General features: G+C 41.8%; 2 protein-coding genes across 2 annotated transcripts in view; both read left to right on the top strand.

Annotated features, from left to right (window-relative positions):
• LOC308082818 (plexin-A2-like) overlaps positions 1–9,118 on the top strand; it is a gene marked incomplete at both ends in the record, with an annotated part of 102,600 nt that extends 93,482 nt beyond the window's left edge. The window contains 5 exons of the mRNA XM_080424843.1: positions 969–1,168; positions 6,133–6,302; positions 7,275–7,487; positions 7,866–8,016; positions 9,023–9,118. Of these exons, the coding sequence (XP_080280969.1) occupies positions 969–1,168; positions 6,133–6,302; positions 7,275–7,487; positions 7,866–8,016; positions 9,023–9,118 (830 nt within the window). The remainder of the gene's footprint in view (positions 1–968; positions 1,169–6,132; positions 6,303–7,274; positions 7,488–7,865; positions 8,017–9,022) is intronic.
• A 29,859-nt stretch (positions 9,119–38,977) lies between these two features.
• On the top strand, positions 38,978–64,271 carry LOC308082427 (uncharacterized protein). Its single transcript, XM_080424174.1, has 8 exons — positions 38,978–39,238; positions 52,595–52,708; positions 52,952–53,199; positions 53,996–54,088; positions 58,258–58,378; positions 58,577–58,629; positions 59,690–59,839; positions 61,950–64,271. Exons 1-8 carry the CDS (start codon positions 39,151–39,153, stop codon positions 62,139–62,141), a joined length of 1,059 nt encoding a protein of 352 aa, XP_080280300.1. The 5' UTR covers positions 38,978–39,150; the 3' UTR covers positions 62,142–64,271.
• The last annotated feature ends 7,818 nt before the right edge of the window (positions 64,272–72,089 follow it).

Raw genomic sequence — 72,089 nt, 5'->3', positions numbered from 1 at the left:
AGACTGTTTTCTACTAGAGTATGTCTGCCCGCTGTATATTTACACACAGAAGGAAGTCTATTGGCCTGCTTCCTTCTGTGTGGAGAGAAAGTCATCACACTGTAAATAAATCCGTACCTGTAAATGACATGCTCACCAACAGCCTGAGCTTACAGAATGGCCGCAAATCACAGGCGTCCTGCTGTATAAGGACAATAAGACCTCCATAAAGATATTAAATTGTTCAGGTTATAACCCCCCCCCACCAACACCACCCCGCACACAGCCACACACACATGTTTGCATTACTATACTTGAGAGGACTTAACATTTTACAGCTTTGAAAATAGCTGAATTATAACAGCTCTACAAGCTCACACGTTGTAAATCGGCAGTTTTTTTCCCCTATCGATTAGTCACCCTATGGAGACTCATGGATATTTTTTAGTTTTTGTCGCATTCCTAATAGAGCTGGGATACCCGACCGAAACGTAAAGTGTAGAAAAATAATGTCCGCCTGGGCGAAACACCAAAGAAAGAGCCCTTAAAGAGCGTTCCTCAAAGAAAAAGAGAGAAAAAAATGCGAGTGAAAAAAAGCGTCGGTTACGGGCCCCGGTTCGGACGGATATTAATAATTAATGGTCGGGCTAGATTCGGGTCGGACACAAAGCTGTCGGTAACGGGTCGTATTTGGGCTGAAAAAATCTGCCCGATCCCAGCTCTAATTCCTAAGCCAATAATTTGATGACCAGTGGATCGGGTAGGCAGCAGTTCCGGTAGGAGACACAAAGGAGACTCTTTGTGTCTCCTACCGGAACCGCTGCCGGTCATCAAATTTAAAAAAATAAAAAATAAATAAAGGCTTTTAGGAATGCGACAAAAACGAAAGAATATTCAAGTATCCATGGGATAACTAATGAAAAAAGTCATTTTGGGGGGTGAACTATCCCTTTAAGCAACAGAACTCTTCATCCTCTCTACATTAATAGGTGTGGACGTGCACTTCCGCTCCACCCCCACCAGCCCAGACAGCCCTCACTCCCGCGTGCCCATGCTGACCCCTGACCTGGAGAGCGGGGTCAAGGTGTGGCACCTGGTCAAGAACCACGACCACGGCGACCAGAAGGAGGGCGAGCGTGGCAGCAAGATGGTGTCCGAGATCTATCTGACCAGGCTACTGGCCACTAAGGTACACCGTTAGTTTAGTTCTGTTAATAGATTCGATTCATAGGTTCTGTATTTCTAAAGCACCCCTATCCAGCTATTAGACTGGCCTGGGGGCGCTGCCCGAGGAAAGAGAAAAGAGTCACAATGAAAACAAACAACTAATTAGGACAACATTAAAAAAAAGAAAAGGAAAACAGTCTGTGAGTCAGTTTGCAGCAAGAGAGGGAGTAGGACTAAACGAGCACAATTTTACAACTCACACAAACAACAAGAAGGGAACCTAGAAGTCCTCTACATTAGTATTGTAGTAGTAATAGTAGTTGTAGTAGTAGTACTGTAACCAGTGTTGATTTTGTTGACTAAAACTATGACGAAAAATGTTCGTCGACTACCTTTTTTCACTGACTAAAACTAAGACTAAATATATTGACAATTTCGTCAACAAATAAAAACTAGAGTAAAAATGTTAGGGAGGGACTAGTGGAGAAGAGATCCAGTAGAACTAAAAGACAAGTTATTTTATGTTTGGTTGCGCTCGGGTGTTGCGCTCTGAAAATAGCAGATCTACAAGCTCACAACGCGTCGCGCTGCGACGAGTTGTGAGCTTGTAGATCGGCTATTTTCAGCATGCAACCAAGTGTAATCAGCCATTACGACGCCATCAAGGCACCGCCAAAATACTTTTTAGTCGACTAAATCAACTGTAGATTTAGTCGACTATTCTTATGATATTTTGTCGACTAAAACTAGACAAATACTAAAACATTACAGGTGACTAAAATATGACTAAAACTAAATGGAATTTTATTCAAAAGACTATGACTAAAACTAAATCAAAATGTGTTGTCAAAATCAACACTTGACTGTAACCCTATGCTATATAAATAGGGGTATGTTCCTTTAAGTGGTTGGCGGGCTGAGTGCGCCGGCAAAGAGTATTATGGGATTGTTCTGTTGTTTACTTCTGTTCTGGTGTAGAGGGAAAGCGGTCGTGCTACAAGCGAGCAAGTGATATTGTGTTGTTACTACGGATGATCTATTTTTGTTATTAAATCACCAGTTTTCCAGCACAGACTCCTTCTTTCTATTAGTGTAGAAGAAAGGATAAGGATTACTCTGAAAAGGAAGAGGAAGGTGGTTATAGTACTTGTAGTAAATGGGTCTTTATTGTGCTTTTAAAAGGTGGAAGCAGAGATGCTCAAGGGGAGTTTGTTCCACAAGTTTGGTGCCAACTCCACAAAGGCGAGGCATCCTTACTGTGTTGGACCGTGGAGTCCTCAAATACATTTCAGCTCTGCGTGACCTATAGAGCTGGAACATGGGTCCAAGAAATCCACGGTAATAGACAGGGGCAAGATCATTCAGGGCTTTGAAGACAAACATGAGTATCTTAAATGTCACTCTACGCTTCACTGGGAGCCAATGGAGAGAGACAAGGGCCGGTGAGATGTGTGATCCCTCAACTTGGTACCTGAATGTTCTATTGTTGTTCTTTTCTATTCCATTCAATGTGGTTTTGGCCTCTTAGTTCTGTCTTGTTAGCCTCTGTTCCGTTCCGATCTTCTCTTTTAGTTATTTTCACCACATTGTGTTATGTTATGAGACGCCAAAAGATAGAAAAGATGTCCAATTCACAAGTCCCACAGTTATTTGAAGTATTCCAACAACAGAATTTTGAACAGCGCTTCACCGGCAGAAAACAATTCTCTACTGGTCATGGCATACAGCTTGAGACGTGTGCTGAATACCACAAAGGCTAAACTGATGTCGCTCCCCAATTCTAAGAAGGCAGCGGCTTCCCCTTCTGAGATTGTAACCTTACAGGACAATCAGATTGAAGTAGTCTCACAGGACAAGTACCTAGGTATTTTTAATTGATGACAACTTAACATTTGGATGTCATTTTGAAAACCTGGTCAAGAAACTGAAGCTAGGATTTTTCTATAGAAATAAATCCAGCTTTTCCTTTGTCGCCAAGAAAAACCAGGTGGAAGCTATACCTTCCTTCCACTTCTGGATTACGGTAATCTGATCTTCATGCATGCCACTGCCAAATGCTTGCACTGGCTAGATACGGTATATCACAGTGATCTAAGGTTTGTCACTGGCGGCAGGTTTCTCACCCAGAATTGTACCCTGTATGCCAGAGTTGGGTGGTCTTCTTTTGCCTCACGCAGGCTCACTCCTTTGCTCTTACTGTACCTTTGTGGGTACATTAAACACAAAACCAGTACAGCCTACGTTCAAGCGACTCCCTGCTACTTCACTGTTCCCAAAGCTCGAACTGAACTCGGTAAACAAGCCTTCATGTGCGCTGCTCCTGCAGCCTGGAATCACTTGCAGACTGATCTGAAGCTTAAGGACTTGATCTCACTTTTAAAAGTGTACTGTTCGACCTGATGGCAGACGCCATTGGACAGTGCACTTGCTTCCCATACCTAAATGGTGTGAAACGTATTTCTCCTGCCTTATGACTCTGTTTGCACTTGACTTAATGTTTTTAAGTTGTTTACGTTGTGTATGTGATTGTTTACGTTGTGTAAACAATCACATGCAAACAAACTCCTCGCCCTACAGCCAAACAAGGCCACCGGCCTTGACAACATCCCCACCAGATTCCTCAGAGACGCAGCGGTCTCCATTGCTCCCATAGTAGCCCACATTACAAACTTATCCATCAGTCAGTGTCACGTCCCACAAGAATTCAAGTTGGCAAGAGTAATCCCTCTATTTAAAAAAGGAAGCAAACTAGATCCTGGCAACTATAGGCCTGTTTCCATCCTTTGTTCCATCTCAAAGGTTATAGAGCGATCAATCCAAGAACAAATCAACAGCTACCTCAGCGAGCGTAAACTGTTGTTTGAATTCCAATCAGGCTTCAGAACATCCCACTCCACTGACACATGCCTACTATATTTGACCGACTACATCAAACGTGAGGTAGACTCGGGCAAATACTGTGGCATGGTCATGCTGGACCTCCAAAAGGCGTTTGACACTGTAAACCACGCAATTCTACTTGATAAGCTGAGGGCGATTGGTTTTGATTGCACATCACTAAATTGGATGAGATCTTACTTGGAGGGTAGAGAACAAGTGGTTGACATCAACGGAACCATGTCCTCATCCCTCCCGGTGAGCTGCGGGGTTCCTCAAGGCAGCATTCTAGGGCCGTTACTGTTCCTTCTATACATTAACGACATGAATGCTGCCTGTAACTGCAAACTGTTCCTGTTCGCTGATGACTCGGCACTCCTGATCTCGGGTGAGGACAAGTTGCAAGTTGAGGAAGCTCTCAGCTCTGAACTCTCAAAAATCCGTACCTGGCTTACCGATAACAAACTGTCTCTACACCTTGGGAAAACTGAATCCATCCTATTTGGGACCAAACATTCCCTCAGTAAAATGAAGGTAAATGACTTCAAGGTCAAAGTCGATGACACAATCATCACTAGCAAAGAAGAGATTACCTATTTGGGATGTATTCTGGACAAATACCTGTCAGGTGAAAGCATGGCAACAAAGGTGGTCAAAGGAGTAAACCAGAGAACCAGATTTATGGGCAGAGTTTCCTCTTTTGTCAACCCTCAGGCCCTCAGGACCCTCTCAGGGGCCCTGATTCAGCCCCTTTTTGACTATGCTAGCTCCTCTTGGTACTCCAACACCTCAGTGTCACTGCAGACTAAGCTTCAAACCTCCCAAAACAAACTGATCCGACTACTTCTCGGACTGGGGCCCATGACCCACCTCTCTCCCATTCACTTTGCCAGCCTAGGCTGGCTCAGGGTGGAAGACAGGGTTAAACAACTAAAAATGGGTCTGGTCTTCAAAATTGTAAATGCAGATTTGCCCGATATGCCCCCTATACCCGCATATCTGTATAAATACCTCGAAAAAGTTAGTGACACCCACAGCCACGAAACTAGAGGGAGCGTAAACAACAATCTGGTACCACCCACCCATAAAACAAACATGGGCAAATTCTCCTTCTATAGCACAGCCACCAAGGAATGGAATAGTCTAACCCCATCCCTCAAAAAATGCAGTTCGCTGGGCTCATTCAAAACAGCCCTAAAAACCCATCTTTCTGGAGGCCGAAAGAGGAGCTAGTACCAGTTTCCCTGTAGACAGACGACCCCCCCCCCTCCTCTTTTTGTACATATTTTGTATTTCCTCATGCTTTTTTTTGTATATAATTTTTAATTTTTCCATGCTCCCCCCCCCCTTTCTTTTTGTACATATATTTTTAAATGCTTTTTTTTGTACATAGTGGTACTTTTTCTGTATTATCTGTATTTTCATGTTGATTTTTGAACTGTTTGGTTGCTACTATATATGTCTATGAAATTAACTCAAGGACCCCAACGGAAACAAGTCCGCAAGGACTTTTTTGGCCGGACCTTTTAGACAAAAGCATTATAAATGTAACTGTGTTGTTTTACATTCTTTTGCCTAATAAAAATTTCAATCAATCAATCAATCAATGCAACTTGTCCAGCTGCATGTCCTGAACAGGGCTCCCTCGTAAAAAAAAATAGATTTCTGATCTCAATGGGATTTTACCTGTATAAATAAAATAAAACATCGGTTATTTTAACCCATTAAGACCTGAGGCGATTCTTAAAAATGTTTTCTAAATCCTAACAGTAAAAAAACAAAAATGTTTTCAAGATTTTTCAAAAATAGCAGATCTACAAGCTCATAGCGCGGCGCTATGAGCTTGTAGATCTGCTATTTTTGAATAGCCAAAGAAATCTAAAGTGACACAAATGCGTTCCAGGTCTTAATGGGTTAACCGATGACAATTATGGGAAATAATTGCAATTACCTCAAATTATTGCAATCAGGCGAATATGTAATAATTGGGACGGGCCTACTTGTGCGAAAAATGTTGTAGTTTCTGGTATTTTAGATTGGGTCTTTGATAAACCTTAAACCATAATTCGTACCAGATTAATCTATAAACTTTTGTTTTGTTTTCTGCAGGGCACACTACAGAAGTTTGTGGACGACCTCTTTGAGACGCTGTTCAGCACGGTGTGTCGGGGCACCGCACTGCCTCTCGCCATCAAATACATGTTTGACTTCCTGGACGAGCAGGCTGACAAGCATGGCATCCATGACATGGATGTTCGCCACACCTGGAAGAGCAACTGGTGAGCGAGCGGGGTGCAGAGAGGTAGCACAAGGATGGATCGGTTTGCATAACAGTACCCATGATGCATTGCACAGCTTAGAGGTGGTTATGTGAATAGGCATGGGTTTGGTGTGGTTTATGTCAGTGGTTCTCAAAGGGGCATCCGGGGACCCCCATGGGTCCTTGAGGGGCTTCCCTGGGGGTCCCCAGCAAAAATATTTAACATTAGTTTAAGCACTTCAACACTAATTGGCTTTGTTTCGTTTGAAAATAGCCAATCTACTTGTAGATCAGCTATTTTCCAAAAGTCTTGAAAACATTTGAACAACACAAATCTTGTATGGGGTCACTGGCACAAAATATTTTCAGATGGGCGTCCGTGGCCAATTACACTGATTTGGGGGCCCTTGACGTGAAAAGGTTCTCAGTTATGAGAAAATAACTGCACTACAGGCGGATGCTACGGCCCTCTGCTTCACGTTGGGCATTTGAACTGCAGACCCATTTATATCCCACTTACTGTATACTACGGCTGACTTGTGCAGTTTAGTCTTTTATTCTTTGGTGTTGTGGTACAAACAGTCTTAATGCCAGCCAATCAGATATCTGTATTCATCCAGAACATGACATAATCAGTTAATTTGAGTTCAGGTTTGGCACTGTTTGTACAGTATGGTTTGGTTAAGGGTTAGGGTGACAGTAGATTACTATGTATTTGGGAGGGGCGATAAACTGTATAACCACAATTCACCTGGTCACATTATTTCATGGGAAGAGCAATATTTGAATAAATCTTGAACTGTCAAATCTCCCTCTTTCTCTCTCCCCCCCTCTCTCTCTCTCTCTCTCTCTCTCTCTCTCTCTCTCTCTCTCTCTCTCTCTCTCTCTCTCTCTCTCTCTCTCTCTCTCTCTCTCTCTCTCTCTCTCTCTCTCTCTCTCTCTCTCTCTCTCTCTCTCTCTCTCTCTCTCTCTCTCTCTCGTTTCACCTTAGCTTGCCACTGCGCTTCTGGGTGAACGTGATCAAGAATCCACAGTTTGTGTTTGACATCCATAAAAGCAGCATAACAGACGCCTGTCTGTCTGTGGTGGCTCAGACCTTCATGGACTCCTGTTCAACATCAGAACACCGTCTGGGCAAGGACTCGCCTTCCACCAAGTTACTCTACGCTAAGGACATACCACACTACAAAAGCTGGGTGGAGAGGTATGTGAGAGAGCAGGCGTGTGTGTGTGTGTGCGTGTGCGCGTGTGTGTGTGTGTGTGTGTGCGCGCGCGCCTCCGCGTTAGTGTAAAAGTACCATTGTGCAATGTCATTATAAACCAGTGGCTTTCAAAAATGTTGTGCCTATCCAATGGACAAGACAAAAAGGCACACTTGTATTCAGAGCTGAAGTAGCAATGCAATGCGTGAACATTTTACATATTTTCCGTAGGGTATAGAATTTGCCTCGAAAATAAGTGCTGATATAGTACATTAAAAAACAAAATTGTGTGAGGTCCAGAACACACACACACACACACACACGCACACGCACAGCTCCCTGGCCTGGACACTGACCATGTGACGTGTGTCTCCCTCTAGGTACTACGCTGACATCAACCGCTTGCCTGCCATCAGCGATCAGGACATGAATGCCTATCTGGCAGAGCAGGCCCGCCTTCACTCCAACGAGTTCAACGTACTCAGTGCCCTCCACGAGATCTATGCCTACGTCAGCAAGTACAGCCAAGAGGTGAGACTAGAAAGCAGTGATTCTGTCCCTCTTGAAGTTCAAAGACCCTCAGTTTGATGTAGTTGTTGTCGAGCAGAAAACTTGTATCTCCATATTTCAACTTCTTGTGTTTTTCCATAAATTAATATCCTACTTCATCGTACAAGAGTGCTGCGCAAACGTTGTGAAAATAGCCGATCTACAAGCTCACTTAAATTTGTCTGTGCGTTTTATAAATATTCAACCAATTAAAAGTATTAACAAGAACTTATGACTAAATATTAACTACATTGGCTCGATTGGAACACAGGTTCTTTTTTTTTTTACGTTTCCTGCAAAGTAACAGTTCTGGAGATGCAGCGGTTCCACCCGATAGCGACAATATGCATTAGGCCATGGATACCATTTTTTTTTTAAATCTCTAGGACCCCAATTTACACTGTAAAATCCACAGTATTAATCTTACTCTCAGAGTTACAGACCAGTAAGGGTCCATTTTGACCCATGACTGTGAACCAGTGCTATAAAGCTTCATTTATAATCCAACCACATCAACACATAGACCATGCACAGCACAAACCTAATGGTTCCCAGACGGCCTCTCCTAGCCATTCAGCTATTGCTGTCCATGTATTATTGGCATAGTGAGTATTCTGTTTACCGAAAGTCAAGCTTTGCAATTGCATTTGCGATGTGTGTCTGTTTGCTATTGTTTTTATTTATGTAAATGTTATTGAGGCAGGTACAGGTCGATTAAGAATCCATTATGTATAACCACAGCCGGGTACAACTGTCTGTAGGGGATTCAAAGAAAAACTCAAACTGAAACTAATCTCAAACAATGTCGACCCCAGAGAACAAACATTCATTTATATGTATTGCAGTATCACTATAATTTGAATGTAACATTGACGTTTATAGGGCACTTCAAGGCCATGCATCAATGCCTTTGGCACTGCAGCATCTGTGCTGATGCGCGTGTGCGTGTGCGTGTGTGTGTGTGTGTGTGTGTGTGTGTGTGTATTAGATCACAGAAGCCCTGGAGCAGGATGAACAGGCCCGGAAGCAGAAGCTGGCCTACAAGGTGGAGCAGGTCATCGCAGCTATCTCTGCAGAGAGCTGAGACACTCTATTCATTCAGTCTTTATTTACACACACACACACGCACACACACGCACGCACACACACACACACACACATTAAAACCTGGGAGCTGACCAGTACAACCACAGTCTCCATTCTGTTGGCCTCTGAGCAGCTCCGCTGGAGCGTTTGGGGGGGGGGTTCAGTGCCTTGCTCAAGGGCACTTCAGCGGTGTTGGGGGGGAGGGGGGAGTGGTGGCCATTCTCTTCCTCACCCAGATTGTTCCTTTTGCCGGTCCTGAGAATTGAACCGGGAACCTTTCTGGCAACAAGCACGCTCCTCTAACCTTTAGGCCACCGCTGTCCCACGTTATACACTCTCAAGCACACATTATGCACACGCGTACACACACACACACACACACACACACAGACAGACAGACAGACGTATACACACATATCAAGAGGCACACGCATATCAGCAAGACAGAAGAATCAACATAAACACACATTACAATACAAATACATATCGTCACTGTCGGGCAGAAACCTTGTATGTCCATATTTCAACTTGTTATTCTTTTTTTTTCGTAAATGAATGCCCTACTTCGTTGTACTAGAGGGTCACACTAAAGTAGCGATAATAGCAGATCTACAAGCTCATGAAGCGACTCACGAAGCCATGCGCCGCGAGCTTGTAGATCTGTGTATTTACGCTACTTTTGGAACCTTTTGAAAGTGAAAGTGGTTCATTCTGTGGGTTTTACATATATTGAACCAATGAAAAGTATTAACTTTTGTTCGACTTATGACTCAACAATAACTACATTGGATCCATTGGAACACAGGTTCTTTTTTCCTTTTCCTGCAAAGCAACGCTTTCCATCCGACAGAGATGATATGCAACATGCGGGTGCACATACACACATGTGCATGTGCACACGCGTGCGCGCACACACACACACACACACACACACACACACACACACACACACACACACACACACACACACACACACACACACACACACACACACACACACACACACACACACACACAGAGATAGGTAGTACAAAAAGTGGTTATGGACCCATACACGCAGCTGCTGGACAGGGCAATGCATGTCCACATGCTAATCTGCGCGCGTACACACACACACACACACACACGCACACGCACAGACACAGACACACACACAGAGACACACACACACACACAAATACATAAATGTACACAGTGCACAAATCGCACCACACAGCAACAGCTGACTGTCCCAATCCTCCACTGTCCTGGACGTTTTTGTTTTTATCTGAAGGAACTCCAAAAGGCAAACATCCAACCTCTTAAATGCGCCTATAGCAAGAGGTTTTGGACCATGGTGGCTGTTACTGTTGCAGCCAACTCGTCCGCTGGGTGAAGGTTTGTCTTTGTAGTTGTGGGCAGTGGTGAACTGTAACAAAGTACATTTACTTAGAGTACTGTACTTAACATTTTTTGAGTATCCGCCGCTGGGTAAGGGTTTGTCTTGTGGGTTATGCTAAATGTGGGTGGTGTGCATCGATACAAAGTACTCAACTCCATTTCTTGAGTCATATAGATACTACTGGTCAAATATGACTCAACTACAAGACAGTTGCTCTGTCAAATTTGTACTTCAGTTAGTGCTGGAGTACTTGCTTTAAAGAAATACTCGAGCATTCCAAAGTACATGCTTTTTAAAATACTTAAAAAGGTAGGGTAAGTGATATTTTTTGTTTTAAACTTTTTCTTTTGTTAAAAAGTTAAAGCACTATATTCTGATAGTAATCATTGCTGTAGAGTGTTTGTTCAGTAACCGGGGTCTCCCTGTCTCTTTAATAAACAGAAGAAATCTCAGCCAATCAAGAAAGAGTACCCATTTATCAGCTTAAATTTTATAGTGCTCCAGTTCCAATTGTGTCTGCTCATTTCTTAGTGCCATCACTTCCAATTTCGCTTGTTTAATCTGTATTCTGTACAAGTTCTCTCTCCTGATTGGATAAAATAGGTATACCGTCCTGAAAATGCATTTTCTGTTTACTAAAGAGCAGGAGAGACAGGGAGACTCCTGTTACTGAACAAACACTCTATCAGAATATAGAGCTATTTTACACTTATTTATACATTTTACACTTATTTATTTATACTTATTTTTGTGGGCTTGCTGATCAGTTATTTTCACTACATTGAAATAGGGCTTAAGTGGTTTTATCATAATGCACATTTTCCCTTAATGTAGTGGAGTCAAAAGTACAATATTTGTGAATTTGTCTGTGTATTTAGTGGAATGAAAGTCCAGTATCCAACAATACAAATATTCAAGTAAAGTACAGATACTCAAAGAATGTACTTAATTAGTACAGTACTAAAAGTAATATACTTTGTTACTGTCCACCACTGGTTGTGGGTAATGCTAAACGGTGTGCATCGATAGCTGAAGCTCTGTGGGAGGATAGCACTTATTACAGAATGGCTCAAGTCGAAGAGTCTCCAATGGGAACTTGCTGAGGAGGGGAGCTAATTACCTGGGTTTTGCACTTAAAATAAAAAAAGACCAAGAGAACCTTCATTATGAGAAATATGAAGGACGCCGACTGGGACCTAACGGGAATGCAGTACATATCATAGACTTGGCCTCGGAAGCGGCAAAATTGCCATTGGAGCAGAGACATGTAATCTTGTGTAATAAAGCCTTTTCCTTGAGCCTTTTGAAGGCCTATGTAAAGAGAACATTAAAAAAGACTCTGTATGTGGTCGCTAAATATCTCCGTTCCACCTGAAGCTCTGTGTCGGAATACATTCACCCATTTCCTGAAGACTTTTGGAATTTCTCGGTCTCACTCTGTGAATTCCTTCATTAGGCTCCACTAATAATACATTACCGTGGAATGAATTTGGGAGTATTTGTACAAACAGTTCCAATAGGACCCAAACCCGGTCTCTCTGGTGCCAAATGTAATATTTCTCATGTTTCATTCATGTTAAATGCCCCTGCAGAAGCTATTAATAATAGATACCATTGGAAGTATTCCGTTGGGGGATTGGAATCCTGTACAATAATGATCTATAGACCACTAATTCGGCCATTCAAAGATAAGTGGAGACCAAATTGAACTGTACCCGAAGGCATGATTAATGACTCTATAACCCTGAAATCCATGGATCAGATTAACCCCATGCTGGCTATACGGTACCACAATCTCATTCCCTCTCTCCACTCCTTCCCTATACCATCCTCTTGCATCAGTCATTGTTTACATTGAACATGAATTACTTGAATTACACTGGGTGTGTGACCTATTAGGAACACCCATTTCTTTTTTTTATTTTCGTTGAGGATTTTAACCAAATTAGTCCAGGTGAAAGCTTTGAGTCATAGAATTAGATCCACTGTATTTGCGGAAGACAAAATGGGTCGAACAAGAGGTCTCTTAAGCCTGGACACCGATGAGATTTGGATCAAGTGACAGGGGGTGCCGCTCAGTATTAGCATGGTGTTCCTCATATTTCGCCCACCAAGTGTGTGCTTGATTTATATTTAATTTTGTTTTAATGTCCAGTTTGATCCTAAGAATACGTTTAACAAACGTCTCTTTTGTTTTTTATATTGTTCACTTCTATACAACGAGGTCTTGCAAAAAGAAAAAGAAAATACTAATTTTCACATTTCACTGTTATTTTCAAACTCTCTAGACTTAGTAAACTGGACCTGAGTTGGCTCTGTACTTGGACCACTTTTTTTTACACGTCTACACTAAATCTCTTTGCCTAGAATAGCCGACCTACAAGCTCACAACAAATTGTGTTGCGACATGTTGTGAGCTTGTAAATTGGTTAAGGTCAATCAAAGCAAAAATGTTTTGGTGTATTTTTGATTGCTGCTGTATTTATTGAGTGCCATATTCAAACTGGATGATTCACTGTCATTTAAAGAAAAAAAGAAAATCCTTATATTGCCATGGAATTGCTTTGATTTGTTCACTTGTTTTGTCAGTCGATTCATTTGCTGCCATGATGAAAAGCGAATTCCATCCAATGCTCGAGGATGTTTCACATTTCACACTCCACATAAAACTGTGACTGTGTGTTTTGGCAACATCCATCCTGAGAGCCTCTCATTTGAATACCAGTCGGGTTTGTTTTACTTCCCCAAGAATCCTGATTCATCATGTCGATAAACAAGAGTTAAAGAAAAAAATATACATATATTTCCTGTTAAGGGGTCAGATTATGGCAAAGATACTCTGTTATACACTGTTTCATTGTGTGTTTTGACGATGATAATTTATAAATGTGTTGTGCAATATGCTGTCAGACATTTAAACTTTGAATCTTTTTTTAAGCTATATTATAAATATTGTACATACAAAACACTACTATTTTGCAAGCAAATGATTCACTTTGTACGGTTGTTATACATTAAATGCTCAGCCAATGGAAATGGTGTTGTCTGGATTCTTTTGTATAGCTAAAAAATAAACTGAATTATAAACCAAATAAGGGTCCTATAAGTCCCATAAGTCCTAGAAATTCTATGGAATATCTTGATAGTCAATAAAGACCTGTCCTCTAAGATGTCCTCTACATATGAAAATATTAGATAATATCCCACAATAGATTATTCATGTAAACCGTTTTCAAACCTTATCTCTGAATACAAAGCCTTGACTTTCTTTGCCCATCTCTTAATACACACAGCATTATTATAGTAGGGCTGATTATCAAAAGAAGCATCGCATAATTCTTGGCCATTCCATTGCCATTTTCCCTTATTGCAGCCAAATATCTGATGTTGTTATAGGTGACGCCATTTATCAGCCATACACAGAAGTACAATCATTGCTTATCACGTTAGTGCACCATGCTGATTAAATTGAGGTCTAAATTGGTATTGGTTCTGTCTGGAGTGGCTCTAAGAGCACTACTCCCACAGTCTGATGTCACAAGTGGACGGTTATCTCAGCCTTTGGCCTCTGAACTGGAATAATAGCCATCATTGATTTGGCACACTATGCAAAGGTGATGTCATTGCTGCGGTTTTGCAAAAACAATTGACAGTTGATGTTCAAAGTGCTGCCTCAATCAATTTCAGGTGCAAATCAGTTGCTCATTCAGTTCAGTATAATGGCTGCAGTCAGGTGTCTTGGAATGATTTTGTCAAACAATGACCAAGATAAGATACTGATTTTAACATGCTGCCATTTCAGGCTTTTTGTGCTCATATTGTTTTCCATTCCAAGAGTTTCACCTCACTGTTACCTGTAATTGTGTTGTGACAATAAAGTTGATTGATTGATTGATTGATTGATTGATTGATGGTCAGTATCATGTCAGTACCATAGTCGGTATCATGTCGGTACACGATAGTATCATGACAGTATCACAGTCGGTATCACGGTCAGTATAATGTCAGTGAGAAGAAATAGAGCCCGCACTCAGACTCCCTGGAAAAGATCAACTCTATTGGTAGTCCATGACGTTTCGATCCTCTAGGGATCGTCTTCAGGTCATTTTGTATGAGGGTTAGTCATGGTTAGTATCATGTCAGTATAATGTCAGTATCATGGTCAGTATCATGGTCAGTGTCATGTCATGGTCCAGATACTGTACCATGCCCTATTTCACATGTTCTGTGAGCTTGCAGTATATGGCGTACCTCCCCCTTCAGGGGTGTTTCTGATTATATTGGAAATATAAACAAAACCCCCAAAATACATTGTAGAACTTCACGGGTTCTGGAAAGTTCGAGGTTATGTAATATCGTGGATTACCCTTCGTCGTCGACAAGAGCACAGCAGAGTATTTGCTATGGCAGGTATAGGCAGTGTCTTCTGGGTACTCGCTATGCCAGGAGCCAGGATTCATAATTCATGTTTAACCCTCAGGGCTGTGGGCGAGTGAAATAGGAATACAGGTAGGAGGAGGTGGTGGGCTTTCTAACCTCCTGCCTGTCAGATCCACACCAGGGTGTCATCAGTGCATGATGGAAGGATCCTCTGTACACCTGCCATGGGCTCTCACTCCTCTCCTCTCCTCTCCTCTCCTCTCCTCTCCTTTCCTGCCTTCCCTCTGTGCCTGACAGCATGCTGACAATCAGTAGCTATAGCTATTCCACCCATTGCTCAGCTATCATGCATGTGCATGTGCATGTGCATGTGCATGTGCATGTGCATGTGCATGTGCATGTGCATGTACGTGTGCACACGTTTGAATTACTATTCTTGTGAGGACATCAATATCTTAACCCATTCAATCCCGGGGAACGCATCTCTGTCATTTTTTGATTTCTTTGGGCTATTCAAAAAATAGCAGATACACAAGCTCATAGCATGGCACCGAGTGCCGTGCTATGAGCTTGTAGATCTGCTATTTATTTTTTTGAATCGTGAAAATTTGTGCAAATCTTTAAATGCATGTTTTTTTTAAAGCGAACATTCGTAACTAAAATCTTTGCTTCTGGGGATTCTACACATGTCAAAACACAAAACATTTAAAAATATATATATATATTGCTATAATATCAGTGGTTCTCAAACTTTTTCATGTCAAGGACCCCCAAAATTATATGTATTTGGCCGTGGACCTCTCCATCTCAAAATATTATTTTCCAGGGACCCCCACCAGAAGCAAAGATTTGAGTTGAAAAATGTTTAAAAAATATATATATAGGCTACTCAAAAAGATTTGAACCAATTTTCACGACTCTTCTGAAAATAGCAGATCTACAAGCTCGTAGCACGGCACTCGGTGCCGCACTATGAGCTTGTAGATCTGCTATTTTTTTATAGCCCAAAGAAATCAAAAAATGACACAGACGCGTTCCCGGTCTTAAGGGGTTAAAATGGCGATTTTATGAATTTGTAATTTTCTTGTTTGTTGCATTTTTACCCTTAAGCCGAAAATGAGCTTGTAGATCGTCTATTTACGGTGCACGACACCATCTCACAACTAAGTATAAATCCCTCACAAGTATAGTAAAACAAGTACGCACACACTGACACACAGGCACTCACTCACTCGGCGGGAGATCATTAGGAGCATCTCCTGTACTGACAAGTGAGTGAGCCTCAGGATGGATTGTTTGATAGGCTATGTCAGTGGTTCTCCAACTTTTTTTATTTGAAGGAGCCCCAGAACTCTCAGAGTTACAGACCCGTAAGGGTCCATTTAGAAACCCCCTCAAGGAACCCTGAGGGGTCCCTGGACCCCTCTGCACTACAGGATGTGGTTGGAAGGAACCAGCCAGGTTTATAGGGCTGCTACAGCCATTATTTTTTAATCAAAACATTGAATCCATCATAATAACTGACTCTGTTTTGCACCCTGACTGATGACAATGCAGTATTTAATCATGTTCTTTTTCAAGTTTAACCCTCTAAGACCCAGTGATCCCTTTTGGAAACAATTATATTTTATAAAGAAAGATGTTTAAATCTTTTTTTTTTCTGTTATTTTTTCACCTCTAAATGCTCATTGGGTCCTATTGTTTAGTCTTACAATGCCATTGGCCAGGATATTTGCATATAAATACCCCCCACAGAGCCAGGAATCATCACAACTTGAAAAATCTCTGTTGGAACAGATCTCTTTTTTTCTCTGGAAGATATTCCTCACAAAAACGTAAGTAATATGCCTGTAATATTTTTTTTGTTGAACATTACAATGTCTAGAACATGTACATATGTTATTATTGTGAAATATATGTCCCAAATTAGAAATTAAAGCATGATTCATACTTGTGTCTTTTTGGAATCGTTGGGCCCTCTTGGTTGCAAAAAATACAAGGGCAGGCCTAATGTTCACCTGCTACTGTTCAGCCTTATATATAGTTTTCACAATAGATTTAAACAGTTATATGTGTATTTCCCCCACTTTGCATTACTATATATATATATATATATATATGCCATATATGCCACATATATATATACATATATATATATATATATATATATATATATGAGAGAGAGAAACAGTGAGAGAGAGTAGGCTATATGTGCATTTTTACTTTAATTTCTAATTTCCAATGATATTTGTAACCATTGTTTTAACAGTCAGAACCATACAAGCTGGTTCCTTTGTTCACAAAAACTGAATTGTTTGCTTTGAGCAGTAAGCCTCAGAAAATGTCCACCCAAACTTTCTCTCTCCCCCTAAACAATACATATTCAACCATAGTTTAACCAATATATTCCCTTGTTATTTCTCAGTATGTTTAATTTGCTTTCGATACTACAAGGACAGTGGGACCACTTTGGTACTTGTTGGGGGTTGTTCATTATTCATTCAAGGTGTGGTGGGTACTTAGGGGCAATGGAATGATGCCCACTTAGCGGCAATCATCATCACACAATAGGTTTGCCAGACAGTATTGTATGACTTGTGAAATGTTGTTTGTAAGCACTACTAAATGTACTAATGGTCTTTATTTCATTTCAGAATGCCACAACAACAGAAAGGGCCTCGCTTCTCAGCAAGGGATGTTCTGGATATCGTGATGAACGGAGAGAGTGATGTTGACATAGACATCAATGATATTTTGTTGTTCTTTTAATAAAATTGATTTAAAAATATCAAATATCATAATGTATACTGTTCTGAGGCCAAATATTATTAATAATTGATCTGAGGCCAAATAATAAACCATATAAATGAATCCTTAAGTTGTTTTAGTGAAGTAATTACACATTTGCCATGTTATCCTTAAAAATGGCCTATAGGAAATTTTGCTACCTGATGGACCCAACGTTTCCATATGGAAACATTTGCATAAAAACTTACCAAAACATAAAAAATAAAAAAACATTATATTTTCCTCTCCTAAGTACTTCTACAAGACCATCTGAAAGGTTTTTTTTTTTTTTTTGCAAGTAGAAATATATCCGGGTCTTACAGGGTTAACAATGTAGTAATAAAAACAAGTTGTGAAAAGACCAACATATATTTATTTGTTTAATTAACAATATTTCCTCATACATATATACACATATAATACAGTTTATTAGGGCCCGAGCACTGCACCAGTGCGAAGCCCTATTGAAATGCAAGGAATTCTTCATCGTTTTTATAGGTCGATATTAAATATTTATAGTTCCTATCTTTTGCCCTAACTTTTGACCTGCTTGTCGTAGCCACTTGTGAGTTAGCCTCGGGAACCCATGCCTTTTTGTTTTGTTTCAAAAGAAAAAAAGGGGGGAGGCAGGCACATAGATTGGTGAAGCAATAGGGAGCGGCGTTGTCTCCCAGCGCTAGGTTTGGATCCGCCCTTCTATGCCTTGGAAAGCCTATGGTTCCTCCAGCCAACTTGTGAGTAGCCTCAATGGACTCAGTTTAAAGTCCTTGTCCTTCATTTGTGTCGATATTTGATAGTTCCTATCTTTTGCTATAACCTTTTTACAGACGTATTGCTGCTTGCAGCTATATATATTTTTGGGTTATTTTGTTATAACTATAAGAAACCGATACAACAACCGATACATAGCCAATTGTCTATGTAATCCTGGGCACTACCTTCCCTATGCCAACCTAGGGAGGCCAGGGCCGAGCTCATGCCTCCTTCAATGCATGAGAGCCAACTGACCTTCTTGTCAGCTGACAGGGGAGAGTTTTCCTGGTTGGACGTAGCACGTGGAAGGAACATGTTATTCCAACCAGTTCCTTTCCCCTCCATCAGGCGCCCCGGCTGACACACTTTCTTTCTTATTGGTTGACGCCTAGTCAAAGTTCACCAATGTTGAACCCCACACATTGAAAGTGACATGTCAACGTGACGCAACAGGAAACTCCACTCCTTAACTGCACCCATAGATGGAAGAAGATACAAGTAATAATGGACAACCACACTAACTAGACAACCCACACTAAATCCACACTAAAGGTGGTTACACACCGGCGAATATGCGAATATACGCAAAATTCGGACTCGTTCCGAATAATTAAAAGACGCTTTTTTCGCTCCGCAAAACTGGTGTGGAAGCTTGCATTGACTTTATAAGGTTTAAAAAGAAAATGTAACGCCCCGGTGTGTAAGGACCTTAAGGTTCTTTTTAGAATTGTAATCTTTAATCACGTTCTCAAAGTCTTTCTGGTCCTCAAGGCCTGTCTGGTCCATAAGGCCTGTCTGGTCCATAAGGCCTGTCTGAACCTCAAGGCCTGTCTGAACCTCAAGGCCTGTCTGAACCTCAAGGCCTGTCTGAACCTCAAGGCATGTCTGAACCTCAAGGCATGTCTGAACCTCAAGGCCTGTCTGAACCTCAAGGCCTGTCTGAACCTCAAGGTCTGTCTGAACCTCAAGGCCTGTCTGAACCTCAAGGCCTGTCTGAACCTCAAGGTCTGTCTGAACCTCAAGGTCTGTCTGAACTTCAAGGTCTGTCTTGTCCTTAAGGTCTGCAATCTGTTCCTCGAGGTCTGCAATCTTTGAGTACAGGGTGCCGGCAGCTAACCCTACCCCAAACCACATGATAACCCCAACAACAAGAGCAGCTAACCCTACCCCAAACCACATGATAACCCCAACAAGAGCAGTGATGTATTTTTGAAAAACCTGGTCTCCAATCCAGTCCTTGAGTCCTGCAATCTGGTTCTCATGGTCTGCAATCTTTAAGTGCAGGGTTCTCAGCGCATTCTGTAGACTGGACACCTGTAGGCGCGTCTCCTCGTGTTCCAGAGAACTTTTCAAGAGCTGATTCTCCACCGTCAACTGCTGCTCCATGGTAGCCATCTTCTCAGAAGTCTGTTTCAGCTTCATGAACAGGTCATCTCTCTGTCTATCTCTCGCCCCCCTGGTTATGGCAGCTATAACCATAAGGATGCATACGGTGAGAAGGATGTATTTGATGCATTTGTGGGCTCTGCTGACATGGCCTTGCACTGGCAGAGAAGGGGAGGAAGATTCCTCGATAATCTGTTCCTGTGATTGGAACACATTGTGTTCCGCAGGTTCCGACAAATTGCGGGTGGTAAACTTCCTCAGCCTTCGTCTCTGCAGGACCCCAGTGGAGCTACCTGCTGTCTCATCCTCACTGCTGCTGGAGTTACCTGCCGTCTCATCCTCACTGCTGCCGGAGTTTGTCTCTGCTGCAGTGAAGGTGTACTGGCTGCTAGAGGATGTTCCAATGTCAAAGTCCTCTTTGGCTGCTTTCTCCTCTGACTCCAATACTGCATTTTCATCCTCTCTCGCGTCTCCTAAAGTCACAATGTCCAAATGGTCACTGGAGGAGAACAGAGTCACATGCTCCGTCCCTCCTGCTTGCTGGCAGCTGGGACTGTCATCCAAGGTGAACCGGGTGATCTCATCGAGTGAACCAGCCTTCTCCTCCACATGACCAACAGAGGAGGCAGGTGGGTTCTGTACCTCTGGCTCCATCACTGGAGCGCTAGTCGTCTCTAGGTCAGTCCCATATTCCTCTGGCCCCAGAGTCTCCTCCTCATTTAGGATCGTCCACCCAAAGAATGGCTCTGTGTCACTAGACAACTCACACATTTTATTCTTTTGCCAGCTGGCAGTCAGGGCAGAGAGGAACCTTGAAATGATGGTATTATATATGATGTCAAAGCAGTTTTGACGATGAGTATGCCGTCAGATACGTTACTGTCACAAAGGTAGGTGGAAGGACCCAGAGACTCTCAGGCACATGAAATCAGAAACTTCCTTACTGAAGAATCCCAATGTAGTACAATATAGCTGATTCACTCAGTAAACTATAGCACACAATCGACCATTAGCTATCAACATGGACTGACCACTGGTAAGCAGGTTCGATGTTCGGACAGAGGTGTGGTTTCAGCTCTGCACTTATATACAGTATAGGTGACTGCAGGAATGTGATGTCAGTCCTGATGTCAGTGGTGGAAAAAGTACTCAAATGTTTTACTTAAGTAAAAGTATCAATACTGCAACGTAGAAATACTCAATTACAAGTGAAAGTCCGGAATTCATAATGTACTTGAATACAAGTATTGGTATCAAAATGTACTTAAAGTAGCCTACCAAATGTAAAAGTAGGCTACTAAAATGTTTGAAAATAACGCGTTGTGAGCTTTAGATCTGCTCACAACGCAGATCTACATCTGCAGATATAGATCTACATAATAATCTGCTATTATGATGTACCAAAAGTAAAAGTACTAAAATGTTTGAAAATAGCCTCTGTATAAAATAGGGCTTAAGTGGTTAATGTATGTGTTATAATGTAATAATTTATATCTGCAAAGTAATTAGTAACTTAAGTTTTCAAATAATTGTAGTGGAGTAAAAGTACAATATTTGCCTCTGAGATGTAGTGGAGTAGAAGTAAAAGAATAGACAACTGGAAATACTCGAGTAAAGTAAAAGTAAATGTACTTAGTTACTTTACACCACTGCCTGATGTCACCCACTGATGTCGCTTGCTGACTCTGACTCATCAACGTCACTCTTCACCGTCATCCTGACAGGGGGTGCATGGACTGGGAACGTTTCTGTACGATACTAGGTTTTTGTGTACAATCTTCGGGCCTTTGCAGCCTGAAAATCTAATTTCAAGTTGTCTCCATATATGAGCATGTTACGTGTGGGTGTGTGACATAACATGTGAATCAATCATTTTCATCCTGGGAATTCCATACCGTTGGTGGAAACCTTGTACTGTATGTCCGAAACTGTTACTTTTCAGGAAATAGAAAAAAGAACATCCGTTCCAATGGAGCTGATGTAGTTATTAGTTTCTATTTAGGCTCCTTTCTCTCAAGCTCAGTCTATATGGTTCAGTGTGCATATTTATTGTGTTTTGCATATTGCATATTGCATTGCTCGGCCTCCGTATTCTGGCTTGCGGCTATATATTATTGTCTCCGCCGGAGACAAGCTAACATTGGTCAAGCTCCACGTGACACGTGACAATATGTTGACACCAATGCTTTTGATTGGCTAGAGGGACGCATGACGAAATAAAATCCTATAAATAGGTGTGTCACTTCAAAAAGCCATTTATGTTTTTGAAGTGAGGATCAATCTCACTGTCAAGGAAGACAGGATCAATCAGTCTTGATTGGAACAGTACCTTCCAGTACAAATCACCCGTCCGTGCGTGTGTGTGTCCCTCTGAGAACACCTAACATTGGTCAGTTTCACGTGACATCACAATATGTAATATAAATATATAAATACAGTAGTTTTACCCTACTGTATCTCATTAGATACAGTAGATACATGTTCTATTTTAAGTAGCACATTTTCTAGTTATTATATTAAATTCGTATTAAAATAATAATGTATATATTGCAGCATTACTAATTCATTCTAACCTACATGTGTATAAAAGTTAATTGTGGGCAGAGGACCTTTAGTGGTCATAGGCAAGATCTGTAGATGGTCCCACCCCCCCTCCCCACCATGAGTGGACACACCACTGAGACCTCTTGCACCCATGAATGCATAATTCACCATCTAATTCTTCCAAACTGAACCCCAGCGATACACACCTCGCAACATTTTCACACCAAAGTCACTAACAGAAAATTAAACCACACTTGCTTTAAAACATATTTTATTTCTTAGACTAACCAACAACTCTCTCAAATAATGTCATAACCAAAAAAAAGAAAAGAAACTAGAAAATGTGCTCCTCGGAGCACAAGTCTCCGCCAGCAGACCTGTGCTATTTTAATAGCACGGGTCGTCTTGGTAGAACGGGTCGTCTTGGTAGAATGCGCGTGGTTTTTGGTGTTCTGCAGGGGCGTCTGAATATGTAGTGTCTGCATCTAAAAAATGTTCTTCTTGAAGCAATGTGTCATATGGGAGTCGTCGTAATTGACTGGTTTGTTCAAATGCTTGTCTGTCTTCTTCATCTTCATTGTCTTGAACAGTTTCAGCAGTTGATTGGTGTGTTTGATCTATGTCAGTTTTCTCTAGTGCTACATAATGTATTTGATCAAGGTGGCCAATTGTTACAGTATTAAGACTTCGGCCTTGTGGGATCAATTCAACTCTATAGTCCTACTTACTGTTGTAGATGAGTATGCTTTCTTAGCTTTGGCCTTCTGCGCCTTTGCTTGACCAATGTTAGGTGTTCTCAGAGGGACACACACACTGGAAGGTACTGGAAGGTACTGAAGGTACTGTTCCAATCAAGACTGATTGATCCTGTCTTACCTCACTTCAAAAGGCATGAATGGCCTTTTGAAGTGACACACCTATTTATAGGATTTTATTTCGTCATGCGTCCCTCTAGCCAATCAAAGGCATTGGTGTCAACATATTGACACGTGTCACGTGGAGCTTGACCAATGTTAGCTTGGCTAGGGGCCATGCTAACACACGGCGGGACGAAGCGAAAACATACTCTCCACCTCCGGCGGAGACAAAAATAAGCAACTGTAAGAAAAAATAAAAAAATAAAAGAACTAGTATTATACTGTAAGTGGCATTACTGCAAAACTATAATTCCTTTCATGGTGACATGTTCTGTATAATGTTCTGGACTGCTGTTGTACATTTTGAGTAATTGGTGGCATTCAGTTCTGCACTAATTACTGCACTGATTACTGGGAGAACAGCTTGCAGCGAAAGCAATACAGTTCTTTGGATACATAAGCCAGCTTCCCTTGACCCCCCCCCCCTTTTCTTATTATTCCTATAAAAGTTGTGGTGGTGGCACCTTCTCCCATCCTCTATTCTTAAATATATCTAATAAATAAATAAAATAAGAATAGAATATCTTGCTTGGTGGCTTGGTGCCAGCACCCACTCAACATCCTGGCACCATATACAGTACTTACTAGAACAGTACAATGCCAGAGTTTCCTTCAATAACCCTTTCATATAGCCTATAATTTCCTGAGAGGCTGCTTGACTGTCGCTGTGCTGTAGTCACAGAGTTCCGGAAAACAAGCAATCTGAAATCAATCCACAAAGGTCCTTCCACGGCAACTGCATAATCCTTCCAAGGGAAATTAATAATCCAACTTCCAATGAAAGTTAATAATCCAATTTGTTTCTCGCACATAATGGCTGGCCAAACTACATGCACCAAAGCGCGAGTACTGTACTGTTTTCCAATTACAATTATCCAAACAGATGATGGCAATAATTCTTCTGGGATTGCTTGCGATTATGCTTGCTTCATAATTTAAACTACCTGATCAGCTTTTCAATGCTGCTTTTAGACTTCCTGACTGATGGAATTCAGCAGGTTTTGGTGAATGGACATACAATAATGTCCAACAGCTATTTTATATGTGGAGGTCTAGGTGTATAAATGTGAATTCTGTGCGTGTCTTGTTAGCCTGTGTGGGCTGAGCATCTTGTGGTGCAGGACACATAGAAATATCGATCAAAAAAAGAAAATCAAACACCAAGCGCCTCAAATACAGGCTAACCCCAGGGTTGTGTCCCTCTGCTCTTTATATTATGTATACACTAGCTGCAGGACTTCTTCTCAAAGGGTCAGTTATCCTAAATTAAAATTGGCTACTGGGAGGGTGGGCGGACGGACCTCTGACGTCACTCTGACTCAGCCATAACCATATAAGGAGTTCGCAGCTACACCCAAATATGGAGTGTGGCGTCTAACCTCAATGCGTCGTCATGACATCAGCGATCTCCATATATGGGCATAAAAGGGACACTGACAGATTCAGAGATCCGGTTGTCCGCTATGTCCATATATGGTCATGTGTATATATGGGACCGACCGACTTCAAACTCGGCGCGCGCAGCAGCAAGGACACGAGGGAGTGCGGTGCCCGCTGTCGCTGTATGGAGTCGGCTCATATTTGTGCACTATAACTTGCCTTTGTCAAATGGTGTGATGATAACTTCCTCTAATGAAAATAAGGAATTGATTATTCATTTCCACCAGGGTAGCTCAGTCTTTTCTGCATTGAGCTTGAGGTGGTGGGAAGACATCCCACCACCTCAAGCCACCTGCCACCATGCCTGGGCATGATGCAGGCATGCGCTCTTCAACCTGTGTGGCAGAGGGAGGGAAAACGAAAAACAGTTGAGTCTCATCAGCATAACAGTGATGGGAGAGCATAGATCAGTGGTTCTCAAACTCTTTCATGTCAAGGACCCCCGCGGACCCCCATCTAAAAATAGGTTGTTCCAGGGATCCCCAGAAGCAAAGATTTGAGTTACACATGTTCACTTTAAAAAATATATATACTCAAAGGTTTGCACAAATTTTCACGATTTTTCAAAAATAGCAGATCTACAAGCTCATAGCGCGGCACTCGGTGCCGCGCTATGAGCTTGTAGATCTGCTATTTTTGAATAGCCAAAGTATAAAAGGTTAAAGTGGTTACAATTATTGTGATGCTATATTAAAACATTTTGCTGGGGACCCCCTGGAACCCCCCTAAGGACCCCTGGGGGTCCCCGGACCCCACTTTGAGAACTGGTGGCATAGATGACAGAACCAAGACATTTGGTGTAAGGGGAAAAGGAGGGGTCCAAGTACAGACCACTGGGGGGGACCTCCTGCCTGACCAGTCAGGCAGGAGGAGAACCACTTGAGTGCTGTGCCAGTGATGCCTGGGCAGTATGGAGGGCTTCTGTAATTGCAAGAAGTGCTGGATCCTGACTGGTTGGGATCCAACTTGTCCAAATTGTCAACACAATAGAAATATCTTGGAAATTGTTTTTGACTCTCAAATCAAATTTCAACAGAGTCAGTTGTTAAGCCTGGACAACAAATCATTAACCTAACATGGAAGTATTAAGCAGAAAACAGTGTGCAAAAAGCTCTCGCTCAAGTCCATATATGGGCATATCTGCGTGCGCCACAGCCACAACCTGAACTTTATATTGTCGATTTTTTTTTTATCAAACATACTATATTAAAATGGGAGATAGACTGACAGATACAGAGATCTCCATTTATGGGCATAAAAGGGACACAGACAAGACGGGTACAATCTCTAGTTCATTAAAAGTCTTCTAACTTTTTCATCTATTTTGCTGGTTTAATGTGCTGTCTGTGAAGGAACAAGAATAGCCTAAATTGCATTGTGAAAGTCTGCTCTATAAGCCCAGCAAAGAGACTCGTGCTCCCTTAGGGAGAATCAGGTGGCCCAGAAAGCAAAAGGAATTATTAGCCAAACCCGACCATGTTCTGTCCAGTGAATTCACTGTAACGCCTTTAGGCTGGCATTATTAAGTGTCTCTTAGGAGAACAAATCGCTGCATTAAGTCCTTCATTGCTTCCACTATCAGGCTATTACATCCCGACAGTAGGCCTAGTCATTTAAAATGAATGTTACATTCCTTAAACTTGGTTTCAGTATTTATATGAACTATAACAAAAATGTATTACATTTTTATTGTATTCATTTTTGTTTGTGTGATTTATCTTATATAATGTGCCTGTATCTGTCTCTCCCTGTTCTTGTCTTGCTCCCTCTTAAAATGCTCCTGGGTACAGCAGTACCCTGCAGAGAGAGGATGTGTGATGACATCTAGGTTGTGGTCATCTCTGTATGTCTTGTCCTCCCAGTTGGTTTGTGTTGATTCTAATTTTGTTTTCTGTTCCTGTGTAGGAGGAGGGGGCCCATGCAGCCAGCCTGCTGGATGGAGTGTGTCTTGGGGATGAGGCACATACACCTGAACCCAATCATTCCCTTGGGTATTTAGGCAGGCTGGCCAAGGCTATTCTTTCCCTCCTATTCTTTCTTCTCTCTACACAGGCAGGCAACACTGTTTGTTTGTTTGCTTTTGTTTGTCTTTTGATTTATTTTCTGCGCTTGCACATACACTACACTCATGCATGCATGCAGCATTATATGCTACTTTTAGTAAATCTTGTGTGTGGTCTCCCATTTTTTTTTGCCATGATTTTGAAGCCAGTTCATGACAATAGCTGTAGACTGATTGTCTACAACAACATTCTTGTGCACAATAGAGCAATGTTTTTAGCAAAGGACTTTATAACAAATATGCGTAACCTACCATCGCTACTGTGAGATAGATTACTAAAATGAATCAGTGTACCTTCCAGTAGGGGAGGACGGGGTCGAACGACGCACCCTTTTCTATTTCCCTCCCTGCACAGAGATTACTTAATTTCATGTAACCATACTTTTTTGTGAACAAGAGACACTTGTCCTCTCCCATTACCTGCAGTCCGTTTTAATTTTAGTGAAACGAGTCGAACGCAATCGGTAAGTAAAGTGACGTTGCGCTACTCTCCGCACACGGCCGCCAGTCGGGACGAACGGTGCATACACGGGGGGCGGACGGCGCGGTCGGATGAAATGTCCTATAACAAGCACATAAGTTACATTTCTGGCATCTAACTCTCATTGATGCTTCAGTAGAACCCTACGAGCAAATGACCATGCTGATAGTCAAATAAATGTATCATGTTAATGTCCCCTCTGTCTGTTTCCTCAACTTTGTGTTACATATGCACCGTTCGTCCCTCCCTGTCCATAATGCACCGAGTGGCTTAATGCGCCGTTCGTCCCTCCCTGCCCTCCCCGGATGTTTTGCTAGCTAGCACAAAAGCTAATGAATATTTTTCAATGGAACCTTCACAGAGAGTTAGCCCACAGATTAGCCTAACAGACACAATCCATTTACAATCGGCACCAAATAAACACAGCAGTACAAATGGAAAACACTCAAATAGGGTATTTTTTACTACAGTGTGGAAATACACTGTGGAAAACTGAATGGGAAAGACCTTGGAATTTCTTGGCGCCCTCAACACATTGAGTATGGGTTCACAATTACGAAGTGTACATTTTGTTCAGTGTACTGGAGCTCAAAGGGTATATAACATGACTTAAACTATGATTTCATATTTCTTGAAAATAAATCTACATTATATAAAGTTAGATATCATTTTTTTATACCTTTTGTTTAGCATAAATACACAAACGCTGAGGGGAATTCAAGCATGAGCTTCCTTTTGGGTCCACTAGGATGCAGCACTGAGGTAACTGATGAATGGGATGAGAGCTCTCCACAATAGAGTTCATCAATCAATCACGTATTACTTTAATGAAATACCTGGAGCATTATCAGAGAGAGTACTGCATCAAAAAGGTCATTGATCCATAATTACCAAGTATTATGTCAATATATAATGCTTTGAATGTATAGAGCAATTCCTACTGGAACATTGTTTTGCCTGGAAGATTCTTGTAACATTTTAGTTCGTCTGTTTTCACTATTTTTGTACGCCACCATTGTAGAATGGAGTATAACACAGGGTTAAGTGGTTAATCCGACTAATTGATTTAGATGATTGTTAGGAGTGCATGCAAATGACTACTTAACTGATTATTGTATGCGTATGCATAGTGCTGGTCCATGCATGGGCCCCTGGGCCTGAGACTGGCTCAGGGGCCAGGGCCCTCCTGGGCCTCTCCAACCACCCCTCCTAACACACACACACATAATATACTGGTGTTACAGCCAGAACCAGCCTACACGTACATCGAATGTACACACTCCACACAACTGCCTGTCTATTCACATAACAGGAAATCATAAACACATGTATAATGTAATACAGGCATACAGTATGCATGTATACACGCTCAGTGGTCCTGCATGTAGCTGTATTTATGGATTCATCTGATAAAATATGTGATGATGGCATCCTATTTCCCAAATCCCCCATTATGTGTGTATATAGTAGCCTATATCTTTTTTCATCAGATCCACTAAATGACGTTATCATTCGAGGACATATGATGGTCCAAATATTGATCCTGAGTCTATCAGTATAAAAAAAACTTTCAGACCCCAGAAACAGATGGAGCATTGCAGTGTTTGATGTTATCACACTGAGAACTGATGATTGTACAGACATGTCCCCAGATCTTGACATAGACAAGTGGCAAGTGTAGTGGCGCCATCTTCTGGTCAAAATGACTATCACAGCTATGACTTTGAGATTGACTGACAAAGGATGGCATGAAAATTGCTTACAAAGTCACTGTTCTGTATTGGCTTGAGCACATGTGGGGATAGGGTGTAAGTGTGTGTGTGTGTGGTGGGGGGGGGGGGGAAGAGAGAATTAGAATTACTCAAAGAAGTCCAAATAGAGGGAATAAGATTAGAGTTTTCTGCACAAAACAAGTGTCTGTTTCAGTGCTGTAGCCTGAGGGTGTGTTTTGTGCATGATGGATAGGAGGGGCTACGGAGGACATCTGCAATGTTGTTCATGGTCACTGAGTCACACGGAGGTCCTGGAGGTCACTGACACTCAGCAGTCAGCACCCAGATTGTAAAGGCATCCTGGATCGATGCTTTGTTTGTGTGTGTGTGTGTAGTGTGTGTGTGTGTGTGTGTGTGTGTGTGTGTGTGTGTGTGTGTGTGTGTGTGTGTGTGTGTGTGTGTGTGTGTGTGTGTGTGTGTGTGTGTGTGTGTGTGTGTGTGTGTGTGTGTGTGTGTGGTGTGTGTGGTGTGTGTGTAGTGTGTGTGTGTGTGTGTGTGTGTGTGTGTGGGGGGGGGAGTGGGGAAGTGTGGGGGGGGGGTGTTACATCATCTCTGGCCCATTTCACCACTCTCACTTTCTCTTTCTCTTTTTCCACTCCATCCTTTTTACTGTCTTTCTTTCCCCTTATTGCTCAATCTTTGGTCATTCGATTCGGGGACTGGGACTTTACCAATTGCCTAAGATTTCTAACGGTCAGCGTATGGCTGTATTTAAAATGAATCCCCTCCCACTCTACCATCTCCTCCCTCCCTCCCTCTCTCCCTCTCTCTCTCTCTCTCTCTCTCTCTCTCTGCTCCCTCTCTTGCCTGCACTCTTGAAATCACTTCAAGACTGTCTCATCTCATGTAGCCAATCAGAATGCTTTATGCTTACAAAGCTCTATGAATTTTGCATTTCAACATGTGGTTGTGGATGTGTACAGTATGTGTAGGCTACACGTATTAAGGTACATTTTGGAGTATGTGCGCATGAGTGTGCTTTCTGGATCATGGGTCATGTCAGATATACTTAGAAAGAGCAAAACATATGTACTAGAATATGTGTGCAAAGATAGACCTATGTAAAACCATGCATTGTATAATAAAAAATGATTTGTTCTTTTTGATTACACAATGCATGGTTTTCTTGAATAATTATAATAATAAAGAACACACTTACAAACTTCTAAGTGGTCAAATCATAGTGTGTTCTGTTATGCTACTGACTTCGGCAGTGATGGAAAGTAACTAAGTATATTTACTTTACTCGAGTATTTCAGTTTTTGATACTTTATACTTTACATGGGCAATACTTTTGCACTTTTACTCAAGAAAAGTTTTGAATACAGGCCTTTTACATTGTGGTATTGCTACTTTTACTTGTGTAAAAATGAAAACCACCACTGGACTTCGGTCCTACAAAACAAAAACGTATATGCTGCCCATTACATGGCCTATTTATGAACGGGCTGCTGAGAATTCCTCTCCTCACAAAGGGACGTCACATTAAGAGAGTCGCCGTTTTATGACTTCCTGCTCAGGACGGCGCCTGAGGCTATTCCACATACAAATCATTAGTTAGCAGAGACTCTGAGATAGAAAAACACATGGCGTTCTACAGCATTGTGCTGGCACTGTATCACAAAGTACCAGAAAAAGATCATTATACTTTTGAACACGAGAGTAATACAACAGAGGCTTATGGCATTGAAGTTCACAGTGGTCGACTGCGTAGTCAACTTTTATAAGATCCCACTCACTGCTGGTACCGTATCAAAATAGGTTCACCGATCTACATTTTGTTGACTTTCATAGCCACATTTGCTGTTGGAATTGCATCAGAAGTCTTTCAAAATATCTGATTTCAAACATTTCTGTGCAGCAAAATGCAACAGATGCCCTCATAAGCTCATTCGATTAAAGTAAACAGTAGCTGACTGATCATTTACAATTAACATTTTAGGCATTTAGCCGATGCTCTTATCCAGAGTGTGAAATCAGAAAGATACCAAAAATCATTACTGGCACTGCTTCATGAACTTATTTTTTAAGAACAATAACAAAAATACACAAACAAGACCCTTTGATATTATCCCATGGAAACTGTCATTATAGAGGCTCAAACTCACCAGGAATCAGTGAATATTGAGATGTGATGCATTGTGAGCTTGTAGATCTAGTTCTATCTAACTATTTTCACAATTGTGGAACATTTTGGAAAACATTAGAAAAAACATGAAAAGCTTTTTCATTTCAAATCTTTTATACATTTTTGAAAATGTGGCCAAAATAGGGATGCCAGGGTAAATTGTTTTAATAAGCCCTCTTCCTAGCATTATTGGTGGGGTGTTGATCTGCCATTTGAAGATCTGAGCTGTCAGCCAAACCATGATCCCGGGTGGTCATTTAGAAGTTTTAACATTTCTGCCACAAAATGACAGACCGGACTGACCGGAGTGAGTCACCATTGACCCTTTACCTAAAACCTGCCTTTTAAGCAGTGGACACTACAGTCAAACTCAATGATGAGGAATATAATAATTGAAATGCATATTTTCAGTGGTTTTCAACCTTTTTCATGCCAAGGACCCCATATACATTTGGCCGCGGACCCCCATCTGAAAATGTTTTGTGCCAGGGACCCCAGAAGCAAAGATTTGACGAACCACTGGTTTAGACCAAGAGGACTCGATCATTTTCTACGGCACTATTAAGTATTATAAGGATATTTTAGGTTGAATAGAAATGATAAAGATGGTGTGAGTTAATCCTAATGCATTAGAAGGAGGATAGCAGTAGCTCATGAAGGTTGATAAAGACATGATCAAACTAAATGATTGCCATAAAGGGGCAGTATGTAGTTTTCATCATTGACTCATAGGCATTGTGGTATAGTGCTTCTTTCTTCAGTTCATCCCAGAGAACTAAGATGCTTTGTTTTCACTGCATGTCTGAGATTAGAACCATATGCACATGCAGGCTATTTTTCCTGGTATGTACATAAATGTGTGTGTGTGTGTGTGTGTGTGTGTGTGTGTGTGTGTGTGTGTGTGTGTGTGTGTGTGTGTGTGTGTGTGCGCGCATGCATGCGTGCGTGCGTGTATATGTCTATGTATATTACGCATGCATGTGTGAAGTATGTTTGCAAAATATCTGGCAATCGCTCAAGACTTTTGTGGTCTGGTTGGGTGAATCTAAAGGGGAGTTCTCGTGAGAAAAGCACAAACGTACTCATTTGAAATTGAACCCAGATGCTGCCTCGACCATGCCCATATCCCTTAGTCACTGCCTCGTCCGTTTCATCCAGCATTTAACGCACAATGCTCCAAGGTATAATGTACATAAATGTATGAAACCACAAAGCACAACCCCTTTAAATGTCTTGTTTGTTTTGTTTAGCTTATATTAGGCGGAACCCTAAAATATACACCATCATAAACCTTGCACCAGTCAGCGGCAGTGGCTCAGGAGGTAGAGTGGCCATTTGGGAACTGGAGGGTTCTTGGTTCATCCCCCCCAACTTGTCCTGGCTTACAGTGTCAAAATGTCCTTGAGCAAGACACTTGTCTGCGCTGTTCGTTGCCCATTGCTCCTAATAGTTAGGATAGGTTAAATGCAGAGGTGGAAAAAGTGCTATTTTTTTTTACTTAAGTAAAAGTATCAATACTGCAATGTAGAAATACTCTGTTACAAGTAAAAGTCCGGAATTCAAAATGTACTTTTTTTTTTAATATACTTTATTGCAGGTTCGTACATTACATTTCATGTTATTGATTTCATTATCGTACAAGTTCTCTTTACTTGTTTAATTCATCCTGCATAATTTTTTATTTTATTTAAAAAAAAATACTTAAAGTACCAAAAGTAAAAGTACTCAGTTAGGCAGAATGTCCTATTTCAAGTTATATATGTATAAATATATTTTGAAAATAGCAGATCTACAAGCTCTCAATGCGTCGATCGGCTATTTTCAAATGGCCGAAATGTATATATAGGGCTGAAGTGGTTAATGTATGTTTTGTAATAATCAAAATCCACAAACTAAAGTTTTCGAATAATTGTAGTGGAGTAAAACTACAATATTTGGATCCGAGATGTTGTGGAGTAGTATTGGAAATTGGAGATACTCAAGTAAAGTACAAATAGGCCTACTCAAAATTGTGCAGTACTTAAGTAAATGCCTTGTTACTTTCCACCACTGGTTAAATGAAGACATTCAATGCTTTATGGGGAAAAAGGAGTATTTTGAAATGATGTTATTCACCATTTGACAGACAGAGAGCTAGAGTGAAGACCTGAGAACCGGGGTGAGATGATATCCACTCTTGGTATATTAGTATGGACTAGGGACTCGAGCAGCAGCATTCTGAATAAACTGCAGCTGTTTTTTTTAGGGAGACCGGTAAAACACTGAGTCTACCGAAGGAAAGAAGCCCGTGTTTCCAAGCTGCCCCGGCCAAGCTGTAACAGATGTGCCGAACTGTCAATACAATGTAAACAAATAAAACCGTATGACGTGAGTAGTACTGGGCCTTTGCAGAGAGGCCATGAGAAGTATGCGTGCATGCTGTCTGGGGCACACTAGTTTAATGGTTTGCAAAGGAGCTTTTATCCAAAGTGGATAAAAGCGCACACACACACACACACACACACACACACACACACACACCCACACCGATGGCAGAGGCACCAACCTGCTCGTAGGGAGCAGTTTAGGGGTTCAGTGTCTTGCTCAAAGACACAGGGACAGCCCGACAACTGCTTTTCCTCAGGAGCCTCTCCCTGCCATCGGGCCAGCACCTCCATCACTGTGTGATGAAGACCGCGGCTTTGTGGTTAACCCATTCAAATCCGGGAACGCATCTCTGTCATTTTAGATGTCTTTGGCTATTCAAAAAATAGCAGTTATACAAGCTCATAGCGCGGCACCGAGTGCTGCGCTATGAGCTTGAAGATCTGCAAATCTTTGAATATATATATTTTTTTTAAAAATTGTTCCAGGGACCCCCAGAAGCGAAGATTTGAGTTAAAAATTTCGTTTCAAAAGATGTATGTATTCAAAGATTTGCACAAAATGTTCAAGATGTTTCAAAAGATCTGTAAGCTCGTAGCGCGGCACAGAGCTTGCAGATCTACTATTTTTTAATAGCCAAAGTATAAAATAATGGTTACAGCTCAAATCTAAAATGACACAGATGTGTTCGCGGATTGAATGGGTTATACTCTGTTTGTTGCTTATCAGCTACTGACAATCGATCAATTAGCCTATACCTGTACACCACCGCCAGGGCAAGGAAGAGAGCTGGCAAGATCGAAAAACAGACTCTATCCTCCCTGCCTGCCAACCACCTCTTCACTAAATTGCCATCTCAGAGCAGAGCAGATCCATTGCAACCCAGAGACTACATGCTCCTCAGTACAGTCACACCTCCCCCCAGAGCTCACCGTGGGGGTTAGTTCTGTTTACAGGGCAGGGGGTGAGGTTGTAACGCCATCATTTGTTTAGTTTAGTAGTTACTGTCATAGCATGTTTGTTATCATAGCACCCATGAACCACTGACCATATAAACATTACATCTAAACAACACAGCTTCATTATTATTGACTAATACAGTGGTTCTCAACCAGTCGTCCGCGAACCACCAGTGGTCCTTGGGGGGGGGGGGGGGGGGGGACCAGGGGGCCCCCAGCGAAATTAGTTAACATAGCGTCACAATCATTTTAACCACATCTTTGGCTATTCAAAAATAGCTGATATACAAGCTCATAGCGCGGCAGGCACCGAGTGCCGCGCTATGAGCTTGTAGATATGTTATTTTTGAAAAATCTTGAAAATGAGTGCATAGCTTTGAATATGTATTTTTTAAAGCGAACATTTTTTAACTTAAATCTTTGCTTCTGGGGGGGTCCCTGGCACAAAACATTTTCAGATGGGGGTCAAATGTATATCAATGTAGGGGTCCCTGGCATGAAAAAGGTTGAAAACCACTGGACTAATACACAAACAAATCTCGAGCCAAACAACTACAAATAATATAAAAGAGGCTGATCAGTCCCTTTCTGAAAACAGCACTGGTGCAAAAAGTGTATTGAATTTGAATGATAAGATAAAAGCAGAACAATCTGAGGGAAAGGGGGGGAAATGAAGGGAATGACTGTGAGAGAGGAGAGGAAGAGAAAGGGAGGGAGGACAGGGCTCTTACCGTTGCCCTCTCGTAAGGGGTGAACTGTCAATTCTGCACCTTTATTGCCATCTTAAAGGAAAGTTGTGATTCAAGCAAATAAAAAAAAGAAAAAGAAAAAACATAACAAGCCAAAAAGTCCAGTGAATGTTTAACTGGGGTGACATTACTGCTACGCAGTGGTGGGGAGTAAGTGCATTTACTCAAGTAAGTGCTATAATAATAAGTATACTAATAATTTGGTCTGCACTCCTTTGTGGTACTATATGTCACTGTATATTCCCATACACATTGAAATGAGGTATTTGCATTTAACCTAGCCCTAAGTATCAGGAGCAGTGGGCGGCGTGGGCGCAACAGGGGCACTGGGCAGCACCTTGGGGAGCAGTTAGGGGTTAAGTCAGTGGTGTGTTCTAGGTTTTTTCGGAGGGCATACGATATGCTCGACAATGCGTGTGGTCGTGGTTACGCTCGCGTGTGGTCAATGGATGACATGGTTAGAAGAAGGCGACGCTTTTTCCCGCAAAACATTCTGCCCGTCATGCTACGTATATAGCGTAGCCTTCAGCCCATGGCACTTGCCCCAGCCTTGACGACCTCGCAGGATCATGCAAAGGCTAAAATGTAACTTAGATAGCAGGTTACAGATGCCAGGTCATTGTTGACCTGGCATCCTAGTGTGTATAGTTTCAATGTAGGCTGATGATAGGTTCTTGGTTTACGTATGCAGTAGTTATTATTAGATTATTGGTTAACCTATGTATTACTTTATTATTACTATTTTTATGCATTTGATGTATTCTGTGTATTATGATGTATTATCTTGTGTCCTTGCTTACTGTAAATCACTCTGGATTAAGAGCGTCTGCTAAATGCCTAAACTGTAAACAGTAACACGGTAGAACACACCACTGGGTTAAGTGTGTTGCTGCTCAGGGACACTTCGACATGTAGACCGCACCCGGGGAGCTTCTGCTTCCCAGGCAGCCCACTACGGCCTGCCCCAGCCCATCTATATGCTCACAATGCGATGTCGTGAACTTGTAGATCTGCTATTTTCGAAGTTTGACAAAATGTAGAAATGTTTTTGTACTATTACTTTGCTACTGCAAGTATACATCGATGCCATTACTTTTGTACTTTGGTACTCTCTCTCTCTCTCTCTCTCTCTCTCTCTCTCTCTCCCCCCCCCCCCCCCCCCTCGGGAAAACAGTGAGGGCTAAATGAACCCCACCCCGGCGCCCCACAGTTTTTAACTTAATGTTACTGATAGGGGTCTGGGTTTTGGGGGCGACGGGGAATAGAGAGGAAATGGATGGGGGGGAAATTGTGTGTGTGTGTGTGTGTGGGGTGGTGGTGGGGAGGGGGGCAGGCAGGGACAGGGGAACGACCATGGGCAGCAGCAGTGCTGGTATCAGGTTACAAGACCATTCCTCAAGCTCGTAAGAAGGGGTTCCACAAGCCACTCTGCTCTGCTACAACTGCCCTGCACTTCTTCTTGTTGTTGTTTCTTCGTTTTTTTTCTTTGTGTAAAGAGGTGGGGGCTTTTTTATTTTTTCACAAGTCATTTAGCATACCTCCGCCAGTGGTTCCAGATGTCAGATGTACAGTGAGCATGAGAGCTGCTATAGCGGAAGAACTCAACAAAGCTAAAGCCTATAGATCCTCCATAGGGCATAGCAGTGGCGGCCATTTTCTGGTTCCACTTCAAAATAGTCAATGCATTTTTCCCATTGACATTTCCAAAAATATTTATATCAATTATTTTAAGACTAGAATCAAGCCATCCAAGGTCCTGGTGAATCATGACCATAACATTTTTTTTCTGTGATTTTTATTTATTTTATATTTAATTATATGATATATTTAATAAATACCCTTTGTTTTGCAGTTTTCAAAAAAGTTTTTTCAGAATCAAACGTTTTATGGTCATGATTCACCAGGACCCTGGATGGCTTCATTCTAGGCTTAAAATAATTGATTGACTATTTTGAAGTGGAACCAGAAAATGGCCGCCACTGCTATGTCCTATAGCAGTTGTTCTCAAAGACGGGTCCGGACCACTTTAACCACTTTAACCCATATACATCTGCTGTTTGAAAATAGGCAATCTACAAGCTCACTTTTAAAAGAAATCTTGAACGAAATGTGAACATTTTTTAATATCTTTGAAACATTTTAACAACGCATATCTTGAATGGGGGTCCCTAATCTTATCAGATAAGGGTTCCACGGCCAAATACATAGGGGTCCTTGACATGAAAATGTTTGCTCCATAGGGCATTGGTTCTCAAAGTGGGGTCTGGGGACCCCCAGGGGTCCTTGGGGGGGTACCAGGGGGTCCCCAGCAAAGCAAAATTAGTTAATATAGCGTCACAATCATTTTAACCACTTTAACCATATTTTACACTTTGGCTATTCAAAAATAGCAGATATACAAGCTCATAGCGCGGCACAGAGTGCCGTGCTATGAGCTTTTAGATCTGCTATTTTAGAAAAATCGTGCAAGTCTTTGAATACATATCTTTTTAAAGCAAACATTTGTAACTCAAATCTTTGCTTCTGGGGGTCCCTGGAACAACATATATATCATTTTGGGGGTCCTCGACGTGAGAACCTTTGAGAGCCACTGCTCCTATAGGGTCTTGACACAGGGGTGCTACAAGTGTACCCTGTGGAGATGTGAAAGCTGTCTTTGCCGCTGAGGGTATTGGATCGGCTGCTGTTGATTGATGGCATTACTGGCAAGAGTGGTGGGGGCTGCTGAGGCCGCAGTGAAATGGATTATTACCATTAGCATAACAGTGAATGACACTTTTGTTTCGGATAGAGAGATATTCCTTTCCACAGGCGATATTCTCCGTAAGCCTAAAGTGTCAAAGTGTCACGGTCTATTGTCCCCCATAATATGGGGCACAATAGGTATATAATACCTTCTTTTGTGCAATGGATTACAGCTCGTCTCCAGCGAGCACAAACTGGTTCAATGCTCAAAGCATGACGTTTGCGACTGAACATGAACAATAGATTCATCATTCAATCCATTTTTATTTAGAGTGCCAAATCACAACATAACTTTTCTCATGACACCATACATATAGAGCAGGTCAAGACTATGCTCATCGCGACACGTTGTGAGCTTGTACATCTGCTATTTTCACTATTAAATTACACATTTTTTTTTACATTCTGTTTAACCTTTCACTGATAATGACATGCCTAAAATAGGGATTGATTATGAATCGATTATTTTATAAAACGATCGATTATCAAATATTCTTTTTTTAAATCGATTGAATCAATTTGTTTGATTAACTGTTGCACCCCTACTATACTCTTCAGATAGCTAAATGAAGTAATGACCATTGATCACCCAAACATTCATTTAATGTCACAATTAAACATCCAGGATGTCTGTAAGCCTATAGTGACAGCAAAGCTTGTGGCCATGTCAGAACAACACACTATTTATAAGCATCAGCGCCGTGAGGCATTTGAAGAACGCTGCACATAAAACTTTTTTTTTCCCTCTCTCCCAAAAAATTCATGCCAACCAGACCTTATTCTACTCTTCTCTCTTCTTGTGCTTTTCCCTCCTTTTGCCTTTGCTTCTTCAACAGAGGAGGGGGGGGGGGGGGACGCGGGTCGGGGGGGTCACGGAGGCAGGGTTGTTGTAAACCAGTGAAAGAAGGGGTGTGGGGTTGGGCTTTAGTCAGGGAGGGGAGGGAGGGGTGGGGGGGTGTATAAAAACTGTCAGAACACAAGTGGTGCTTTATATTCAGACCCCTGTCCCGCGCTCACAGGGTAAAAAGAGAGGAGGAAACCCTAAACTGCTGTGGCCCTCTCTAGCCCTCGTCTCTCTCTCTCTCTCTCTCTCTCCCTCTTCTTCTTTCAGTCACACACCCACCCACCCACTCCCACTCATTCACTCACAGCTTGCTGGACGTGTGCACGCACAGAAGGAGAATGGCAGCATCACTCACAAGGAAAATCAGTGGATCCTGGAAGATGATGATGGCTCTTGAGGTGCTTCTCGTCGTTTCACTCTTAAACGGTAAGGTGGAAAAAAAAGCTGTTTTTTTGGTTCAGTGGTTTAAAACTTGTAAGAAATCTACAGTGAGAGAGAAAGAGAAAGAGAGGGAGGAAGGGTCTGGAGGAGTGGTACGGGTGGATGGGCGTTTGTCTCAATGGTTTTTAGGGCTAAATGAAGAGGTTTTAAACCTCTCTACTCCCTAGAATGATGATGAACTCTCTCAGAACTAAAAACACAACAGTACTCTATGAGCTTGCATATGTTGTGGATAATGGTATGGAAAACAGTTTTTTTCTTTATTTTTTTGTTATGCTGAAAGGGAACCGTTACTTTGGTGCATACCTTGGCAAACAAAGGGATCATTTTAGGGAGAGGCTTTGCAATTTTGTGTGGACACAGGCATGTTTTGAAACTCTATTGTTTAACTTATGATGCCATTTTGAATTTATGCACTCATGCATGATGCTCAAACAGTCCACCGTTTTGTTTACTAAACTTGTTTCACGTCAAAAGGGTTCAATGCTGCCCCTTTTCTTTGTCTCCTAAAGTTCTGTTGGAATGGGGACCCCCACCCCCTCAACAAACTTACTCTCCCTCTGCATTGGGTTAGGGGTTAGGGGACCACCTTCTCCAGCTATGTCTGCAATTTCATTGACCTGATTCTCGTGATGTTCCATGGCCGGGAGATATGTGTGTATTTATATTTAGAAGGTGCTAGCGTGAGCCCAGTCAGCCTGTGAATGTGTGTATGTGCGAGTGTGAGACATGGGTGTGGATCTTGCGTGTGGTGTGGGACTGTGGGCAGAGGTTGTTTATGTGGATTGGATTGTAAGAAATGTGGTGTTGTTGATAGGAAGGGGTGGGGGCTACTTACCACGAACGAAACTGAAAATGTGTAAACAATGAGTAAATAATGAGTCATCTTAAAGTGTACATTTAAAGTTTGAGTCAAAAAGTAAAGATTGAGCTTGCTTTGCTCAGTTTTTAATCAACGCCAAGCTAAACGCCTTTGTCTGGATGTTGATAATATGAGTTATTGTCACTTTGGGGCTCACAATCCCACTACATAAGTTCATCATGTTAGGAAAACAACTTTTACACAAGTGCAACTTTTAAGTTATTGCAGTTCAATATGAGCATGCAATGAACTCAGCCATTGTTTTTCATTGTAATGAAATTCAATTATGTTTTTATTCGTCTAATAAGGTGAGGGCTTTATTCGAAGTTTCGTCAGTGGACCTGGACCAGATCCCGGGCAGATAGGCCTACATTTGCAATAGATACAGAGTAATCTTTTGTGGTGGGAAATTAAATATCGACAATGCTGCATTGCTTAATTCAAACCTCCTGTCTTGTTCATGGGATATAGCTCATGACATCATGGATCTGCAGAAGAACAGCTGGATCTGCTTTGGAGCCGTATGGCCGCTAATGTATTCCATAGAGTTGCAACCGAACTTTGTTCCACATTTTTGTCCACAGAGAATTTCATCATTTCTTGAGGTATATCATTGCATTGTTTTACCAGACTCTCTGAAAGGAGGGGGGGAGAGAGAGAGAGAGAGAGAGAGAGAGAGAGAGAGAGAGAGAGAGAGGGGAAGGGAAAGCAAGAGACAAAAGATCAATAACAGAAGAAAGATTTTAGGGAAACGAATAAGACCTTTCAAGTTCAAAACGTATTTCCACTGCAGGCTCCAGGCATTCATCTCTAAAGTCCAACAAACGTCACTTTCGGTCTGTTTGTTTTATTGTTGGGTAGTCCTGTCAAACCACGGGAGCAGGGGCACTGTTAAGTCTGATTTACACATCCTTGTCCACCGGGCGGAAATACCAGATCTGCGAGCTCACAAGTCTGCGACGCCTTGTGAGCTTGTAGATCTACTATTTCTTGGCATGCTACACCGTCGTACGGCGGAGCATGAGTCAGGCATTATGTAAGCACAACAACAACACGGATAGGACTGCACTGTGATGAAGTCAGTCAGAGAGGTTTCACAGATGTTAGCCAGCTTGTGCAGCATAACGGTTACTTAGGCAACCGTTATGTGGCATGAGGCATTAGGAGTGTTGCGTTGCCAAAACTTTATGTAGAGTTCCGGTAAGAAAATGGACCTGTAGGGATGATTGAGTAATGGCATTATGCCCTTTAATAGCATTTCTTTTCAGTGTCATTAGTACTTGTAAGAGGGAGATTTAGCAAGAACAAGACTAGCCTATCTTGTCTTTGTTTCAAAGTGACAAAATGTAGCTACCCTTAGGTCACAAAAGTGAAATAAAGTAAGAAACGCACAGGTACTAGGCTAATTTACTGTTAGTCAATGGTTGGCAAAATGATTATATGGCACTTTCACAGACCATGATGTGTGATGGAGAAGGACATACCACAGTTAACACTTTAAATATGGCATCTCTATTTTGGGCATGGAATCAAAGAGTTTACACATTTTTTTCAAAACTTTGATAAATTAGGGGGAAAATTGCAGATCTACAAGCTCACAACACGGCACATCACATTGCTATTTTCACCGTCATGCGACAAAGTATAAAACGGGGCTCAAGTGGTAAACACTTCTTTCTTTCAAATTGCATGTATAGAATTTTGAGAAAGAAATGTACAGGCATTTTCAAGCATAGACACTCACCCGTATTTTGCTTTGCAGTGGTTTTAGGAGGCTCTCTAGTTGATGGGGAAAAATCCCTTGCCTAACCTCAGTGCCAAGCCCGAAGTCTGTAATTATGTGAATCATTGTTTTAGTAACATCCATTGGAGTAACAGATGTATGAAAACCTCACAGAAAAACACTTAACAACAGAACACTTGCTGTCTGAGAAGAATATAGTTCAGAATAAGGCTAGAGTAAAATAAGGCCAAGCACCAGAGTCTAGTGTGCTAGAGCTTGGCTATGCGCGCGCGCATACACACACACACACACACACACACACACACACACACACACACACACACACACACACACACACACACACACACACACACACACACACACACACACACACACACACACACACACACACACACACACACACACACACACACACACACACACACACACACACACCTGAGTGTTAGAGTGCAGATGTAACCAAATGGACCCTTATAGGTACATTTGGTTACATTTGTACACTCTGAGTTGTGGATACATTAACACTGAGGATTTTAGTGTGTAGCCTACGTACACATAACACAATTACGTTTAACCTCCATCTCAAAGGCCCCTCATTCACTTGGGATAATACTTTTAGCTTTCTTCTAATGAGAGGCAGGCTGCTGCTTTTCCACAGAGTTCTATCTTTGAACTGTTTGCCACCTCAACACTGATGTACTGCAGTTAATACTCCTTACTCCATTTTCCAACACTTTTGGGCTTTGAAGGTCAACAAATTGCTTAGTGGGGAAATAAAAAAAAGAAAGTAAATTCTCCGCACTGATATGTTAAATGGGTGTTTTTGTCCGTCAGCAGAAAATAGCTGACAAAGACGGTACTGGAGTTGTTCATTTAAATCTGAAAGTGCATTAAAAATGAACCCTACTACGTCATTAACCACTTGAAGCCTGGTGTCGCTATTATAGGGTGAACGTTCGTCAAAAATAGCTGATCGACAATTTCACAACGTGTCGAGTTGTGACGCACTGTGAGCTTGTAGATCAGCTATTTTTGGGTAAAGAGATTGGTGTATAGGGAAAAAAGGTACACAGACGCCTGGGCGACACCAGTCAACTGTAAGTATATGGGTTTAAGTGGTTAATTGACAAATTGAATATCTAGCCAATGTTAAAATGTACTTGCAAAAGTTTAGTGTTGTTTCTGTAAAAGAGAGATTTGATAAAGTACCTGCAGCACTTTTAGCTATTAATGCTTCACTTAACAACCCTTTGGCTTTTGACTAAGTGCACTCCATTCCATTGTTTAAATGGTCTGTGCAGACCTATGACTCTTTTTCAATACCACCCGTAGAGGGACATGCAAGTATTTAGTCCGGCGAGGTTAGAAAGATAGATTCGCTCTGGACTCAATCAACATCCAATCTTTTAAGTTACTGAAAATGACCTCAATCTGCAACAAGACACTACTACAGCCTAATTGGGTATACTCAACCCAGACAGTCAAAGTAATAGTGAAACTGTAGTGGACAATCAGAGCGGTAGATGATATAATACTCACAATTGAAAGCAGATGTCATGTTTCCTGGCTGAGGTCCCCAGAACCAGGCACTAGGTATTAAGGCAGGCCAGCAGGCATAGCAGCCTTGAGGGCTGGGGTTGGATGGGTGAATGCAGCTGCTGTTGGACAGTGTTGGGTGAAGTAAGAATTTCTTGTTGTGGCCAACAGCTACAGAAGTGCAAAGAATAAATAGTGAGAGAAATCAACCAAAAAATCTCTACAAAGCACTGGTGCTAGTCATTGTACTGGTCACACTCAATTAACTATTATGTAGGTAGCCACAGCAGACCCAAGGATGGCCTTGGATGCTGCTACTGGGCAATGATGGGTGAGGTGCCCCTTCCATGTGAGAGAAGAGAACGGGCTGGATTCTGCTATTAATCGCTGTGACAGAGGTAGGGGGTCATGATAGTGGGGTCAGCAGTCTGCTGTTTCAAAGCAGCTTGGGTTGCAGAGCATGTTTAACCTTAGGGACTGGGCTCCGATGTCACATTCCTTAGCAACCCGCCATGAACTCTCACATTCAAATTCTTTGAGCCTGGCGGGACTCATGAAAACAATCACTGCAGAGGCACGACACTCAAATTCAGACTTCATTGTGTTCAAAGTGGCAATTTGGATAGCACAATATGCTACTCTTAAAATGCATAACAATAGTGCTGCAATACTCTGTATATAACAGTGTGAACTCAACCTCAACCTTTGTTCAGTGTCAACCGAAGGTAAATCTGCAGTATCATGTTGTAAACAACAATAAGAAGTTCCTTTGTAGCAAGATGATCATGGTTTATCAGTAGGAATGCAGTGAAGAACAAAACTGACATTAGCCTATAGTGTTTCCCTTGTGATATGTAGGTACACACTATTATTATAATCATTATCATCATTCATTAATTTATTTTAAGTGGTTTGGCCTACTGTATAATTAGTCTGCCAGTGTAATGACGTCACTGCTGATACCTCAGCCGAGGTCATCAGAAGGATGTTATGTCAGACGTGGGAGACAAGATGGCGGTGAGATGTCGTGGTTCGGGGTGAGCAATCAGGGGCTCACATGCCGGACCACCCTGTGCAGCCGTCCCGCCCTCCCTGCCCATTCCTCACGGAGGAATTCACACATATCCTGTTGGAGGACATGTGAGGAACATTCCCCACATATGTATTCCTCATGCCCCCCCCAAAAAAAAGTTATATATCTTGGGAGAGTTTATAGAAACTGTCTTAGTTGGCTTGGAGTCCCTCACGCACACCAACATTTGGGATGTGTATGGCTGTATGCATTTAGCTTTACCGTCAGTGGGGGGGTGAAATGGTTCAGTCAACGCTGCCAATTTCATTTGAAATTCTAAGATTAATGAGACAGCTAGATTCGGAGATTGCGTGCCTCGCTTCGCTGTGCAAACACTGCATCATGTGGTAACCATCGCATCGTGTGGAGCAGGGAGGCCGCTCCGATGTTTAAGGGGTTTGGGGTTTTGCCATGGTGGTCCATTACACTTCACTGTGCTCCGACCCGTGTTGCAAGCACAGGGATCTCCCTTTCAAAGTAACTCTGCAGGATTATGGCAAAAATGCTAGATAATGTGATCGGGACTATGATGGTTGGGAGAACACAATTATTTAATTTAATATTGTGACTCTTTTCATCCACGGGGGACACTTGAACCCAAGCTAACGTTCATCGGAAATACTAGATCTGAAAGCTAGATCAGATATTTGTAGAGCGAAAACAGGAGGGAGCCTAGAATAGGGCCCTTGGGGGTCAACTATTGGGTTTAAGTGGTTGAAAGAGAGGCTTTGGTGTCATAGTGTACCTTTCCATGGCATGATGTTAATTGAGGAAACTGATATACCGGTAACTGAAATAAAGTCATACAAATGTACTGTAATAGTGCAGATCTAATTCAGAGGCAGAGAAGGACAGGAGTCCACAGGGCTCGTAAGGCCACAGCCTCAGGACTGAGGTCATTAAACAGAACAAATAGCACAGCCCAAAGGTTCCATTGACAGGGGGCCAAGTCCATAGTTGTACCGTTCCATTTAACAGGTCTCAAATACATCAGGGGTGAGCATAGCTTTCTAGGGAGGAGAGAAGGTAACCTGCATTCTGCTCTGGCCCCTGCTATGTGGTTATACATTATACTACATGACATTGTGGGAAAGGTGTGAGAGCCAAATGCCAAATTTAACAGCAATAGATGGCTAGGATTAGTTGTGCGTGACTGGAAGTCAGGGAGTAGAGAGAGGGTTTTTTTGGGGGGTGGGGTGGGGGGGCATGGAACTTTGGGCTTGTAGTCCTCTTCCAAAGCCCGCCACATTCCTCCATCCGGAAGTCCCAAGAGATGAGGGAGGGGGGGGAAGGGTTGGGGGGGGGTCGGAGCATATCCAGACCAGAGCCGTCACTCCAAAGCAATCTGGTGGGAAAATCTCAGCGAATGCCGCGAAGTCAAGGCCCCGATCTGTATAACATCTGGAGTCAGGGTGGCTTAGAGGATGCTCGAGAGCTTCATGCGGTACTGTATATGTAGTGATAGCAGGAAAAAAGAATTGGGCGACTCGCACTGGGACCACCTCGATGACTGACCGTAGTGTGTGTGTTTATTGTAGGTATGTGTCGAAGCAGAGGCTGTATGATGTATGTATTAGGGGAAAGGGGTGCCGTAAAAAGCAGTGAGGAATTAGCTGTGTCTGTGGCCCCTGCGGAGACGCTGAGTGGAAGGGCCGGGGCGGTGACGAGTTGAGAGGTCACCGTGTGTCAGGAAGTGTGTTGATGTGACTCTGCCTCACGCAGGGAGCAACAGGGCGGCTATAACCCCACAGGACCCTGCTGTATCAATTACAGCACAGAGAGGAACGGATCGTGGCTTCACCACCACTCTCAGGGCCCCAACGCGTTAGACAAGTTATTCACACTTTCTCCTCCGGATTTATGCCGTGGACGTTAACCACTGTGTTAAGCGCCATACACACAGTAACATCCTGCAAGTTCATTTAACCACTGTGTTAAGCGCTATATACACAGTAAAATCCTCCAAGTTCATTTAACTGTGTACAAATGCACGTTTGCAGAAACCTCATATTTCCATATTTCAACTATTAATGTTTTTTCATAAATCAAGGCCCAAAGAGTGAAAAGTAGTAAAACATTGCTGACCTACGACTTTGTAGAGCTTCTACTTTCGCAAATGTAAGTCTTTATAGGTTTATTGGAACGCATGTTTTTTTTTTTCATTTCTAACAAGTAAAGATATTGAACATAATAAGGTTTCCGACCGGCAGCGACGATATGTACAGGACACACACTTGTAGTTGCAATACTATCTTCCTGCCCCCATTCAAACAGATAACAAAAGTGAAACCAACATGTTGATACATAGCTGTGTAACCAAATCACTGTGACCAATCCTCTTAAATTGTTTGTTGGGAATTCATATCTGCAGCAACGTAATAAAATAGAAACTAACACAACTTCCAAGACTAAACAATCATAATGCTGTGCTTGGTCATAATGAGTATGTTGTATTACAGGGAAGTGATTCCTATGAAAATGGCTCTGGGCCTGTCGGAACAGTTTGTTTGTGTGTGCAGCGCATGACTGATTGCTGGTCAGACATTAAATAAAGCACTTACAAGCGTTTACTGGCTATGTTGGCGCTGTGGATAAACAACAGCCTGTGTATGGTCATGTTTTAAGCTCAAGGAGAGTTTATCCTGGGAGGGGGGGAATCTGCCAGAACTCTTTTACAAGTACACTACTGGTGCCATGACATCATTAGCCTGATGCCTGTTAAACTCTACGGTCTTTTTTTTTTTTACAGTGGTGAGTTATAATTTCACCACAACATCCAGATTAAATGCAAAACCTTTAGAGTATAATCGGTAATTGTGGAACATAATCAGTCCTGATTCCCTTGTGTATTAAAAGTACTCATAAACTCATCTCATATCTCTCATCACAAAGACTTGGCTGCCTCCCAACTACTCCTGAAAACTTGAAATGCTTTGCAGTTATAGTAATAGTCTCTGCCCTTTATGTTTACAACACATGCTGCTCACACACTCCTCACTCCATGACTGAATAATGTTTAAAGCGTGCAGTGGTGGAAAGTAACTAAGTATATTTATCAAGCACTGCACTTAAGGTAATTCTACTTTACTTGAGTACAGTATTACTTTTTTTTAAATTCTTTATACTTCTACTCCAATGCACCTCAGAAGCAAATATTGTACTTTTCAAACAGATATTTGAAAACTTTAGTTTCTAGATACTTTGTAGATACTTAGTCTGTTCAAAAATAGCCGATCGAAAATCTCACAACGCGTTGAGAGCTTGTAGTCTACAAGCTCTTAGTCAAATTAGTCAAACAAAATGTCTAAAATGTTTGACTAATTTTGAAAAAAGTGAGTACTTTTACTTTGGTACTGTAAGTATATTTTAATGCCAATCCTTTTGTACTTTTGAATACAGGACATTTACTTGTAACAGAGCATTATACTTTGTGGTATTGCTACTTTTACTCAAGTCAAATTGGAGTACTTCTTTAACCACTGGTAGTATGGTAACATCAGCACACCTCCGACTGCACTCTTCAAACTGTATGCCATATTTGTATTAAAAATGATTTATTGTGGGCAATCTTTCCCTTTTTGGACGTCATCCCGTCCTGTAGTGTTTACAAAGAGACCACCCAGAGATGGATGAGGGAGTGCAGCTGTAAGTCTAGACCAGGGGTCTGGAGGGCATGGGGGTCTCAAGACAGATACAGGAAAGGTTAGGGAGTCCTTTAACTGTCACCGGTCTACTATACTCCCACACTAAATAAGTAAAACCCTGAATACCACAATAACATTGCTGGAGTGTCCTGTCTTCATGCAGTGAAGAATGTCCTTGATAAAGACAAGGTGACAACCTTCCCAACCCTCTCCCAATTGTTTAATCTGACACAAACTGGAAATACTGACCCCACCCAAGATAAGTAACTGTGATTTGATTTGATCACAATACACAGACTAATCAAATATACTGTATGCAGTGGTGGAAAAAGTACTCACATTTTCTACTTAAGTAAAAGTATCAATACTGCAATGTAGAAATACTCTGTTACAAGTAAAAGGCCTGTGTTCAAAATGTTACTTGAGTAAAAGTACAAAAGTATTGGCATCAAAATATACTAAAAGTACCAAAAGTAAAAGTACTCAAATGTTTGAAAATAGCAAATATGATGCCTTTGTTTTTACTGTCTGAAAAAAAACAATAAAGAGATTTGTAAAAAATAAAATAAAATAGCAAATCTACAAGCTCAATGTTTGAAAATAGCAAATCTACAAGCTCACAACGCGTCACGATGCGACGCGTTGTGAGCTTGTAGATCGGCGGTTACTGTATGTTTTATAATATATACTTTGATTTATATCTGCAAAGTAACTAGTAACTAAAGGTTTCAAATAATTGTAATGGAGTAAAGTACAATATTTGCCTCTTGAGATGTAGTGGAGTAGAAGTAAAAGTATTGAACATTGGAAATACTCCAGTAAAGTAAAAGTACCTCAACATTGTACTTAAGTACAGTACTTGAGTAAATGTACTTAGTTACTTTACACCACTGACTGTATGTCTACCTACTGTAATGATAAAAATAGGACATTATTCATCATGTCCCACTGTTGCAGACAACCCCATAAGTAATCATCAACTGCAGATGATGAAAGACTTAACTATGATTTTCTGGAACAAATGACAAGACACCAGAGACATTTCAGCTGTGTATATACTTTTCCAAATAAGCCAGTAATTGGATAACGCATTCACACTATTTCCCCGGCGGTGGCACACACATAACGGACAGCTGCCATGGACAGTTGCTAACCCTTAGCGTGCTCATGAGACCCTCCCCCCTCGAGGCTATTGACCCACCTGCTAGTTTCAGCACTCAGGACGTTTGCACTACACTTGTGACACCTGTTTGACATACTGATTTAACAAAGGAAATGAGCAGCCATATTGGACAATGTCGCTACTGTGTGAACATCTGTGTCTGGCATGTGAAGAAGACCACTAAGCTAAGACCAGTGGGGCTGGGAGGAGACTGTGGCTCAAATCCATATCTTCATCATAAAACAGTATCACTCGCCAAAAAAAGAAAGAACTTTTTTATTTATTTATAAGAGGCACAATTCAGAGGGATTATGTTTTTGTATGCAACAACCCATTAAGCTCACTCGATTTACATCTAAAAAAATAATAATTGAAAGTACTCAAGAAGATGTAAGCTTTTAAAACAGTAATTTGCCATTATAAGGCTATAAACTGTTACGATAATTTACAGGAGCGAAGACCAGCCATAGAAAGACAATGATAGTCTGAAACGACAGAAGAAGAATGTTTTGAAAGAGATCCGCCTTACCCAGCCAGTTGCACCACATTTATATCACTGTTTGCCACGTTCAGGGTACAACCTAAAATTCAACATCAGGGTTGGTGCTTTATGAGTTTGACATAAACAGTAATAACTCAGGTCTGGTTAATTATGCTTAAAGGAGTAGTTCACCCAAAATATGACTTGTTTTCTATCAATTACACACCCCGTGAAGCAATGAATTCATGGAGATTTTTTTTGTTTTTGTCGCATTCCTAAGCCTATGATTTGATTACCGGCGGAAAGATGCTAATGTATCCGGTAGGAGACTCAAACAAAAAACAAAACTACCGGAGAGACTGCCGGTCATCAAATTAATGGCTTAGGAATGCGACAAAAAGAAACATCTCCATGAATTCAATGCTTCATGGGGTGTGTAATTAATTTTTTTTTTTTTTAAACTTTATCAATATTTTACTGCCTTATAGTGATATATATTTCAAGTTTAAAAGCTTAATCAATAAAAGTAAGAAACATACAAGCAATCTAATAAATCACTACTTTGTAATGTTTGTGGATACAAACAGACCTAAATATTGTTCTTTATCAAAGGAAAAACTGAAGCTACTTTAGCACAACATAATAGGCTACCTGTCTCTCTGTATTTGCACAATACAGACAGACAGGCACAACCCAAACGTGTCATTAAACGGAGTTGTCACATATAACTCTTAAAGGAAAACAAACGTATTTGTGTTAATAATGTTGGCGTGTGAATTATTTATGTTGATCTATTACCAACTACAATGTAAAGGGGCAACATACTGCAATCACAGTTAGACCGTAGGCTTTAACTGAACAATAATAAACCAAATCTGGCATCCAGTCGGGAATGACACGAGGGAGAGTGAAGTAATGAGATTTGCAGCATTATGGGAGCGTTTAGAGAATGAGGTAATGCTCTTTGTGTGTGTGTGTGTGTGTGTGTGTGTGTGTGTGTGTGTGTGTGTGTGTGTGTGTGTGTGTGTGTGTGTGTGTGTGTGTGTGTGTGTGTGTGTGTGTGTGTGTGTGTGTGTGTCAGAAACAGACAAAAAGGGGGAGAGTGTGAAAGAGAAATTGAGCTCCTGTGTGAAAGTAGTGCTTGCTATGCATTCTGAGTTGATGTCAGGATTAGTTCTTTGTCTTTTTTTTCTGCGCAAATCTCAGGAACAACAAGGCCAGGCTCAGGCCCATGTTTATTAGTTGGAGGACTTCAAGGACTGGTGTTATCTTTTAAATCAGACTGGGAGATTAAAAGTGCCCTGCAAATTATTTGGGTTAGTAGTACTTTCCAGCTGACATAATGAACTCAGCAGCCGTCTAGACCTATTATATGTATGCTCATATGATGCAAAATACACTGTCAGAGGTTAGAGCTTAAAGTGGGCCACAAGGCCAAGGGGTCCTCCATATGATGCAATGGAACTCTAATGGAATATAATAATGACTGTAATTCCACTGGCTGCTTTAGAAAAAGTGATGTATTCAATAGCGTCATTATCTGACACTTTGTAGCATTGGATTCAATTACAGCATTCAACCGTTTAACAGGCTATGTGGAAAACCATCACACTCACATACTCCCCTACTCCATATACTGTACCACAGTCAGACTATTCACCCACATTGCTTAACTTTGTGTGTCCCCCAGTGCCTAAACCTTACAATGACGCCATCACGCCACTGAAACCGCAGCATCTTTTGTATAAGCTGAGAGCCAGATAGATTGCATATCAAAGCTCAGAACTGCATGGCATGGTCAGCCGCAGGTGTAAGAATATCTGTCATCTACTTACTACATAGAGATCCATTACCAAACCCCCTGTCGCTCCCTGGGCCATGGGGGACTTGTTTCTCACATCAAAGCAACATTATAATTATTATACTATACACCTCACATTTTGAAATATAATAACAATGAATGCATCCAAGGAATTGCAAATATATATTTCTTATTGAGCTTAAGACATAGTGGTATTCCACATCAGATCATGAAAACAAACTCTAAGAACTAATAGCAAAAATGACATAACTGTAAAACTGTTGCATACCTCACAGTATGTGTTCATTTAAGAGCTCACAGCGTAGCACCAGTCCCACCGGGACAGTGGCTGAGGTCAAATATTTTGGCGCGTGAGACCAGGACTTGTACTGCAGAGAGGGTTTATTTGCTGTTTATTCCTTCACTGAGTTATTAATTACACACAGGTCTTCAGTGCCTGGACCTAATTGATTTAAGGCCAGGCCGGGAGTAGCCTATTAGTGAGAGAGACTGCTGTGCTGCTTCCCACCCCAGTGCAAAACATCTTGTGCTGGATCCCATCCATGGCATTACAACCCCCAGGGATTAGAAAGGGGCTGATAAAAAGGGGTGTGGGTTGATTTCTATCATTATGAGTTATAGGTGCAAGTGTGTTGGACGCACTGGATGCCAGTAATAGCACAGATTTCAGGGTGAAAGGTGAAACAATCTGGAATGAGTTTCTCAAATGAGATATATAACAAATATTAGATACTACGTTGTATAGGCTGAGCGTTATCCAGAGCAACTTTAGAGTAATTGAGCAGGCATTAGGTTCACTCCATTTATGACAAACTTAAACGAGACAAACGCCCACCGATGGAGATGTATTTGCAGATGTGGGGATCGAATCATCTCTCCGTCCAATGGGTCACGTTGTGTTCCCACCGAGCTTTGTTGTACAACAGTCCTGTCAACACCGTCTAATAATTGTGGATGATGTACATTCAACATGCCTTAATGTCTGTCATCTGTAATTTGGATTGTTATCATTTTACAGCTGGTGTCATGGCACAGGAGGAGGAACATGAAGTTATCACCGGTACTATGCCACCTGTGGATACAGCTGAGGTCGTACGAGGAGACATGGTTCCAATGACAAGTGAAGCGCCTGGTAAGAGTCATTAACCTGGACTATGGGTCATATAGACTTACTCTAGATAGGCCTATAGTTTACCTATATTCTGAATTGCAGTTCTTAGTGTACGCATATACATAATAGTAAATCATATGATTGCTTAGGTTTGTCCACTTTAAAGTATGAATGTGAAATGTATATAAAAGTGAGCGGGAGGGCGAAATACATCTTTAACGCACTTATTCAATTAAATTTGACATTCTGTGAAAACCTTTTCAGCGACGGCGAAACCACACGGGCAGGGCCAAGTTTGGGACTTCCCTTCTGTGGGCTTTCTTGGCACAGCAGGTTCGCCCACAGAAGAGACCGGTGAGGCTGGGGAGGAGGGACCTGCGGGACCCGATGAGGCCGGCGATGAGGCTGGGGACGAGGCCGTGACTAACAGCCCCGTCATCATGCCAGAGTCTCCGGCGCCACCTCAGCCTGCCAGGGGTGACGGTCCTGCCAACGTAGTGCCAACGACTAAGGTGAGATCTTCACACTTTGTGTTATATCAGTGGTTCTCAAACTTTTTCATGTCAAGGACCCCCAAAATGATATGTATTTGGCTGCGTACCCGCCCCATCTAAAAAAGATTTCGTGCGAAGGATCTTTCAAAAATAGCACATCTACAAGCTCATAGCGCGGCACTCAGTGTCTCCATGTTTTAACTTTGTACGTTTTCTTTGTAAATGAATTAATGTACTTCGTCTTCGTCGTACAAGAGTGTTGTGAAAAAGTAGCGGAAAAAAAAGATCTACAAGCTCACAACACGTTGCAGCATGTTGATCGTCTATTTTTGAAAAATCTTGACAGTGAAAGCGAAAGCGGTTAAGTGTGTCTGAAAAGTAGGGATGCACCGATATATCGGACGCATATCGGGGATTCGGTATCGGACGATATTTGGTCAACATCGGTATCGGTATTTGCTGGTTAAAGTTACAGGAGTCAGGAGGCAATTATGTTGTGTTTCTGCAGATTCTGAACAGTTATTTCTTATAATGAAGATTTATTTGGTTCCCTGGCACAAAAGGGGGAAATAATAACACCAAAAATGAATAAACAAATATCAGTATTGGTATCGGCTATCGGCTAAATTGTTATTTCACACATCGGTATCGGCCAAGAATTTCCATATCGGTGCATCCCTAAAAAAGTATTAACAAGAACTTGTGACTAAATAATAACCACTTTGGATCCATTGGAACACCAGGCTCTTTTTCCCAAGTAACCTGACATCATTCTAGCTGAGCATTAACTGAAGTGGCTCCTCTCTCTCCACAGCCTGTTCCATCGTCTGATGTCATGTGTGTCACCAAAGAAGCCATCCAGGACAAGGACGCAGTCAGTCTCAAACTCAAGACCTCGTCCGACTGTGTAAGTTTAGAGAACATTGACACTCCACGTGTTTTTTTATTTTGTCATGTTAAGATATGGGATAACAGGGGGAAACTAATCTGTCTCGAGGAAAAGGCGTCAGAAAAATAAAATCAAGAGGTGTTTATAGTATGTCATGGGAAGTACAAAAAATAGGGGCCAAGTGAACCTGAAGAAGTGTAAACGATGGATGCATATTTCTCTCTCTCTCTCTCTCTGTCTCTATGTCTCTCTCTCTCTCTCTCTCTCTCTCTCTCGCACGCACGCACGCACGCACGCACGCACGCACGCACGCACGCACGCACGCACGCACGCACGCACGCACGCACGCACGCACGCACGCACGCACGCACGCACGCACGCACGCACGCACGCACGCACGCACGCACGCACGCACGCACGCACGCACGCACGCACGCACAGGACACAAACCACGGCACACGCACACGAAAACAAAAACATGGCACACCCTCGTCACACACAGCTTCAACTCAGCTCTGGCAAACACTTCCCTTGAACATTCCTGAAGTGCCCCAGAGGAAAACCCTCTAAGCAGTTTTGAGCTAAATTCAAACCAGATCAAGAGGAGAGCCTCACGTGTGAAAATGTGAGCTATGGGCGTCTGAGCTAGATGGTGTAAAAGATTGAACGTACAGTGTGGAGCCAGTTCCCAAGGCAAAGGCTTCAATTACAGCTGGAAGTAAAAGAGTATATGTTTACTGTGAATACCATTTTCAATCCAGCATGACTCTTATCCAGTGGTGGAAAAAGTATTCACATTTACTTAAGTAAAAGTATCGATACTGCAATATAGAAATACTCTGTAAAAGTCCAGAATTAATACATTTTTACTTGAGTAAAAGTACAAAAGTATTGGCATCAAAATGTACTTAAAGCTCACAACGCGTCGCGATGTGACGCTTGTGAGCTTGTAGATCGGCTATTTTCAAATAGCCTATGTATAAAATAGGGCTAACGTGGGTATGTTTCATAATATAATCATTTATATCTGAAAAGTAATTAGTGACTAAAGTTTTCAAATAATTGTAGTGGTACAAGTAAAAGTACAATATTAGCCTCTGAGATGTAGTGGGGTAGAAGTAAAAGTATTGGAAATTGGAAATACTCAAGTAAAGTACAAATACCTCAAAATCGTACTTAAGTACAGCACTTGGGTAAATGTACTTAGTAACTTTACACCACTGCTCTTATCAGTGTGTGGCGCATGAACTGAGGCATGAACCTGCTCCTCATTAGGAGGTATATTACATCTCTGATGGCCATCAAGGAGGACAGCGAATAACATCCGTGAATAACATCCGTTCCGCTGCCATGAAGGACGAAGTCAAGAGGCTTTCTGTTGCACCTCAGTGCATGAGTGCTGGGTTGAGGGCGGGAGAGGGCAGAACGTGTTGAAAGCTTTCAAGGGTGATCTGTCTGCTAAAGGCTACAGTACACACAGTCTATGGAGGAGACATGTGGGTGCGCTTGAGTACGTTCTTGTTCGTGTGTGTGTGTGTGTGTGTGTGTGTGTGTGTGTGTGTGTGTGTGTGTGTGTGTGTGTGTGTGTGTGTGTGTGTGTGTGTGTGTGTGTGTGTGTGTGTGTGTGTGTGTGTGTGTGCGTACAATATCAAAAGGATTCCTTAGCATCTCAGGGCAGTGACTCTGCGGTTAGCAAGAATCATGGCTATGTGGAGGAGGTCTGGAGGGCTGAAAGACGGAGGGGATATGGGATTCGGCAGGGCCCAGGGGTTGTTGATTTTTTTTTAAGAGTGGCTTGTGGCAGGGGCAGGTCAGGGAAGAGCAGGGGGTTGCCTTCTTAGGCTATGGCTGTCAGCCAGCAGCCTGGATTTCCTCTTGATCTGGGCTGATACGGCATGCAAGAGTAATTGAGAGGTAGAAGTCCTGATGATATCTCACATCCAGCCATTTAGTGGGTGGTGGTGAGACACATCTACTTTCTCATGGTAGATTAACAAGGGCCGTTTGGGTTAGTGCTTGGGAGCAGTAAACCATACAGCTCCTAATTGCTGGTGGAGTACAGATAACGTGTTAGTGATGCTACAAGAACGTAATATAACTTGACCATTTTACTGCCTGTTGACAGCAGCGACAGATTAATGATGACAAAATTAATGAAAAGATTCGGTTCACTGACACGGAATTTGTCAACAGGGTCTTGTGTTTTCTTCACTTGCACACATTGTCTGCCTAGTGTTCTGGTACCATGGCAGGCCCAGTACAGCAAAATAATAATTTCTAACCCTGTGTCGACACATGTCTGACACAGGGTTAGGAAACCACAAGCAAAACCATGCAGCCCTTATTGACCCCATGTCCACGCCTGTTACTATTGTTCACTTGATATACAGCAGATGTGCTCTTTGAATGTGTCTGTTTAGCAGTGGTGTAAAGTAACTAAGAACATTTACACAAGTACTGTACTTAAGTAAAATTTTTACGTATTTTTACTTTACTGGGGTACTTCCAATTTTCTGAACTTTTACTTCTACTCCACTACATCTCGGCTCCAAATATTGTACTTTTACTCAACTACAATTATTTGAAAACTTTAGTTACTAGTTACTTTGTAGATTTAGATTATAATTACCAAACATACATTAACCACTTCAGCCCTATACACATTTCGGCCATTTGAAAAAGAAAAAAAATTGCTCACAATGCGTTGCAATGCGACGCATTGTGAGCTTGTAGATCTGCTATTTTCAAAAGATTTGTATACATTTGAAAACTTCAAATGGGCCATTCTGCATAATGAGTACTTTTACTTTTGGTATTATAAGTTTTGCTGTATTGATACTTTTACTTTTTAAGTACAAAAGATTTAGTACTTTTTCCACCACTGCTGTTTAGTCTGTGTGCATGCATGCATTGTATTTTATGCTTTATTGCAATCAAATTTGCCATTTGGGACATCTACATTCTTGAACTTCAGCCAGCTGTCCAACTCTAAGGCCTAATATCGAAGGCTCTTGCAGTTGTCAGTTCAGGCTTGTGGCTCTATTTGGATCAGCTTACATACGGAGGCGAGTTACACAAAGTTGATCGTTTTCGGCTTGTGGGCAAAGGGTTAGACGAAGATTTGTAGAGACAGCGAGGGTGGAATCGTTAGTTCAGCCAAAAGCATGATTGTTTGGAATTGACATAGTCTTATGCAAATGATATCCGAGTCAAGGCAAGTCAAGTCAATTTTATTCATACGAGTATGGCGCAGTGATTCTCAAAGTGGGTCCTAATTAATTAACCTCTTGAACCCTAGCATCCCTTTTCTGAGGAGAACTTTAGCCGAAAATAGCAGATCTACAAGCTCACAACGCCTCGCAGCGCGAGGCGTTGTGAGATTGTAGATCTGCTATTTTTGGCAGAGGTATAGGTGTAGAGGGAAAAAAGAGCAGACCAAGGGGGGAAAAAAGGAGTTTAATCTGAAACACAATTTTATACAATATAGAGGGGGTCCCTGCTTCATCTCTCTCTCAGCTAGGGGGTCCTTGGCCTGAACAACATTGAAGAGCCCTGTCTTACAGGGGTCCAACAATTCCCCCATGAAAAAGCACTTGACGACACTGGCAAAGAATAAATCCCTCGAGCAGAACTTGGTTGTACAGTAGACCTACTGATGGCTGGCCACCTGTGGCCAGCCATCTACCTTCAAACCATGTTTGATCCTCACGTTTATCTTCAGGCATCTACTGTATGATAAAGCTGACACAAGACATTATATGTGGCCTGCCTATACACAACAAGATTTTGCCTTATTTCAATAGTTCAGTGTAAAAGAGACAGGAAAGGTGGGAGAAAGAGTATGGGAGTGACAAATGGTCCAGCCGGTCCGGGAATTGAACTGGGGACTAGCTGTCAGGCATTGAAGCCTACTGTATGTATATGCCCTGGCCACTCAACTATCGGGTCTTGATGATTGATTGATTGATTTACTGACAATATGTACAGAACAAAGACATGTACACAGGAAAACGTCAAAAGTATGACACAAAAAAGCCAGAAGCTGATTTACACTGTGGTCCCATTGTCACCCCCTGACAAGGGAATTTTATGTTGACTAAGGACATGAAAATGACCAAACACATCTTAACTGTCAGCACAACAAATACACTGATTCTCACAAATGCACTGTTTTGTTCCACTTGCAGGAAGCAAGCAGGGCTAAGATTGTTAGTGTTCTTCAAGATCTGTGCGGTGAGGATTGCAAATTGGATATCTACCAGGAGGACAACACTAATGAATTAATTGTCTCTGGACAATATGTCGAAGGTTAGTCCAATCAACATACTCATTTGAGAGATAAATCACTAATAATCCAATAACCCTTTGTAGTATGTTGTTCTTTTTTTGCATGAAAAACACAATGACATTTCAGCCTGTTCTATAATCATTTTCTTCTAAGACTGTATTGGGCTGCACTGAATGAACAGTGAGTGACAAAATGATTTGTCTTTTCCTTAACTGCAGATGATGCTGCTGCAATGGCTGATAGGTTCAACAATGACAACATCAAAGATATGGTAAAGTAGAACTTTAAAGCTAGGTGAACTTCAAGTACAAATGTATGCTCTAAGAGCTGAAATGACTGAAATGATGAAAGCTCTCCTTGAAGGAAAAAAATGCAACGATGTTCCACTTAAAAGAAAAGTGAAGAAAAAGAAAGTACGCCTAATGAACTCGGAACTCATCATGGGCATGCTTACTGCTATGTCATTATGGTATTTTTACATGTCCCCTGTGTATTTGCCAGCCAATGAACTATAGTGTTTGTGCATGATTAGATGTGTGACTAGTTGGTTGCTTGTCCACATGCAACACAGATCAGATCACACACCGTACAACCACTGGAGCCCTAGCATCCCTATTCTGGGGGAAGCGTTTGTCAAAAATAGCCGATCTACAAACGACACGCATTGTGAGCTTGTAGATCGGCAATGTTTGGCGAAGAGATTTGGGGTAGAGGCAAAAAAGAGCAGACCAAGTACAGAGGCAACTCATGTCCAGTTTAATCATTTAGTATAGAGGTTTTAGTTGCACTCTGTAGCTTCCATATCCTACCCAAGATTCAAACCGGGGTCCCCAGCCCACACAAGTGCTGAATTTGAATGTATACATCCGTCTTGCACACAGACATTTATTCCTTTTTTTGGAGGATTCTTTTTCATAAGCATGTGTACTACACTACTGGTTTGCAAAACATATCGTCCGGGTTTCTGAAGTGTGAAATGCTCCATCTGTTCAAAGACAATCACGGTCTCCGCCACAGGCTCCCAAGCTGCTAAAATGACGCTCTGTGTGACAAGCAAACATCCCACAAACTATTCCCTTCTCAGCTGGAATCCATTTTTTCTTCCCAGGGGGGGAATAGGCTGGGGTCGGGCCTGCTTCCTCCCCGTCTCCCACCCTGACATCTATTACTTGACTATCAATAACACTGCTCTTATTTGACACATTGGTTCTTCAGCCAGCCAGCCATTTTTTGAACATCAGCTAGTTCCGTCGACATGGTCATGCAATGAAATATTGTGTTAATTAATTTGAACGTCTGTGGTAATGTTCATGTATTTGCTTTCTCGTCAGATTGATGTGGAAGAGGCCGTTCCTCGCTGGGGGAAGAACTCAAAGTTGGTTCTGGTGTCGTTGCTACTCACTGGCCTGCTACTGGCTGCACTACTGGTGGCTGGATACTACCTGAAGACCCACCGCAAGAATGCCAAGGGTGTCAGACTGGTGAGTGGATTAGTGGATTACCGATAAGCCAATGTTTTACAAGAAAGGGGGAAGAAAGGAAATACCTTTGACTATGCAAATCAATAATTGCGAAGAGCATAGTAGAGATGAGAGATAATGTTATGAACGTTAAGAATACACCCTTACTGTCCATCCATCCTTTATTATTTACAGAAATCTGCAGTATAGTACGTCTTAAAAAAGATGTCTTTCTGGGGAATACCTGCGAAATCAGCTTTGCCAAAATATGTAGGGGAGCTATAGCCATAAAAGCTTTTTAACTGTCGCATATGAGAGTCTCGTGGCTTTTCTTTCTTACAAGACAAGGGAAAAAACAGATGGTGCGCACTTGATTTGGTGCATGCAGTTAAAACTCACTTGAACAACAAGCTTGTGGTCATCAATCTTGATCAAACTAATTCTGTGTGCCTCAGCTCGGTGATACATCCATTTCCAGTACTCAAGTACTCAAGGTATTTTTTTTACTTTACTGGAGTATTTCCAATGTTCAGTCCTTTTACTTCTACTCCACTACATCTAAAATGCAAATATTGTACTTTTACTCCACTACAATTATTTGAAAACTTTATACTTTGTAGATTTTTACTATCATTACAAAACCACTTCAGACCTATATACTCTCAGACCTATACACTTTGACAATTTGAAAATAGCCGATCTACAAGCTCACAACGTGTCGCTTTACAGCGTATTGTGAGCTTGTAGATCTGCTATTTTCAAAGGATTTTTATACATGTTATACATTTGAAAACTTCTGAAATGGGACCTTCTGCATGAGTACTTTTACTTTTGGTACTTTAAGCATATTTTGATGCCGATACTTTTACTCAAGTACATGCTGAATACCGAACTTGTACTTTTACTTGAGTAGAAAATGTGAGTACTTCTTCCATCACTGTCTATTTCCTTACTGTATTCAACATACACATTCACCCTATAATGCTAGAAAAGAACAGCTTAGAGAGCAAACAAGCAGTAAAACACAGTTGAGCTAAATAAATGTTATATGGCCCATCATAATACAGAGGATCGTAGATTGACATCTTGTAGACGGACACATCTATGCCTATATAACATGTTATGACTGGATTTACGGTAAAGCTTGGTGATTATCCTTCGGTTGAGTCCTGTGCCTGACTCACATGCCAAGCGGTCATACTATACTATACTATATACTATAAGTCTTCTCTGCTGTTTCTACTACACTTCAGGGGACACACATGGTTTTGGTTTCTTGCTTCTTTTTAGCTCCACTGACAAAGCTCATGACTTCATTTTCTAAAGAACTTTCATATGGGCCACACCCCTGTGCTGGTTAGGAGAAATGCATGTGGATCTGCCTTCACTTGGCAATTTGTTTTTCCAAAATCATTCACTTCCAGTTTCAGCACAGGTCCACCATGCTCTTAAAAAAGGTCACTTTTTATTGGATCCTTTGTCAAAATAGATAGGGGTTTTCTCAGCAACACTAGAAGCAAACAAAATCATTATCTTCCATTTTGCTGTAACCCCATCCCCGTAGCAAAACAATTATTTACCGACATCCTTCTGAGCACACACAGCTGGAAAACCATAAAATGCTAATCAAGAATGTCCTTTTTTTTTACACAAACTTAGGTAGGGTAAGTGATATTTTTGGGTAAAAACTTTTTTTTGTTAAAAAGGTTAAAGTACTATATTCTGATAGTAATCATTGCTACAGAGCGTTTGTTCGGTCACAGGGGTCTCTCCAGCTCTTTAGTAAACAGAATATAGTACATTTTCAGGTAGGTGACAAAATTTAAGCCAATCAGGAGAGAGCACTGAAAATGCATTTTCTGTTTAATAAAGAGCTGGAGAAACATGGGAGACTCCTTTTACTGAACAAACACTCTATAGCAACGAGTACTAGTCAGAATATAGAGCTAATTAACACTTATTTACTTATTTTTTAACCAAAGTAAATCACTTACCCTACCTTTAATTTGAATGCACCGGGTACTTTCTTATAGCTTCTTAGCTTGATCCTGCATTTGAACAGCAACATAATATTCGAGCAGCGATCCTGAACCCCAGATACGCCGCTCAAATACTGTGTCTTTTTCCTCAGGCGGAGTCTTTCCAGGTGGACGAAGAGAACCAGGCCAACACCCTGGTGTCCGTGGCCCCACTACCCCAGGAGCCCCTCGACAAGCCCACCGGGCTTAACGGGGAGTCTCCGCCAGAGAACGGGACCAACCCCGCACCCGCCACCAACGGGCACTCCGCCACCCAGACCCCCGTGGCTGACACCGAGATGTGAAAGAAACCTTGACACCTCAGTCAGTCCTTTTCCTCCAGTCCCCTCCCATGCCCTTCCCTTTCCCCGCCAATCAATCAACCTCAACAACCCCATACCCCCCCCCCCCCCCCCCTCCACTGCCTCAGAGATTGTCCAGACACTGTCACACATTCTAACACCGGTGGTTCTCAAACATTTTGATTTCAAGGACCACCCCCATAACTCTGAGAGCGTACAAATAGGAAATGGTTCCGTCTGTACGCTCTCGGAGTTACAGACATGTAAAGGGTCCCATTTGGAACCCCCTCAAGGAACCCTGAGGGCCCCTGGACCCCACTTTGAGAACCTCTGTTCAACACAAATCCACACCACGTACTCTTCCTTCCCCGTCCCTGTCCCCCTGCCTGCACCCCTTGGTTAATGATGACGACGATGAAGCTGATGTACAATGATGACAATGTCAATAATGCCTGTAATGTGAAGACGCCTTTGCCTGGTGCTCTGGCTGTAATAGCCATGTGTCCCGGTGCTGTGTTTGGGGTAGAGACTGGACAGCAGGGTGGCTGGCTTTGACCGCTAGTGATTTGCGGCCACAAAAAAATGCAGCCTAGTAAAACGATTTGGGAAAAAAGAAAAGGAGACAAAAAAAGACAAGAACAATTCACCAAAGTAGCCTAATGTCAACGTTGTGCTGTTGATCCATCATGCGTGTGCAGCAGAGTGATTCAGAGCCTCTGCCTAAAGACCAAAATCCTAATATCTTCCCTGGCCAAGGGGGATCCCCCTTCAAGCTAGTGGATAAGACATTTGGCTTTTTAGTGTCCCTTCCTGCACATGAGACTGGGGTTCAAATCCCGGGTGTTACATGTGATGCAATGAAACCAATGACACCAGCCTGTTAAAAAGAAAATCGCTTTTGTAGTGTTAAAAGGACCGACATGTTTTAGTAATGGTTTGCGTTCGTTGCCCGTCAGTTTGCTTAACCTTTGGATAAGACACAAAGTGTGGCAATAAATGAAGTCTTAAAGGGACACAGCAGCGTTTTAAATTCAGGTGATGTTTGTTCTTCAACCGACCATATCATGGGAAATAATCTTCTGTTTTTGTCCTTCACATCCCTACAAATGCCTTAGAAACATTAGCACCATATTGCTCAATTAGGAGGCATGGCTTCGCACAAGCTAATTAGCTTGCAGCTAGCTGTGTCTCAGTTTTATTCAAGGATGCAACAATGCTATCTAGCTGTTGCCTATTCATCATCTAAGTGCCGAGAACAATGTCAAGCTATCGTTTTAAAAGACTGATTTAGGGTTAAAAACGTTTGTGCCATAAACATTGAGGAGTTGCGAGTAGGTAGCTTCCACGAGTATAATTATTTGATGAATGACTGGTGCTGACATCTGAATTTTAACCATGTTACCTGTTGTCAATGCTTATCCATTAAGGTCCTCACACACCAAGCCCACTTTCATGAACAGACAAGAGGACGCTCTCCTCACCAAAAACCTCCGCTGCCGATTCAACATGCTCAGTCAGTTGAACGGCCACTGCTAATGACCAACTACTGCCAACGGCATGGGAAACACTGCAAAAACTATGGATGATGGTCGGCCAGACGGCCACAGGCGCTCAAAGTGTGGCTTTTTGGCTGATGTCGGCTTGGTGTGTCAAGGCCTTTAGGACAGGCAACCAAATGCTTAATGTACTTTTGTGGTCGTGTTGTGATTTTTGTCATGACATTTTTATTGTACAGTTTCTTACAAATGCTGTTTTTTTTTCTTACTGACTGTTACCACTGTGTCTTTGGGAATGTTAAAGTATTTTCATAATTTTATTAGGCAAATCACAAAAACATGCTAAGAGGGTTTAAGTCCAGGTTGATAAATAACATTTCTCTTGAGGTGCACTGCACTGCCGTGAAATAGCTACGGTATATAAAAAGATTCCAACATTCTCCAGGCAACTTTGAGCTCTTCATAAATCTGTTTATTATTTTTTGTTTTGTTTTGTTTATTTTAGCTTTTACATGGATGGGTATCATGTATTTTAGCTCCTCTTGACTGGTTGTTTTCAGTACTGCATGTGTAAATAGCCTGCTTTCTCTGTAAGTCATACCCGTGTGTGCCTCATAAACTGTGATTGTTGACCAAATGTGTTTGGCTCTCTTCTCTGTCACTTTAAGTTTAGTTGTAGATTTGCACTTGTAAACATGAAGGCTTTCAAGTCATTACACATTCCTTTACCCAAATGTAATCATTTGAATAAAATAGCTATAGCCTAGCTATAATTCACACCTGTACACTTATTATATAACAATTATCAAGAAAGATAATAGCTGTATATACTTTCATATCGTCACTGTCGGGTGGAGAACAACAAAAAAAACTTTCTTTTCAGGCAATCTGGGAACCCTTTTTTTCTGAGCTCTGAATCTGTCTTGAGAGATTACTTTTCAGGAAATGGAAACAAGAACCCGTGTTCCAATGGATCCAATGTAGTTATTATTTAGTCACAAGCTCTTGTTAATACTTTTCATTGGTTCAATATTTATAAAACCCACAGACACACTTAAAAACTTTCACTTTCAAAATGTTTCCAACATAGCAACAATAGCCCATCTACAAGCTCACAAGGCTGAGCTTTAAGATTTGCAATTTTAGTTTATGTTGCGTGACACTGTCATACCACAAAGTAAGGCATTAATTTATGAACAAATACATAAATGTTGAAATATGGAGTTCTGAGGTTTCTGCCCGACAGCAACGATATGTGTATTAGATGGGATAGTTTGGTTCAGTAAAAAAAAAAGAAAAAAAGGGGGCTGCTGTGAGACATGCTGAATGATGCAGATTAAAGTTCATGCAAGGATTCCAGGTCTCATAAAGTAAAACCAAGTGCTTTTTAATGGAGGCCCGTGATGTTGTGTTTGCACCGTTGGTTACCAATGGTTACCAGTGGCACAGCCATATTGGAAGAGTGACAACAGAAATATTGTAATGTTAAAACCATTCCTTGTTAAATTTCTACCAAAAATAGCAGTATGACCCTCGTACTGTAGCCTATAGACTCTCTCCAAACCATCACATATCATCATATACAGTAACAGGGCAACCCCCTGCTATTACGTAGTATAGGCTACAGTATTCATTGGCTCAAGCACACATGCAACAAGGAAATAAGGCAGGCTATGTCTACTATATGCCATTGCTTGCTATGTAACAATTTGCCAAAGATTGTGGAGACTGGGGGTTCCAAGGCTATCACTGCACTACATGTAGGCCTACACTTAACTGAACTTATTCTGGAAACCTTGCAATGAAAAAGCAAATTGAATTAACCAAAACAAGGTCGTTATTGTTTAATCTCAAATTAAAGGTGCAGTAAGTGATTGTATTTTGCTAGAATACGTTTTTTGTTTGTGTTAAATGGCTCTATATTCTGATGGCAATCATTGCAATAGAGTGTTTTTTTAATATGTTTTTTTAATATGTTCATTATCTGGGGAACGTAGTGCAGGTGAATAAATATCAGAGATGCTTGATGAAGTTGATGACAATGATGACAAATACAGCACTTCTTTTGAGCTGACACAGGCTGAGGGGTCCACGGGCAGAGCTGCTTTTGGCTGCCTCAGAGTATTTGAATAAAGAAATGTATTTGACTATTGGTGGACCGGTGGACCGGCCTAGGCTACCTGGGCATCACCTGGCTGTGGGTGAACGGGGATGCTCTGGTGTACCAAGCATGGAGCAGGGGGACGATGCCACAGTGCCCTGCCTTGAAATGTGGGGCCCTCTCACTGAAGGGCCAGTACTGGGAGGAATGGAACTGCTCCATGAAGCTTATTCATCAGATTTGTTATTAATGTAGCAGTGTGACCTTTGATTTGATGAGAAAGAGTGGGTCATAACCTTTATAACCTCTATATATACTGTATGTGATACCTGCTTTTGGCTGCCTCAGAGTATTTGAATAAAGAAATGTATTTGACTAGATTTCCAATTTCCCTGATGCCACAGCATGCACTCAGATTGGTCAGTCGTTCTGCTTTCAAGTGTCTTGAAGGACCATAAGAGAAAAGGGTACATCATTACATTAGTGAGCCTCAAACCAAAAGAAGCCTCGCTAGCCGCAGCCTTTCTGTTTCATTACATGAAACAAACCCAAAGTAACATGGCGAAAACTGTTATCGGGTTCCTGCTTCTCACAGGTCTATGTGACGTGGTCTTTTGTGTTTCTGGGAGGCACATTTACGTTCCTATAAGAATGACTTGGGAAATGGCCAGAGATCACTGTAGATCGATGTACACAGACCTGTCCTCAGTCCACAGTTTGGAGGAAGAGGAAGAGCTCCCCCAGCTTCCTACGGACATTTCTTTTTGGATTGGTCTGTACAGAGACACTGATGGCATTTGGAAGTGGTCAGGAGCAGGCAACGCATCGTATGTGAATTGGGTACGACAGGCGAACATCGATGATAATGACTTTGAAGATATCTGTGCAAGTGCAAAGAAAGGCAGACCTGGCTGGCGCAAAATACTTTGTAGCTATAGCAAACATTTCTACTGTTTCGAGAGCAGCCTGGTTCTGGTGAAGGAGAGAAAGACCTGGGAGGAGGCACTGGAGCACTGTCGGGAGCAACACACTGACCTGGTCAGCCTGCTCTCTGAGTCTGCTCTGGTTCGGGCCCAGCAGACCAGCAGGGAGGCAGACACCCAGCATGTGTGGACCGGCCTAGGCTACCTGGGCATCACCTGGCTGTGGGTGAATGGGGACGCTCTGGTGTACCAAGCATGGAGCAGGGGGACGATGCCACAGTGCCCTGCCTTGAAATGTGGGGCCCTCTCACTGAAGGGCCAGTACTGGGAGGAATGGAACTGCTCCATGAAGCTTAATTTTATTTGCTATTAATGTAGCAGCGTGACCTTTGATTTGATGAGAAATTGTGGGTCATAACCTTTATAACCTCTATATAGACTGTTTGTGATTCGGGTCAATATCAAGATAACTACAGTACTGTCTTTGTTTCATATACAGTATATAATGTGCGTTAGAAATCTGTAAGATATTGTTTGACATTTTTACCATTCAATTGTTTTAATTAGTCTGTTAGTCTGTTGATTTTCCATAATATTGTAATTGTAAGCTACTGCCTATATGATATATATGATATATAGTGATGTGGTGCATGCCATCATAGCATTTAGGACAACAACCTGCCAATGTTGTTTGTCTAGTTAGTACCCTTACATGATTTATCCTTGCCTGAATAAAAACATGCATGTCTTTGAAAAGTAGAATGAGTGATTTCTATTGAAGTGTAAAGATATATATAAATAAAGATATTCGAGTTATATTTTATGCTAAATTATACTCCCCCCTGAACTTTTAGCCTTATTGCATTTTTGGCTTGGCTTGTTTTTCTTGTTCTTTTTTCTTTTGAAATCCAGAGATGCAAAGTCTTGTGGACATGCCGCACCAACATTTTACTACTTGTACCTGCAGCAGTGAGTGACAAATAAAACCTTCTTCTTCATCATCATCTTTTACTGCTGACTGGCTGATTATGTGGTTCAAATGGCTTGATTTTAGTCATTTTGAGAACAGACCATAGATTAGGGCAATTCAGTGAAAACTCTCTGCATTTTGTGTTTTGATATGATGACCATTTTGATAATATTCAACTGTCAAATCTTTTTGTGTGGTGAATGAATGACCTACTGACTGACTGACTGACGGATTGATTGATTGATGAGTTATATCTCGCAATCACTTAGCCTGATGACGTGGATGTCCTCCTGTCACATTCTGTACATTTTGTTACAAGGATGAGTCAAGGATCTAATTCCAAAACATATATCCATTTCAGGGAGATTTTAATCCCATAACCATTGCTGCCTTAAGTTCTGTGTCATCACTGCTAATAAAAGTTTCCATAGTATGTGTTCATTAATCAGTTAAGTGTACATGCCACCCAGACGCCCCCAAATGCATGACATTTTACATCACTTGAAAACAAGGCAGGTAGGTGCACAGACGTGGGCTTTAGCCCCGTGAGGCCCAAGCAAGGTGCTATAGCTCACTGGTTCTCAACAAGTGGTCCGGGGGACCACCAGTGGTCCTTGAGGGGGTTCCAATGATGATGAGAGTCTAAATCTCATCAAACGGTGGGCCGTGGCTCAAATGGGAAATAAATAATGGCCCTTGATATGAAAAAGGTTTAAAACCACTGCTATAGCTCATCGTGCCTGCAGAGAGTGGTGGGATGTCCTCACTGTCAACTCAGCAGGATCTGCGATTGGGTGGGAATCAGTTATCTATTTCAAAATCTATTTCAGAACGTAACAACTATGAGCTCATTAGGCTATAACATTAGGGAGCAGGCTTGCAGAGTGGTGTGAGAACAATTTCCTGGACCTAAACCCCAGCAAAACAAAGGAACAGCTGGTGGACTTCAGGCGTGACCCGCCCACTTCCCCGGCCCTGGAGATAAATGGACAGACAATAGAGCGCGTTGAGGAGTTTAAATATCTTGGCACCACCATCGACCACAAGCTCGCCAACACAGAGAATATCTACTCTAAGTGCCAACAACGACTGTTCTTCCTGAGGCAGATGAGGAAGCTTCAGGTCCGACCATCAATCCTGCGGGCTTTCTACAAGTCCTTTGTGGAATCCATCATGACCTTCAACATCGCATCATGGTTTGGTGTGATGCGTGTCATCAACCGGAAACCTCTCGACAGGGTTGTTAAGATCAGTGGCAAGATCATTGGGAAGGACCAGGAGCCACTCGGCAGCATCCACAAGAAACGGACAGTAAAGAAGGCCTCTCAAATAGTTGAGGACAACAATACACACACTCTTCACACTCACTACAAACTGATGCCCTCAGGCCGTCGTTACAGAGCTTCGAAACTCACTAAAAGGGGCTCAGATAGCTTTCTACCTACCTCCATCAGACTGCTGAACATCTAGGTCTGGTGGAGTCCCCCCCCCCCCCCTCCCTCCCCCCTCAAGCACGTTGGACTATTCCACCTGATGGACGCTAGTAGTAAACACGTAAACACATAGGTTGCGCAATATATTATTTTTATCATGCTTTTAAGTTTTATCATGCTTTTAAGTACTAGTTTTAAATGTACTTTGTGTCTTTTATAGTGACCTAGTATATATGTACTGACTGTATGTTGTCTTTTAACCACTGCACAAACGAAGTTCCGAAAGGAAAATAAAGTTGTTTGAAGTTGAAGTTGAAGGCTAGCTACATTATGTACTGTACAGAAGAGACTGGCTGCAACCGCCGCACATCACTTACTGCACGCCACGCCCAGCCGAAGGACTTACTCCCATGCAAAGGACACTCTGTATGACACATAATCGATGTAGGCCAAATAAAATAGAATATTTTGCCGTGGATTACATATTTTAAGCGATGAATATTGGCTGCATATGCTTAGATGCCAGTCAGAAAGAATATATAATCCAATAACAACTCTCTGACTCAGATTCACTATGCAGCAACAAGCTGACTCGAAAACTTGGGTAGGCCCACAGTAAGTGACAGTACGCCCAGTGTTTTGTTGTATATTAGTTTAATAATCCAGTTAAACAATTGCGTTTAACTGGAGATGTTGCAATGATAAATTACTTTCTTTCTCTATTGTAGAGAAACTGGAACAAATATAATTTCCTCAATGTGCAGCAAGAGCAAAACTGCAGAGCTGGCAGTTAAATCTATATTAATAATTAAATGATTGCCAGCAGCTTTAAATTTGAATAGCCTAGTCAAAATCCATCAAGTGCAGAAGCCAACTATTGCACTCGTATAATTAGGGATATCTTATCCCTTCTTTAATAATAAAAACTAATATAATTTGTAACCTGTATAGCACACATGCACCTAAAGTACTTGAATATACCATTAAAGTCCCTGATGCCACAGCATACACTCAGATTGGTCAGTCGTTCTCATACGTCTTAAAGGACAACATTAGTGAGCCACAAACGCAAAGTAACATGGCGAAAACTGTTCTCAAGCTCCTGCTTCTTACATGTCTATGTGACGTGGTGTTCTGTGTTTCTGGGAGGCACATTTATGTTCCCCAAAAAATGTCTTGGAATGCAGCTAGAGATTACTGTAGATCGATGTACACGGACCTGTCCTCAGTACACAGCTGGGACGAAGATGAAGAACTCCTCCAGCATCCTACAAACACTATTGCTTGGATTGGTCTGTACGGAAATACGGATGGCATTTGGAAGTGGTCAGGAGCAGGCAAGCCATCATATGTGAATTAGGTACAGGATGGGAACAACGATGATAATGACTTTGAAAATATCTGTGCAGCGAAACGCTGATCTGGCTGGTGCAAAAGACCTTGCTCTTATAAAAGACCATTCTACTGTTTCGAGAGCAGCCTGGTTCTGGTGAAGGAGAGAAAGACCTGGCAGGAGGCACTGGAGCACTGTCGGGAGCAACACACTGACCTGGTCAGCCTGCTCTCTGAGTCTGCTCTGGTTCGGGCCCAGCAGACCAGCAGGGAGGCATACACCCAGCATGTGTGGACCGGCCTAGGCTACCTGGGCATCACCTGGCTGTGGGTGAACGGGATGCTCTGGTGTACCAAGCATGGAGCAGGGGGACGATGCCACAGTGCCCCGCCTTGAAATGTGGGGCCCTCTCACTGAAGGGCCAGTACTGGGAGGAATGCAACTGCTCCATGAAGCATAGTAACAAAAGGTCTGCTATTGTCTTGTGCAAATTAAGACAATACTATACAATGCAGCCACATTATAAAAGGCAGTTTAATTTTTCAATTAATCTGTTAAAGTTATATTCTGTCATATTTTAATAATTTTAATGAAAGCTACTGCCTATATCATATTGCCAGAGTGAAAGATTCCATGAGAAATAAAAAGGAGGTGGTGTCACGAGAGAGAGAGAGAGAGCAAGAGAGCCATGGAAACGGAATAGATTGAAGAGAGAGAGAGACATGGAAACGGAATAGATTGAAGAGAGAGACATGGAAACGGAATAGATTGAAGAGAGAGACATGGAAACGGAATAGATTGAAGAGAGAGAGAGATGAAAACAGAATGGATTGATTCGACATCTCATCCTATTGCCCTTAATAGGACTCAAACTCTCAACCTTCGGACTGACAGGCTGCAACGCTACCTATAGTGCTATAGCTTTGTGCAGGCTGATGTTGTCTGTTGAAGATGATAAACTCTTGCCTTCTGTCATGAACCAAGCCCCTGTTTCACTAACACTAAGATCACTCGTTCACAAACCATTTACCAATAGAGAAATTGTATGTCTCCTCGAAACCGAAACCAGTGAAAGCGGCCGATCTACAAGCTCACAAAACGTTGGTATCTGAAAAGTTGTGAGATTGTAGATCAGCTACTTTTACAATGAAGTACGTCATACATTGAAAAAACGTACTCTCAAATAAGCATTTCAGATTATCTTTAGCATTTGCACATGTATTCATTGATACAGTCATGTTTTTTGCAATTCAACTTAAATGAGTCTGCATCAAGTGAGGCTTGAACCGGCAACCTTACGGTCGTGAGGCACTCGCATAAGGCAGAAGCCATTGGACCAACAGACAAGACCTGTGAAAAAAGAGATCACACAGATGATACAGTTTCACGCAAATGGCTGAAAAATCCTGGGTTTAAGTGTTTTTCAAACTGCTCAAAATTGCGGAAAATCTAAGGGTGGAGCTTGCTGGTCAAAGTGATACATGTGTTCCTCATGAGTCAAGGCACAAGTGTAAGCAAGTTTCACGACTTTCGGCCAAACGAGGCATGACTTATGCCTGTTTAAAGTTAGCATTTTCAAAAAATTGCTATAGCGCCCCCCTTTGGCCAATTGGAGTAAGATTGGTTTCAGTGATATTTGGAATGACCCTCAACATTCCTGCAAAGTTTCAAAGAAATGTGAGTCTGCATGTATGT

This window comes from Gymnoscopelus braueri (assembly GCF_963280865.1).
Source record: "Gymnoscopelus braueri genome assembly, chromosome: 3".
Classification (NCBI taxonomy): domain Eukaryota; kingdom Metazoa; phylum Chordata; class Actinopteri; order Myctophiformes; family Myctophidae; genus Gymnoscopelus; species Gymnoscopelus braueri.
Note: the sequence above shows the minus strand (reverse complement) of the source record. Positions and strands in the feature narration are given on the sequence as shown.

Coding starts and splice junctions, on each gene's coding strand:
- LOC308082427 (XM_080424174.1), top strand. CDS start 39,151: ATGGCAGCATCACTCACAAGGAAAATCAGTGGATCCTGGAAGATGATG. Junction 39,239..52,594: donor CGTCGTTTCACTCTTAAACG/GTAAGGTGGAAA, acceptor ATCATTTTACAG/CTGGTGTCATGGCACAGGAG. Junction 58,379..58,576: donor CTCTGGACAATATGTCGAAG/GTTAGTCCAATC, acceptor CCTTAACTGCAG/ATGATGCTGCTGCAATGGCT.